At 35.4% G+C, this 72,089-nt stretch overlaps 2 protein-coding genes across 5 annotated transcripts; one reads left to right on the forward strand and one right to left on the reverse strand.

Annotated features, from left to right (window-relative positions):
- The first annotated feature begins 20,175 nt into the window (after positions 1–20,175).
- LOC116163626 lies at positions 20,176–52,136 on the forward strand. Of its 3 annotated transcripts, none has more exons than XM_031477655.1 (5): positions 20,176–20,307; positions 47,132–47,489; positions 47,630–47,844; positions 50,865–50,964; positions 51,019–52,136. In XM_031477655.1, exons 2-5 carry the CDS (start codon positions 47,147–47,149, stop codon positions 51,996–51,998), a joined length of 1,638 nt encoding a protein of 545 aa, XP_031333515.1. In that variant the 5' UTR covers positions 20,176–20,307; positions 47,132–47,146; the 3' UTR covers positions 51,999–52,136. The 3 variants fall into 3 exon arrangements, with proteins under 3 accessions (XP_031333515.1, XP_031333516.1, XP_031333514.1); XM_031477656.1 differs by lacking the exon at positions 20,176–20,307 and adding an exon at positions 23,670–23,799; XM_031477654.1 differs by lacking the exon at positions 20,176–20,307 and adding an exon at positions 26,344–26,574.
- LOC116163627 (coiled-coil domain-containing protein AGAP005037-like) lies at positions 52,110–58,889 on the reverse strand. 2 transcript variants are annotated; one of them, XM_031477658.1, is made up of 4 exons: positions 58,566–58,889; positions 52,625–52,796; positions 52,371–52,563; positions 52,110–52,324 (listed from the first exon to the last, which is right to left on the reverse strand). In XM_031477658.1, exons 1-4 carry the CDS (start codon positions 58,842–58,844, stop codon positions 52,114–52,116), a joined length of 855 nt encoding a protein of 284 aa, XP_031333518.1. In that variant the 5' UTR covers positions 58,845–58,889; the 3' UTR covers positions 52,110–52,113. The 2 variants fall into 2 exon arrangements, with proteins under 2 accessions (XP_031333518.1, XP_031333517.1); XM_031477657.1 differs by having other exon boundaries at positions 52,371–52,569.
- Positions 58,890–72,089: the final 13,200 nt, after the last annotated feature.

The following is a 72,089-nucleotide window of genomic DNA, read 5'->3' on the forward strand; positions in this document are numbered from 1 at the left end:
GTCGATTTTTGGTAAAAAAGGAAGGTTATACACTGCCTTTTTTTGAGCCCCGAAAAAAAAATTGTCTCAGATCGACCCGGAAAAAAAAATTTCTTATAGAATGTGGCCTGTAGAATCCATAATTTCAAACAGTTCCAAGATTGGGCTACTAGTTCAAAAGTTACAGCCCTTTGAATTTTCTTTCGAAATTGGTTTCTAGTCTATAACTTTTGATTGAGAAGTCTGATCGAAAAAGTACGAATTGTTTTGGATTCTACGCACCAAAATTAATAAGAAAAAGTGTTTTCCCGAGAAATTTTGGTGCAGTCGATTTTTGGTAAAAAAGGAAGGTAATAAACTTGCCTTTTTTTGAGCCCCGGAAAAAAATTGTCTCAGATCGATCCGGAAAAAAAATTTGCTTATAGAATGTGGCCTGTAGAATCCATAATTTCAGACAGTTCCAAGATTGGGCTACTAGTTCAAAAGTTACAGCCCTTTGAATTTTCTTTCGAAATTGGTTTCTAGTCTATAACTTTTGATTGAGAAGTCTGATCGAAAAAGTACGAATTGTTTGGATTCTACGCACCAAAATTAATAAGAAAAAGTGTTTTCCCGAGAAATTTTGGTGTAGTCGATTTTTGGTAAAAAAGGAAGGTTATACACTGCCTTTTTTTGAGCCCCAAAAAAAAATTGTCTCAGATCGACCCGGAAAAAAAATTTTCTTATAGAATGTGGCCTGTAGAATCCATAATTTCAAACAGTTCCAAGATTGGGCTACTAGTTAAAAAGTTACAGCCCTTTGAATTTTCTTTCGAAATTGGTTTCTAGTCCATAACTTTTGATTGAGAAGTCTAATCGAAAAAGTACGAATTGTTTTGGATTCTACGCACCAAAATTAATAAGAAAAGGTGTTTTCCCGAGAAATTTTGGTGTAGTCGATTTTTGGTAAAAAAGGAAGGTTATACACTGCCTTTTTTTGAGCCCCGAAAAAAAAATTGTCTCAGATCGTCCCGGAAAAAAAATTTTCTTATAGAATGTGGCCTGTAGAATCCATAATTTCAAACAGTTCCAAGATTGGGCTACTAGTTCAAAAGTTACAGCCCTTTGAATTTTCTTTCGAAAATGGTTTCTAGTCTATAACTTTTGATTGAGAAGTCTGATCGAAAAAGTACGAATTGTTTTGGATTCTACGCACCAAAATTAATAAGAAAAAGTGTTTTCCCGAGAAAGTTTGGTGCAGTCGATTTTTGGTAAAAAAGGAAGGTTATACACTGCCTTTTTTTGAGCCCCGAAAAAAAAATTGTCTCAGATCGACTCGGAAAAAAAATTTTCTTATAGAATGTGGCCTGTAGAATCCATAATTTCAAACAGTTTCAAGATTGGGCTACTAGTTCAAAAGTTACAGCCCTTTGAATTTTCTTTCGAAATTGGTTTCTAGTCTATAACTTTTGATTGAGAAGTCTGATCGAAAAAGTACGAATGGTTTTGGATTCTACGCCCCAAAATTAATAAGAAAAAGTGTTTTCCCGAGAAATTTTGGTGTAGTCGATTTTTTGTAAAAAAGGAAGGTTATACACTGCCTTTTTTTGAGCCCCGAAAAAAAATTGTCTCAGATCGACCCGGAAAAAATTTTTCTTATACAATGTGGCCTGTAGACTCCATAATTTCAAACAGTTCCAAGATTGGGCTACTAGTTCAAAAGTTACAGCCTTTTGAATTTTCTTTCGAAATTGGTTTCTAGTCTATAACTTTTGATTGAGAAGTCTGATCGAAAAAGTACCAATTGGTTTGGATTCTACGCACCAAAATTAATAAGAAAAAGTGTTTTCCCGAGAAATTTTGGTGCAGTCGATTTTTGGTAAAAAAGGAAGGTTATACATTGCCTTTTTTTGAGCCCCGAAAAAAAATTGTCTCAGATTGACCCGGAAAAAAAAATGTTCTTATAGAATGTGGCCTGTAGAATCCATAATTTCAAACAGTTCCAAGATTGGGCTACTACTCCAGTCAAAATAGGAAAATCACAGGAACTAAAAATACTAGTTCCAATTTTTTCAGAAATGTGTAGGGAGAGGTTCCCTGAACAAGAAAAAATAAAGTAGCAATTTTAATAAGCTTTCATTTTGTACTGAAGAACTTTTTCACTGTAACGCACCATTTTCGAGTTAAAAGCGAAAAACTGAAAAATGGGTCGTTTAAAGCCCCCTCCTTCCCCTAGCGGCACAGGAATTTGGAGGGACTTTATTTACTTATTCGGGGAACCTCCCCCTACACATTTCTGAAAAAATTGGAACTAGTATTTTTAGTTCCTCTGATTGCCCATTTGTGGTCTAAATTGACTGGGCTACTATGGCCTTCTAATTTTAATATTTCGGCTTTTAAACTGAAATTTAAAGCTGTGAATCTATTCCAAACCGCCATATTAAAATAATTCCTTTTCAAGATCTGAGCCTAAAATTATGGAGTTCAAATTAAAATTCATAACTGTGTGGCATGCAATACGTTATTGTCCACTTACGTGTTTTAAAGTAAAATTTGGTTCAATTGAAATTGTTTCTTACGCACTATGCAGTTCTTCTAAAACTCAAATATAAAATTTGGTATCAGAACAGCGAGTTAAATTTTAAAGCAGCGAATATTTTCGAAATTGGGAATTCCATTTTTGTACAAAATTATAATTTCTTGTGCGGTGATTCTGTTCAAAATTTGATTTTCGACCTCAAATTTGCGACTTGAAATATTTTTTATGGACCTTTCAACCCCAGATTCTGAATTATTCTTCAATTTTGGCTTTAAATTTGATTTCACAATATTTCACCTTCAAACATTATATCATTCCGGCTTTAAAGTCGAAATGTAAAGCTACCAATGTCTTCCCAAACATCTTTCAAATTTCATTTTAGAATCTCGACTTGACATATTTTTTTTGCACCTGACAGCCTTCAACTTATGAACTTTTCACTGTCAAGTTCAAATTATAAGCTAGACATTATCCTGCAAACTTTAAATTAGAAATTTCGTTTCAACTTGAAATTTTTTCTTGTATACTTTTAAATGTCTTCCATATTTCAAGTTTGAGGATTCAGAATCCTGGTTTGAAATATTGATTATGCACCTGTCAACGTTAAAATTGAAAACTGGGAATTTCTTTGATTTCGAAATTTTAAGCTTCAAAATATCTTCTAAACTTTAAAGACCAATTTTAAAACTAAGAGATCAAGTTAAAATCACGTTAGATCACGTTTGAATTTTCTTTATCAATGTGGCTTGGGATGTGCACCCTTCCACTTTGAATCAACAGGGGGACTGCAAAACCGAAATGCATTTCAATATTTTATCAGCAGTCACAGTGTCAAATTTTAAAGCCACAACAATACAACTTTTTGATGAGGCGATTTCCCGCAAAAATTTGCAGTTAATCAGAGCACAACCTCTGCAAAATATACGTTCCAAATGATCGGAATAGACAAATAGCACCATGTTAATCTTTCCACAGCTATAAGACTCTTTGAGCACAGCTGGTAATGAGTGCCAATTATATATTATATAACACGCAGAACATAAACTCGTAATTAGTTTCGACGCAACTATGCACCAACTTTAAACAAATACTTTCGACATTGTTTCTTCGAATCGAGTATACCTTTGGGACGGGTATGGCGTTACGTTTCCTATTCGATATTCTCTCCCTTTTTTAATTAAATTAAAACGTAATTAATTGTGTACAATACTCCCGGTAAAGTTGTCGTTCAACGAAGTTCCATTTCACCAAAAACTTTAGAACCCAATCGGTGATTATTGCTCGCCGCATTCGCCCTAACAGTCAAATTAATTCTTGAGTAATGCTTCGTAACATATTTTAAAACACATTTTAATCAATATTTATAAGCCTTTTAGGACAGTACATCCACTAACTTTGCATATTGGGTGTGATTGTGAATGATTAAACATACGCAGAAATTGTTGAACAGGTAAGAAAAGTACGGATCCGGACACTTCGGCGCCATCGCAAAACACTCGAAAAGGTATGCGCAGATATTCAAGACGAGACTTGGAAGGAGGCTGAAGGACAGGGTAACATTGCCAAATTCCCTGTTCCTGAATCGGGTTTTGAACGCGATACCTGCCGAATACTATGAATTTAAATGCTTGGGAGTCAGTACCTAAGGAAAACCGAACGTTGGATAATCTTAGGGAGAGGTTATGTGTTGTTGAGCAGCAGCTGAATGATAAAAGCTTCTCAAATAGTTCTACTGACTACCATTTTCCAGTAAAAGTAGGCCCAACAAACCCAAGTAGGGGACTGGTCACGGTAAGGGCGGTGGGGGTGGCGAGAAGTCCAAGAAGTTGATCCTAAAATGTTACAAATGAGGCCAGTTAGGCCATTCCAAAAATTCCAAGCCTGAGAAGAGTCATACTCCCATACACTTGGTGAATCCTTAATCCGCGTATGGAAAACGTTTCCGTCGTCGCTCAGAAGCCCTTACAATCCCTAACTTTACAAGTTTATTTCACATACCAATCAAATCAGAAATTCTAGTAAAATGGCACCTGATTAAAGACCATGGCAAAAATGATTTGAACAAATAGTCAAAAAATAATTGAGAGGAGGGCGCACTTTCCATCGTCACTAAACGCTCATCAAGTGTTAACGAGAATTATTTAAGGTAGGTACAAAGATGTAACCAAATTCTTCGAACTTAAATTACACAAAGTCTAATTAAGCCCAAATATTCCTTCTAACTAGAACGCCGATAATTGAGTGGAACCTTCGATGATGAAACGTAAGATCATTTTACAATACCTCCACACTTTCATTTCATTTTATACACAGATTAATCTTAATGTCTCCCTAATTTGTTAACAAGTTAAACGTTCCGTTTGACGACTATTTCTCATGGCACACATTCATTAGTTGTACGATGAGTCTGCGGTTCGAGAAATGGATTTATTCTCTTGGCTGAACCCGTAATTACACGTAATTAAAAATGTAAGTCTACACCAGAATTATTTACAGCAGGATAATTACAAGATACAACGCCGAATTGTAATTACACTGTTTCTAGGTAAGATGTTAAAAAATAAATTAAATTTTTATTGTACTGCCGACAGATTATACGCGCGCAACCTCGAGAATCGAATTTTAAAACCTACCCTTAAACTGGTTCTTGGATTGTAGATTTTCCTGTATTAAAATTCGAATCTTTCACAATCAACTAATAAAGAGTAATTCTATTTTAATACAAATTTCTGGCTTCAATCTAGTTTGATTACATTATTCAAAATTTGAATTTGACAGAAAGCAACGGATGACATTCTCCATAATAAAGGAACTTGAGTACCAAACGTTACATGCGAGCGGTGCTTTACACACTCAAAATGGGATATTTGGATAATTTGCACAGTAAAGGGAATGGACGTCCACCTAGATCTTAATATTGCCAAACAAATAGAGCAAGAAAATTATTATGTTTTGATAAATCTTAAATGCCAAACGGAAATAAGCGCCCTTAGCTTTATCTACTTCATTATCTACGGCTTAAGAAGGTTTAATGTGTGTAATTATCGTTAAACACTACGTAGAGTCAAAGTGCTGGGCAAATTGCAACAGAGTGAAAATGTATTGCAAGTGTGCAATTTTGATTTTTGACAGGATAATAGTAATTTCAGTGCATTAATCAATGTTCTTTCCAGCACCCTATGCTAGATACCTGTTAAGAGAGCCTTGAGCGTTTAATTTGTTTTTTATATTAAACTAAATTTTCAGAGAGGACGCCTGTAATTTTCTAAATACCAAATTGTTAGTGGTGGAGGTGTTGATATAATTTGCATAAACATTTACATTTGCCAACGCAATCATTTAAATTGAATAGATTGTTAAAGCCTTCCAGTTGTAGCATCACGTGTTGACTGACCCCAATCATATATAAAGATATTCCTTGCGCAAAAGTTTATTGAAAATATTTTTAGCTGGACAATTCTTGTTGGGGATTCAGGAACGTTTTAGGTACCACGAAAGTTTTGAGAAAACTTTTATCATTGTAAAATAATTGCCCTAGAACCCCACTTACTTTCCTTTCCTTTTATATCGATACTTATCAAAAATCAGGTAATTAGTGTTGCAATGGCAAAAATGTTTATAAACTAGTTTGACGATTCTAGAGTTAAATGTACAGTAAAATGTATAGGTATAAGTATACTTAAAATAAATTAATTCTTTAGACATTACATGCGAGGTTTTTGTCAAAATTTCGTGACATGTTAATATCGTAGAAGCACTCCGAAATTCAACAACACTAGCGACAATTGAACTCAGAACTACGGTCTTGTTCTTGAATGTTCTTCTGACAGATCTGACAAAGTGTAAGTTTTCCAATTGTGTGCTGTCCCATTCACCTGCTATTTAAGAAAAGTAATGCAGAATCTAAAAAATCAAAAAAGGTAGCCATAGTCGATTCCACGGTAGCTTTGAGGGGCACGAGGGCTCCCTCGTTAATTATTATTATTATTATCATTATTATTATTACACAATTCGTAACATAATTATCAGTGTGCTCGCGCACTAAATTTCCCAGGAAACATCGGACTACCCGTAAAAATACCGTGTTTTCGTCGTATATATGTACCAATACTATTCAAAGATAGTATTAGAGGTAGTGGAGCTTTTTATGTGAAAAACAACATACCGAAAGCTCAACTTGATAAATTATGTAATAGTTTTGTGGCATATCTACACACAAATGTAATTGTTAATACAAATTGACTTAAACTTGCTCGTCTGTCGCATAATAATTAAACTTTTCTGCTTATCACGGTTAGTAACGTAGAAGGTACGAAGTTAGCGGTACACAACTACACTCCGCTCAATCGCAATTAAAGAGAGGAGTATGCATTATCTAAACCTGTCAGATGTAGGTACTCAAATAAACATGATCCAGTCTAATTGTATTGTACTACATGAGATACATTTTTTTTGGTGCGGAATCCGAGCTAGCTTTACGAAAAATTGATCAAAAAACTTATATTGCAGCGGATTTTGGCTTAAAATTCTTCAAAATGAAAGCATATGCAATTCCTAATAGACGAACCGTTTGAAATTCAAGGAAAACTGGTGTATTGCGGAGGTCTCTACGCAGGAACCTACATTATGTGTTGCATTTTATTAATTTGGTGCTCATTTAGTGCTATTTTATTGTACAAATGGAACTCGATCTAATGAAAATTTTCTGCTAGTTTTCTTCCATATGGTAAAAATTGTATGGTTTTTGAGTCGGCCATTACTTAAAATACTGGCAAAATAATACTATAGATTCTAAAATCACTTCAATGAATCGTAAATGATCATAACTAGCAATTTTTCAAGAATTCATAATAAAATGAAAGATTTTATATATTCTTCACAAACAATGCTTGGATATTTTAAAGATTCACAAAAATTCTACAGCATTTTCTTGCAGATTTCACTGACTTCTCAGGAATCCACATTTAGATCTCTGAGAATCTTCGGATGCTTTCCAAATTTTTATCAAAAATATTAGTCTCAAAATGTGTATTCCCGCATGACCCTGTGCATGACAGATTTTCCATATACTATTTAAAGATTGTACAGAGCTTGCTTAAAGGTTCTTCAAGGGTCCCTATGAAAGTCTGCAGAGATTGTTCACCAATAGGGACCTTTTGCGATTTCCGAAAGATTTTTAGAAATCATAGAAAAAGAATCTGAAAAAACCAACTTCCACACAGCAATGATCTTTTAGGGATAACTTCCGGAAGATTTTAGAAGATCGTAAGTTATTGTATAGATCGATATCCTCTAAGAAAATGTCGCTTGATTTGCTGGAGGCTTGGTCTAATATTTTGTGATGGAGTAATAGGTCGAGTTCGCGCAATAGCCTAACCCCAGCATATGACGGGATATTCCATAGATGAGACCAAAAATCTGTGAATAATCTCTAAACAACCCCTGAAAAACACATCAAAAATCAAAATTATCTCAACATTTTTAAAGCACCTCTAATAATCTCGAGAGGATATCTGAAAAGTGTCTAAATATTCTGTAGTGAATCTTTCTCAACCCCTAAAGTATCTGTGAAGAATTTTAAAAAAAAACATCAAATGTGTCTCTGGTGAATCTCGGAAAAACCTCTAGGACGGCTCTAAGGAATATTTTCTATTTTAGTCTGACAACCAGACGCAAAAACTTTTCGTTTTCACCCTGTACCTAAGAAACAAATGTAGCTAGATTGATTCTGTTTGTGGTATTAAAAGTTTCACAAAAAAAAGTGGTACAGGGTTACGAAAACCCCAAAGTCTCTAACTTTAATTAAAAACAGCTGAGATACAACTGCAGGCTCAACAAAGAAAAACACACGGTACAGTCCTAAGCTTTTTATTTATTTATTTATTATCCCTCTCTTGTTTATGATAAAAGTATGTGACACACCATTATTTTTTTTGTCCCCGCACAGAACCAGTAATTACTCGGGAAGGCTTTTTTACCATTGGATACTTTATCTTTGGGTTCAGTTGTTGCAGAAATTATGGAAGAGCCCTTCAATATTGGAGAGAAAAACGAAGTATATACTTTTATACATAACTTTCATTAGAATCAAAGCAGCAAATCTACCTGAAGATGATACTTGGATCAATGAAACAGAATGTATTTAAATGCTATTGAATTATCAAAAAATTAGATATATTTAATTAATTCGATGATGATGATGATGATGATGATTAAGGCAAATGCTATCACATCTTCTAGTTGTGTTTAATTTTCTTGATATTTTTTAAAAAAGTTTCCAAGTTGATAAGTTAATGTAAGCATTTAAATTGTGTTGTGTGAGATGAGAATGTTATAAACAAACATTTACTTCCTGCAATCTTATTAAAAATTGAACCATCTGCCTTGGACTTTCTTTATGCAAATTAGCGTGGAGGAATTTTTGCAGAAACCTGTTGAAGAGGATACAAATCTTTGTTCGTAGAGAGAATTGTATAACGCGATTAAATTAAACGAGCAACTTTTGAGAAACATTCACACATGTAATTAATTTTAAGAAGCTGTAGGCCACCTAAAGCGTGTACCAAATTCTTCACACATGCTGCAATCGTTTACACGACGACGGAAGCGGACTATTTCATGTAAAATGTGCCCATTAATTCAATGTTTGTGAGTGCCTATTAATGGACTGCCCACTAAAATGGAGTTTTAATGTTTATTGAACGTAATGTGCAAAAAATATGTCGCATGAGTTCACCTTCTATTTTCATTGTGTAACGTAACAATTCAGCTTCCATTATGAGAACAAAAAAGCGAAATGAAATTTTCATGGCCCTACAAGCACACAAAAGCCTAGAATTATGGGAATTTCGCTGTTTTTTAGGGTGTAGTTCTCCATGTGGGTACTAAGCGGGTTTGTTTTGTAGCCCTTTCAACAAACTTACCAACTTGATCAGTAAACATTAATTCTTTCGCAAGGGAAACGCATTTTAAATCGCTATAACCCTTATGCAACCGAGAAAAGTAGTTCAACCATAAATATTTAGATTAATTTAATTTTAAAAAGAATATATACTAGAAACTTTCAAAAGATCAAAGTAATATAATATTTTTGAAGCTAATCAATTTCTCTTTGACATGATAAGTAAATTTTACGAGAAAATTTATGTAAGAAAATTGTTTGTGTAACTTATCCTATAAATAAAAATGTGAATGAAAAACAAACCAGTACCTCATATTGTCAATCATTGGATTATGTTTCTTATTTTTGCTAAATCTAATTTGTTAATACAATTTCACAAGAAAATGACCAAATTTAAAAAGCGATAACCAAAAAATTACCGATCTACAAAAATTTCTAAAAGGAAAAACAAATAATAATAATAATCATAATTCAGACGACCCATCACATTTTTGGTTTTGGTTTAGTTCAAGCGTATTCTTCGAAATGATTAAGAAGTAATACTATATATTGGTGTAGTAATTCAGTGAGATTCGCTACGCAAAATTCGCCCCGGTAAATTCGTCCCTGCAAATTCGCAACCGGAATAATTTTCCGCAAGAAAACTCACCCTCGGAATATTTGTCCCAAAAAGCTCGCCTCCGGAAAATTTGACCCAGAAAGATTCGCCCCCAAAAAATTCTGCGCGATTCTGCCCAAAAGCTCTCTCTTTTATTTCTAAGAATATGTGTGCCAAATTTGGTGCAAATCGGTTCAGCCGTTTAACCGGAAGTGAGGGTACAGACGGGACCATAGAGATTTTGTTTGATTCGGATTCCTGATGCTTCAAAAAAGTCTGGTGGCATTTTTGTCCCCAATGAATACCTTCCCTTACTAACGTGCGTGTGGTAAAAAGTAAGCTTGATGAAGTAAGTCACCACTACGACGGGACAGAGTAAATTGTAAATGTAAATTTAGTTTTTGTTTTGGTTGTAACTGTGACAAACATTGAGGTACGAATGCTGATTGTAATAATTGAATTGAATGAGAATGTGAATTTAATTTCGTTGGAAAGTAATGAACAAATTACATTATGTAATAACCATGAAATCGCAATACTGTCAGCAGGCCAAAAAAACGGCATGCGCTGAGATTGAGTTGCATTTTTTCGCAAACTTCGGGGTCGGCCTAGGATTCGCACTTACTTATATTGCGTTATTAGATCTCATTCCCAACATTCAATTATTTAAATCGATTTTGGTGAAGAAATTTTCTGACATTCCATCAGATGTAGACTAAGGTTATGCACCAATACTGTCACGTTTTTTTGTGTATAATTTGGAGAATTCTTTACCTATAATTATTATACTTTGTTACACAACAAATTTTCAACGTACTTAAACTATTGAATTTGATAATTATGAGGGCGTTTAATGATTTTCTCTTCAAATCGTTTGAACTGTTTACGGATGTAATGGAGTAATGTTTATAGAATTCGCCCCAATTACCTTATTGTATGATGTCTTTTTGCAATTTAGAAATTGGATATCAAACTGGTTACTTAAGAATGTGTAATGTAATTCAATACTTTAATGTTACATAATCGTTTTGAAACTTGTCAATGGGTTAAATATATGGTACACTTATATGAAAATACCAAATGCGATCTCTTTAAAAGAGCAGAAGGTGTTTCTGAAAGCTCCTTAAAACGGGATAAATGGAAAGTAGGGGCAATTATTGAGGGATTGGTACCGCAAAAGTAAATCGAATTACTTTCTCACTTACTATGGAAATTGCTGATCTAGACTGTTACTTTTCCTTTCGATGGTATAATATAACTTGAATTGGACCAACCCAATCGTGTCACTTTAGTTGTTGACCGCAATAATTTACTTCTGTATTTGTTTTGTTGTAGCTTGCTGCGATAAAATGCACGAACTCCAGTTCAGAAACTTCAGAAGATGCATTTTTCAACACTCACCTTGCTTTTCGCAACCCTCTTGATGGAATAACAAAAGATCCACTCTTTCTTTTTCAAAAAACCACTTACTCCATATTGTATTATTAGGAAAAACTCAAGTTCTGATCCTGAAGTTCATAAGATATTAATTTCTTTTGTAAGTTATTTGTTCAATTCTTCAGGATCTTATGATTCCGCTGGTTCGTTTTTTTCCTCGAATTCCTCCGTACCTTTAGATCCATAAGATTTTCCAGGTTCAAATGCTTCCTCCGGATTCTTACGAGTTTTCAGATTCTTCCAAGACTGTGGAACCTTCGTATGTTAGGGATTCTTTGTCCTTCCGGTTCTTACAATTTTCCACCTTAGGTTCTGAGGATACTTCGGATTATTCAAATACGCCAGATTCTTCGAATTCTTTCTCTTCTTGGAATTTTTCAAAATTTTCATTCAATTCAGATCGTTTCGACTTTTGAAATCCTTTAGACACTGTAGTTTTTAGATACGTCGGAGATCTCAAATTTTTCAGATACTTCGGATTCTTAGTTGATTCGTATTTTATTTGATCCTTCAAACTCAAATTCCTCTACTAAAAATCGAACGCGATTCGTCGTACATTGTTTCAGATGCAGCCGATTATCCGTTTTGTTCAATTCTTATAATTTTTTCATTTAAATCCTGAAAATTCTTCATGTCCTTTATATCTTCTTCACCCATTCTTCACTACTCTTCTCAATTCACAATTCTTCCTTCATGTTTCGTGCACGTTTTTTCACCCTGTACTCCACTTAAGAATTTATAACTACATTTTTTTCCAAATTTACTTGATATTGTTGTGTCAACTACGTCATGCGGACGTTTTATTGGTTTCAGCCCCTATAATAAAGATGGGTCACCCTGTATGTGTGAATTTCAATTACCTTTAAGCATAAATGTGGTAGTCAATTTGAGATTGAACCCAATTTTGAAACATGATGTTTGAATTTAAAGTCAATGTGATTTTGTTGTAGAATTATTTTAAGTAGGCCGGGATTCAGCCAAGGCTACTCTACCAACCTACCCCCACTATACATTTACAAATATCCATACTCGTACCCGGATTCGAAATACGGACCCTTAGTACCGCAGTTGGGTTTCCACGCCACTGCGCCACCGAGGTCCGTTTTAGTTTAAGGGTAGTGAAAATCTGAAACAGCTTTTAAAGATCTTTATAAGACTAAACGCTTTTAGACCCTGTGAGAACTTTCAAGTCTGCTAGCACCTTCTAGAGTATTCTACAACCTTGAAAATAGTTAGGAACCACTGAGGTCCTTTAAGAGTAGTCAAAGGTCTGCAAAAGCCTAAGATCTTTCTAGAATGCTTTTAAATACATGCGCGTAATATATGTATTTCAAGGCACGTCGAGTCTTTAATAGCCTTTACGAATCACTAAAGATATTCAAAAGCCTTGAAAACTCTTCAAGTCAAGTATTTAAAGCCTTCGAGAGGTTTCAACCCTTACGTTTTCAAGAGTTGGCAATGAAAGCTTTATGTATCAATTTTAGGGATTTTAAGAACACTTAATTACTTTATTAGTCCTTAAGAGCATTTGTCCTAAAGTTCTTTTGAGCAGCGTTGCAGAGTATTGAAAAGTCCTCATGAGTCATTAAATTATTTGTTCAGCATTTTCAGAGGACTTTAGAGCTTTTAACTGAGTAGGAGGTTTAGCAGTTTGAATAATATAAGAGCAGTTAATATGCAAATCATAAACCGCCTTCAAGACCTTCTGCGAAATTTCATGGCCTCTAAGTGCATTTAAGGATCATTCAGTGCCTTTAGCAGATTTGAAAAGCTTCTAAAAGCATCAAACAATCTATAAAAACCTTCTAAAGAGTTGTAGAGCCTTTAAAAACCTTTAGGGGGTCAATTCTAGAGGTTTTGAAAGCTTTTAAATTACTTGTATGGAGTTTTTATGACTCCTCAAAACGCTGGTATATTCCAGAGATCCTATGAGCTCTACAGAGTCCCCAAATCTTCCAGTAGAGTCATTGATACATTTGTGTTGGAAAGAGTTTAACTACCAGTTGCACAAGAAAAATAATCCAGGATTATTGTTTAATCCGGTATTAAGACATTTGATTGGCTTTATACTGCAGTATTCAGCCAATCAAATGTCAAAATTCTTGTTTAAACTCAGATACTTTAGGATTTTGATTATAATTCGCTTTCCTGCAACCGGCCGTAAGAGTGTTAAATGGTTTTAAGAGATTTAGGAGCATTCAAAAATATTTTAGGATCTTTAAGAGCCGAGCCTTTAAAGCTATTTCAAAGTTTTTAAAAGCCTCCAATAGTTTTCAAAAGTAATAAAAGGCTTTAATTTTTAAGCGACTCTTAGCGGGGTTTGAGACTTTAGAAGTGCTTAAAAAACGAACCGTGAAGAGCCTTGAACTCCTCTAAGACTCTTTATGACTCTTTTAGAGTTTTTTTTGTGAGTTTATAAGAGTAGCCAATAATCATAAATAAATTTGGGGAACCATGAACAACTGTTTTAGACTTTCTCGGCCTTTAACGGTCTTAAGAAGTTTAAGAATCCTGAGTTTTCAATAATGTTTATCAGCTTTAAGGCCGTTTTTAAGAGTCAAAGAATCTTCAAGATTCCTGAAAGGTTTTAATAATCATTTATGAGCTTTCAATATTGGCCTTCAAGTAAACTATTAAGTTTTCCCTAAGAATATAACAATATTTTTTATTAGAAGATATACTCCGTGATGGAACAAACTATTCAAATGAATACGGTTTACACAACGGTCATTCGTTTTTTTTCTCTTTCTATCTCATTGAATAATTCATGTCGTTTGATGTACTGCTTCTCTTGTAACTTCATTATAAACGTAGGGGCACAAATTTATATTAACCCGTTTGATCTCTTGCCGTCCAAAATTTTCCATACTAGCTCCTTAATGTTCTGACTTAATTAATAATGATTAATCACAAAATGGCGAATTGTTAACACAGCCTGACATATTTAATCGAATCAAATAAAAGCTAGCCTGATAAATCATTCCCAGATATTTGTTCAAATATGCCAAATTTGCAGTTTCCACACTGCTGTATGGCATCACGCCCTAATTAAAATGATTCAATATGACATTTCGTTGCCTAGGTTTCCGAAATTAATTAAGAGAAAAATACTCCATTGAATTGAAGTACGCAGAAAGGCCGCTCTTCAATTCCAGTACCTCACTGACTATTTAAAATATAATTTATTGGAAAAATTCACCCTCTAATTTCACATGATCTAACCATCTTAAAACATCTTAAAACCTGAAAATTTCTAATTTCCCAATGCCATTTCGAAAAAATAATTAATTGAAAATTTAGAGCTATCGTTACAGGTAGCTGCAAACTTTAATACTGAAAATAAATTACTTTCGCCGATTTTAATCTCTGATACAACAGAAAATCATGCTATTCAGCTGCATTTAGTGTGGCGCCTCTGTGGGGAAGTTTCCATGTGAAATTTGTTCTACTGCTTACAGTTGGGTGCAATTTGACTTGTTTATATTTAGCTTTTTCGTCGTCACACATTCAACTCGGCCGCTGTGAGATTTACCCAGGTATTTGAAAAGGATAAAATCAGAGAGTGGCAGTGGGTGTACAGGCAATAGCGACTAAAAGTAAAAAACTGTTGAATTCGACCTAAATACGTAAACGAGCCGATGGAATTAATTCCATACACGAACTTCATTGAGATTACACTCGGTACACCTTAAAGATCTGTATCAGCCTTGCCTTGCAGAGGTGTGGATGAGATTGTGACTTCTTAGAACCTCAACATTAACATATGCGCGAAAGGTGCAGTTTGTGGATGTACCTGCTGTAATGAACCAAATTTATTGTACAAACTGCAGGACATAATTAGCGGAAAAACGGGACACCGTCAGAAAAACAAAAACACACAACATTTTTTGTGCTAAAACGAAGTTGCACACAACCCCCAACTTGTATAATTAACCGCTCTCCATTGTATTTTCGTGAAAAGTTTCCGAAACATCTTACGGCATCGCCCCTTTTCATTCCGAGTCCTGGAAAGTTGGAAAAAATATTTTTTTTCGTACAAATTACAACCGTGGCCTAATTAAAATTTAGTAACTTCATTTGGAATATTACAAACTTGAATTATCTATAAGAGAGAAACAACCCTTTGTGCGGCTTCAAACGTACCACCCCCCGTAATTGAATTCCGTAGATAGCTTCTAAATCTCGTTATCGAAAAGGTCGTTAAAAATAATTACAATTCAAATTCTTAATGGACGTTTCTATTTATGTTCTGTAATAAGTTTCCGTATTGAAATTAATTTCCATTAAAATGTTTGTTCTGAGAGATACAAAGCGTCGTTATTTTAAAATTGACGTTATGCTGTCGTATAAAATATCCATGAATGTATGCTATACCAACCGTGTATTTATTAGCGCATTGTTTGATTTGTTGTTGAATTAGACGTTTAACCAGTTTCATTGTGAAGGTTTCATGCTTAGGGTAATGTAGATGGCTATTTGATGCCGCAAAGTAATTGCGGTCAAATTAGAATTACGCCATGCGTTGGGTACGCTCTAAATAATTTATGATTTCAGAAATTAAGATCATGTTCCCATCAAATGTAAAATGAACAATGACTGTTATAGGCATGTGTTGGAAATGCGGCACCTCCAGGTGAAGTTCAGCTAAGTTGTTTATAATTGGATATAGGTGCACTAATTTGTCGGTTGTTTGCCAAACACTAGGATTAATTAGAAATTTGCCTAACAAAATATTTACACACGAAGGTGACATGTGCGAGGAAGGGTAGAACGTGTACCTTCGTTAGCTGTTCCAAATAGTCGGTTACCTTTCCAAAGGCCAGTTTTTCATGTGTTAGATAAACTTATCTGAAAAATAATTTCTATGAAAACTATTGTATTCAAGTAGGACGTTATCTATCAGGATAAAGATGAAAAATCGGTGGTACGATCGACAGAAGTATGCATACTGATACATAACGACTAAATGTGGATATCTGCCACTAATTGTTTAGGTAATTATTGTTTGAAGTAATTAATTTTCAATAGATATACAAACGCGAAATGTTTACAAGATGAATTAATTCCGCATTTAAATATGAAATTTTCATTGTAATTAATTTAACGTTTAAATAAACAAAATTGTATAATTTCGTTTCTACAAACTGAATGTATAGTACCTATTTAGAATTTTCGGCAGGTCCGTGAGGTTAGAATATCGAAATACTCAATGTCTGACTATACAAGAATTGCGTGCTAATTTTTTGTATCGCTGGAATCAGTGGTATGGCCCCCCCTGGAAAAAGGCTCCCTCTAAGAAAAACTGAAAACTGAATCGCTTTTGGGCTGATACAGTTCAACTGTTTTGTGACTCTTGTACAATTGTCTCTCGTATGGAAACTTTCAGAATAATAAAGCTAGGAATTTCTTTATACTTTGAGTGAACGCATCCCAGAGCGCATCATCTCAAATAGGGGTGATTTGGAAGGTGGATACCCTCTCCCGATTTGGCCCCTTGTGATTTTTTTCAATGGGTTTTTTTGAAGTCCTGTGTCCTACAAGATTTTTAGACCAACATCCAAGAAGAAATTGCCAACACAATCTCCTGCTATGCTGGCAGGGATATGACAAACGCCAGAAATCGGTTTACTTAGTGTATAGAGAATGGCAGACGTCACCTATCTGATTTTATCTTCAAAACTATGTAAAACACAACTTTAGTAATGCACTTACATTACAAAAAACAACTAAAAATTTTCTGATTCATACAATGGATTTAATAAAGTTTTGAAAAAAAGAAATTATGCTGCCGCAACTGCCAGGGAAGATGGGGGTCAATTAATATTTTGATATTTCAGCTCCGTTAATTAATTATTAAGCATTTTAGATTCTCATAATAAGCGAAATCCAGGATAGAAATGAGTTCCACGTCGAGTGTCTACAGGTTATCAGTCTTGCAGACAAGCGGGGGGGAGTAGATAGAGACAACAGTTGTTGCACCGGAAAATTCCAATTAACAATAGGATCGATGAGTATTAAAGTTTGATCGCGCCTAATTGGATAAGCATGGGTAATTAATGAACGTTTTAATGAGTTGTAGAAAAAACCGGCAGACGGCGTCTAGAGTTATAAGAAAATGAGCGCTCTTAAAAGACGAGAAGTTCGATGTCCATCTTATATTTTTCCGATAACCACAGGCCGAGTAAATAATTAAAAACGGAATTAATTTGCACCGCTTTAGTACTGAATACAGCGAGGAGCTGGAAATTCCCAATTCCACTTCCTCAAATTGGGTTTTTTGTTCTCCTTTATATAGGGTGTCCAACTTTCTATGTCCGGATGGGAACAATTTTTTTCTTCTGCTATGTAGCAACGCATTTTCTTAAGAAATTGCCTCATTTTAGTACTACGAATAGCCACGTTGTTATGCGAAACTTGTAAGGGTTGCTGATGTGCTTTCTAAACATAAATCAATCAAAAAACAAAAATGTGTAATGTACAACAAAAATTGCACCCCGTTCAGCTGAAGATTGCTATGCAAGAGGGAACAAGAAGTTATGTAACTACAGAACTCCGAAGACTATCCTTTTTATATGCAAATTGGAAGGGCTGTTGGTGAACTTTCTAAATAAAATCAATCAATCAAACAAAAGTATTTTATCCAGCACAAAAGCAACACTCGCAGTAGTTGTATGTCATGCAAGGGCAAAAATCTTTAATTACGTAAGGGTTTCTCGTGGACCACTAAACATAATCAATCAAAAAAAAAAAAACATGTCATGCATAAATTGCAACCCTTTCTCTTTTAGCCATCTAAGAGAGAATTTTCTTGATAATATCAGTAATGCGAATGGTTCGTTTTTATGTGTAAGTTGCTGGATATTTGATGTGCAACAATAAAATTGCATCCCATTCAGAAAATCATTATTATTTGTAAGGACGAATTTTCTCAAGATATTACGTAAATGCAGTGCTACTTATGTATGTGTAAGCTGCTCGTGGGCATTCTCGAAACATAATCAATCAACAAAATAAAAATATTTCAAGTACAACAAAAATCGTATGCTATGGTTAGAGAACGAGGGTATTGTGAAGGATTGCATTTTTATGTGCAAATTTGCACAGTAGCTGGTGATTAAGGAAACTAAAATAAAAATTGCAACGCTCTTAAATGCAAATTTTCTTAAATAGATACGTAATTTTAAAGTTACTGTAACGGAAGCCCGCTTTGCAGTCCCAATTTTTCCAAATTTATATATGGGCAAAATTGCATATGTACCGCTTCATACGGTACGGATAGTAGGCGCGAGTCAGTTTATTGGCGATCAACGTGCGCATTTAGAACGCGTGGGTTTTACGGAGACAGTAGACCACTGTCCAGCTTCGTCGGTTCCATCTACACCTTGGTCGAAGTATTTGCCAAAAGGGACGCGCTTCCCAGATTTACGTTGGATCCGTTTCGGTTTTTCTAAGCGGCCACATAAATAGCGAGGTAAAAGAATGCTGAAAAAACAAAAACCAACCCTGAATCCAGTCAATTTTAAATAGTATCAACAAGAATGTTCAACCCCTGTTTGTAACTACTCGACCTAGAATGACTTGCCACACTGTTCACTGACACCCTTCTCTCCTCCTTTAAGGAGAGCTGTCCGTTGGAGCTAGTGGAGCACTTCCCGGTAGAATTATCAGCTAGGAAAGCTCAGGGAATCCACCAGAAGACCAAATCAAGATTTTAGTGAATCGTATTTGAACTTGTCGTAGAAAACGTAGGAAAGTAAAAAGTAGCAACGATTTTTGGAGCAGCATTATTGGATCAAGTTCTGTGTCAAACTTAACAAAACTGCTACAAAATTCTGAATCTTTTTTATTCTAAGCTAATTCCAATATTTCCCGGACACACCTCGTATGTAAGAAATAATTTTTTTGACTTGCAACCCTTTCAACGCAAATGTCCTTAACTAGTTGCGTAATTTCATTGTTTGCAACCATCTTAATTGTTACGTAAGAACAAATTTTTCCAAGAAATGATGTATTTTCAGTACCTACTGCAAAATGTAACAACAAGCAAGCAAGAGTTGCTGGTGTATCTTCTGAATATAATCAATCAAAGGACCAATATATTTCCTGAACAACAAGAATTGCAACCCTCTCGTCGGATCATTTCTGTGTAAGAGCGAATTTGCTTAGGGAAATTACTTCGAACATAACGAATCGAAGACACGCACCGCAGAAGTTCCATGCCATACCGCACTAAAAGTCTTGTGCGAATGTGTGTCAAATTCATGTGAGCAACCCATAAACGCACATTTTGTAATGCAGTTTAATAAGCGTCTGTGACACTCTCATATTGTATTTTCTTTTGTGAAACTTTATATATGGATGTCCTGAATATATGTGCCTATAAAAGAGCAAGGGGATATAAAAGTATTTCGTTGATCGTCTCGCACAAGAAGAAGGTGTAAATATTAATTTTATGAATTTGTAATTAATTTACATCCGTAAAAAATACGCGACTGTGGCATGGAATTTGTTTTTACGACATTAAAGCTAAAAACCCGCATACATCTCCGAAACTTAATTAAAAATTCTTGTAAAAGTACAGCTTATGTAATATTTAATTTAGCATGAAAAATAGCGAACGGTGTCAATAGGTTTATGCCTAACATGAATTCTTCTCAGGCGACGAAATGAAGAAATAACAGGCCTCCTCACTTCATTACAATGACATTTCTAATCTGGAAAGTACCAATACTGTGATTCTTGTATAGAAAGAATAGTGTGATTAATCAACATGTGCTAATTGGGTTATAATTACGTGATATGTCTACCACAATAGTGATCGGTTTCTCTAGGTACTAAAACAATTTACTAATTAAGCATTCGCCATTAAAACAGGTGAGAAATTTCATTTGAATTAATTGTACAAAAAAGACATTGTCCCGAGTATCAAATTTCTCAAATTAGCTATAACCGAGTTCCTCTTTAGGGTACCTTTCTCTATCGTGTTATAATTAACATTCGAAACAACGATAGCCTAAACTACGTTAGCGCTAATTTACATTAATTCGCAAGGTTCGTTCAATCAATTTAATTATACACTCAGCTCAGTAGTGTATGTAAGTGACGATTTTTTAGGGGTTAACGACTTTTGGGGACCACCCATTTCTTTAAACTTTCCAAACAGAAAACACCTACATACTACACCTTAATTTCAATTTGTTTGATTTATTCTACCTAATTAAAAATCAAAGAGCTTGTCACAACTTACAAATATACATGTAAATATAGAAAATTTAAATTAATCCATGTTGGATGTCCAAATTACTCCTCAAATCAGCAGGAATCTAGTTAGTCATTTTGTGGATTGGAATCGTTTAATCATTTAATTTAGTTACTTTAACCACCGAGGTTTCCTTAAGCCATGCACGAGTAAAAGTTTCAGAAATTTCGTCTTGATCAGAAGTAAGGCACTTCATTTATTAAAAAGTTTAAATCATTTTCATTTCCCCCTATACTTTCCAAAAGCTCCTGTAATTATTCTGGAATAAGGAGTTTTACAATGGAACCATTATAAGCATTTTGAAAACTTAACCAACACAATTCCCAAAAGCAATTGTGAGAGTAATACAATTTAGACTCAAACTCTATTGAAAGGCTAAGTTAAGAAAAGTTCTCTTGTGCATATAATAAAATTGTTACGACCCTCAGATAAAACGAAATAAAGTTGTTCCTAATAATAAAATTATGAATCCATTTGTCGATTCATTGTATTTTCCTCGTGTGAAAAACGGTTTGGTAGAAATTTGAAATATTCCAGGAGGTGGATGTAGCAAAGTTTTATACTAAACCGACATATTTGTATCCATTAACACTGTTAAACTTTTTATTACACATTTTCGTAGTGAACGCGAACTTGATTGGTGACATTTTTAAATGAATGAGGTCCACAACATTAATTTACCTTGTGCCCTTGAAAAAAATCATTAAAAAAATCATTAAAAATTGAAGACCGAAAGTTATTTGCGTCACAATGTATTCCAAATGATTCCAAGCCGAAATGACTTCGAGCCCCAAACGTTACATTTCGTGGTTGTAGTCCTTATTTTCATTTTCGAAGTAATCTTCACTTTTTCATTAAAAGTCCACAAACAATATGAAATGCAAATAGGCAAGTGGACTAGTCATTCGAGAAAATGGGGAACGCGGAGTAATTTAATTAGTCGCTGCTAAAGCTGCTATTACGTTGCAAGTATATACATTTTAACTTATAGCTATAAATAAATAAAATCGCTGTATGTAGGTTGAATTTTGATAAGGGTAGTATTTTTATCTGTACGGATATATAAGATTTAACGTTAAGATTTCGTCTGTTTTGTTAAAGAGATCGCATGCAATAAATTCCGGAAAACCCGCTCCGGGTAATTGGTTCCTTGTTTATGGAGAATCCACCTTCGGCAAATTTATCCGAGGGAAATATGGCTTCGCCGCCAAGAAAATTCGACGTGGGTAAATTTTTCCTAGTAATTTCGCTCACGAAACATTTTGCCCACATAAGCCACCACAGTTCAATGAAAACTTGCTATTAAAGAAGGTATGCCTCTTGCAGAGAATACAATGTAGCGTTTTTCCTTTATATACGTAATCACAAAAAAAAAGAAAATTCAGAAAGGTAAATGAGAGGCAGGTTTCCTTTCAAAATTTTATGTACTTGAAAATGAAACTTTCTTTTCTGAACGTCGAGTTTCGTCGGAGCGATATTTCGAGGATTATGGTTCGTTAGCGAAAATTTTGCGTATGAGCGATTGACCAAATTTCCCTGAAGAGAATCTTCAGAGAGAAATTTCCGGCGCGAGTTTCCTCGAAAGTGAATTTTCTCACGTCCTAACAAAAATTTCAACGGTGGGAAAATCAATTTTTAAAATCGCCCTTGTGAGGGGTCTGCTCCTATTGAGGAAAGGTTAATATTAATACAGAATCCTGTGACAATTGTTCATAAAATTCTTCTCACATCATTTTAAAATTGTTTTCCCGCGATGAATCGTTTTTCTACAAACAATGCATTATATGCAGAAAAGTAAAATTGGCAAACCTGTAATAAGCCTGAGTAAAGATGAATATGCTTAAATTATTTTAAAAGAAGCGCATTTGTGTTCGAAAGGCCCAAATTCGATGTTATTTGTAACTATCACTTTTGTCTCATCAATTTATTTACCCCATTTAGGTAAATATTCAAAATATTTCCTTTTGAAATTGCGCAACGGGCCTGAAATACGGGCAGATTATTGGATTACAGGGCACGCCATCGTGGCATTTGCTTTGGTTCCGTTTCGGTTTTTCATGGGGCAAGTACGTATAGCGTGTGAGTTCTCCGTTCAATTTTTAGAATCGCGCTATTTTAAGAGAGATCGCCGCATTAAAAGATGTAACAAGTTCATTTCTTCTTTGCATCATTCCGTATTTTACATTCGGTACGCCCTGTATATAAATTTCTACTTCTATGCGTTGGATTAGTTCCGCCAGGTGGCAGGACCTTACAGCGCGATCCAAAATTGTACATGCTTTTTCTTTCCGATTCCGACTCTGATCGAACGAACAACTAAGCCGTTCTGCGTGAGAAAAGAAAAACACGTGGGTAATCTTTGCCACCACTGTTAGTTAAAAACTTTGGCAATTCTACCCGTATTAATTGCGAGACAAGTAGTCTGCAGCATTTTACCGTTCATCGGGCTTTAACGTGAAACTTTTTTTCTTCGAGTAAGTACGCTTATCTAAATAATTTCTTTTCTTATGGCGGCCATTGTAGATTACGGATATACTGGAAGATGTGTAATTGAGGAACGCTTGGTATTTAATTCCTCTTAAATTTACTTAGAGGTAACGAATTTTACATGTGTGTGTGTAGGAAGTTTTAGCTTAAACTATTTTAGGGTCCTTGTTCGATACCGAAATTCCTTGTTCGGGGGAAATATCTTGTTCGAGATCACCTGTTGATTGGGGGAAAATTTTGGAGATTCATTATCAACCATAGACACCTAGGAGGTCGTGACCAACAACCTTATCTGAGGGAGATAAGAGCGGCCATTTTATGAAGACGAGGGAGAAACTCATTTAACTACATACTGTTTCGACATGATCGAGAATGCCTTTTTTTTGCTTGATCGGATATATTAATTTTTGTGTGGCTGCGACACTCCATCAGAGACACAGACATTTTTAGAGGGGTATCGAGATTTGAGCTTACCGCAAGCTTCGTAGGTCCTTCAGACATTTATTCATAATATATTCCGAACCCTGTGGTTTGGGCCCTTTTTGTTCTCTTTTGATTGCAGAGATGAATGGTGCAAACAGAGCTCTCTTTGCTGCCTCACATCTGGAATATTACATAAGGTAAGCGTTATATTCTATTTGCCTTGTTGTTACCGAACTTGCGTTGGGATATTTTCGTTACTAGTTGTGACCGGTAGTAACGTAACCATTTTGTAATTTATATGTGTGATTCATTTATTAATCTTAACGATCATTAAGGAACAGTAATTGGGGGCAATCATTTTTGAACTGGAGTATAATTGTTGGGAATTAATTGGGTTTTTTTTTTATGATTTGTGCAGTGTGTAATTTCACATATATATCTATATTATTTTGCAATTTATTTGAAAGCAACCAGCAATATAGAGCCGTTTGATTTGCATTTATGGTTATTGTGCATCCTGTATCTTCCCAATTTTATGCAGGGTGAGTTGATAGTGTACATTAGAAATTGGGTGGCGCTCAACCATAACGCACGGAGATTGTCTTGCCCAGAACGAACTTTACTGCTTTGAACCTTCTCTTGCTTCCATATTCAAAAACACTGAGCTTAGCTGGCCGTTTATGCGGCGGGTTTTGTTAAAAGCAGCGCCAAGCCAGACCCACTGTTAAAGAATACTGGCGAATATAAAATCAGCCGCGTCAACGCAGTTTTAGTGGTAATGAATTTTCGATAAAGACCACTCGCTTGAGTGCAGCGCGGAAACATATTCCACTGTTTCATCGGAGGCGATATTAACTCAGTTGTTACGCAGGGAAAGTTAATTTTTATATTGCGAACGTATTCGGTTCAACAAAAGAGGCAAATTCACCGAATGTTTAGTGTCCTCATTGCGGAGAAGTAGCACATTTTCTCACAAAAAACTAAAATAATAGGTGGAAAAATTAGCGTGTGCAGAGTAATTTGAAGTCGAACTTTTTCTTGCGCACTAACAACTCAGGTGATTTCTTGGAGAATTTGACGCAAGTTTTGAATACGGTCGAGGTAAATACAACCTTCATTATCCTCAACATTTCCATACGAGAGGCAATGACACCAGAGCGAGTCACAAGAGTTCTATCGTATCACCCCCAAAGCGATCCAGTTTACAAGTCTTCATGGAGGGAGTTTTTTTCAAGTGAGAGCCGTATCATTTGTAACCTAAACAAAACCAGCGATATCTGTAAGTTACTTTACTGATGTTTAAATTGTATAAAGTATTGGTGGGTTATCTTTAAGAATTTGCAGTCGATGATCATAATATCCTTAAAGGCACCGATCTTGTGAACATTAATTGCATGAAACAGACTTGTATTGCACTTAATATCCGTAAAAGGAATTTGGTTGCAAAAAAAAATATGTAAAATATTGGGTGATGGAATTGCGGAAAAATAACAATTGCATAATATAATATAATAAACCGTATTGAGCACACCCAAAAACTTATGTAAATCCGTTTGTTCCATTCTTGTGGGTTGCCAAGTCCTTTTACATACTTATATGACACGCGATGTATTGTTGGACTATATTACACAAAAGAAAACTTCCAGCATCTAAATAAGATCTGCACCTGAGAATTGAGGGATGGCTAATTATGCTTTATTGACTCGACTATAAAAGTTTTCAACACCCCTTCCACGAGGCCTGGTATTTCCATTCAATTCTGAAATCGGAGAAATTTGTGTAATAGTGCACAAGATTTAAAAACACGTATTCACGCCCAAATATTTTGTTTCTATACGTAATGCTTTAGGTCACAAAGAGATTTCACCAAATTTTAAAGTTCAATAACAGCATAATTAATAAAGAAAAGTCGGTAGATCGGAACATGTCAAAAACTTTTACTTTCAATAACAACGGCCTTGCCCAGATGTTACAGAATCTACATTTTTGTCCCCGTTGCGTTTACTAATTTACAATCAAATTATCTACTTAACTCCTAAATTATTGGCTCTGGCTTGCTTGTTTTGTAGCGATATGCATAATTACGAATATAAAAACGGTTAATTTTACAATTTATTCATTCCGACGTCAATAACCGTAACGTGATCCAGTTTTGTTAACGAAAGTTTTTATGGTCAAAAGGTTACACGATGTCCTAGTCTACGCATACATTTTGTCAAGTGAAAGTGCGGATTATGATAGGAAAAGAAAGACGTGCATATTATTAGATTAGCACCAATAGAATTATTGGGTATTAAGCAATAATTACATACTAATAATAATAATAATAAGAGAGAAAGGTCAAGTCATGATTCGCTCCTGAAAAGCACCTGATTGCGTGAGTGCCTACATCCTTATTGTTGACTCATATTGTGCTATACAAAATCCGTAAAATGTCACAAAGAAAAAATTTGAAAGTGTATAGTATGACTGGACGGAATATTTAGTTTCACAATTGTGCAATGTACTTCATAAGTCACCTGGAAATTAAGGAATTACTGCCTTGACAATAACATTGACGGCTACTTTAAAATGCGATGCGATACATTAAATTCCAAAAGAGTCATTTCGCGTAATTAACTTTCTATAAATAATTTTATATTATTTATTAACTCCGATTAAACGTGTAATCAACGCACGCAACATGCGTAATATTTTATTTACGAATAATTTTCCCAGACGTGGTAGTCAACTACTGACAATCACAGCGTTTATACAATATGTATGCAAGGGAAAGTGCAACTTCTTCCCCTTCCTTCTTAATTGCAAGAAGTAACAACAGTGAAACCGCAGGTCCACATCTTTTTACTCCAGTTCTTGTAGAACACCTGTTTTTAGCACAACCTCCTTTGGTTTTATATTATCGAATTTTGTGTTTCGTGAACCGGTGAATTAAGTGCACCTGTGTCTTCAGCGTCATCATTAAGAATACTGTAAGTACACCTTCATTCTACTGCATAACAAGACGCACCTCATAGAAAAACGTGAAGTGAGAAGATACGGAGAGAAGTGAACAAAAGTTTGAAAAAAAAATGCGCTAATTCACATGAATTTGTTTATGGTTAACACTTTTCCGCATATTTTACCTCGTTTTGCACCGATTTCTGGTTCGAGTTAGGAAACAACTGTACAGGTCATTACATAATGTTAATCTGAAGATGGTAAGAGAAATAAAACCAAGCGTTTTCCTGTATGATGCTATACCAGTTTATTATTCATACTAGAAATTTTGATTGTTTCCCAAATATGTCCAAAAAAGGAAGAAAATTGTGGCGCGTTACTCAAATATTGAAATATCGTGAATGAATGCGATTTTCCCGCAGTTGATCGGTTCGGAGAGCATTGCAGTCGCTAGGATCTTCCAAAATAGGACACCTGCTATGCGAAATATTTATATCCAGATCTCACACTACTATAATAGCACATTAGGAATTATATCAATATCACAATACTTCGTCCTGCGCCACTCTGTCCAGGGCTTTGATTTTGACTTCGTAGTAATTTGATGAATCAGGCAAATTGCTCCACCCTTGATTTATAAACAAGTAATGGGCGATCAGAAATGAGTTGCTGTCGAATCGGCTTTGGAAGTTCAAGGTGTAAACAAAAATTACTAAGGAAACGGAACAGTTGTGTCTAAAAAGATCCGTTTTGCGAGGTCGGCCAAACACAGTCATCCAAAGTCCTTATTTCGAGTGTTCGGAGAAGCCGAAAGCATGACAAGTGCGAATATCGAAAGGCTTCCGCTTCCCTGCGGCCTGTCCGTCAAAAATAACGAACCTCCTTTGTTGAGATAAACGCAAAAGGACGAGTTAAAATAATGTAAAAGATCCTGAAAAATAATTACTCTCGTTAAACGAGAAAATGGAAAAATGTAGTTTTCACTAACCTTGCAAATTTTAATGAAGTAGGCACATACACAAAACCGACCATGTTGAACATGTTCAAACATAATTGCTTACAACAAATTACAGCGATGATTATCAAAACCCTTACGATATTACAGCTGGAATCGGAACAAATGATTGCACGCAATGGATATTTCATTACTTTCGATTGTTATTATAAAAAGCACCGGTCGGATATGTAATAAATGGCGAGTTTCTCTTTGTTCAATTAGCGATAATCGTCCTAAAAAAAATGGTGCATTGTCGCTTACTAACAATGTTAAAATTTATTTTTTAAATATTTTAACTGCGTACGTTTTACGCTTGCCGTTCGTAAACTATGTTAGCGTTTCGTTAGACCACGTGATACAAGTGAAAAAGATCTGCTGAAATGAATGCAAATTACGAAATATTACAAAATGAGCGTAATGTCAATATGAAAAAGAAGGGCTATTCCTTAAGGCACCAGTTACTTAATTGCAACGTTATTGTCGTATGCACCGACCGTTATATAAAGCTCCTTTAGTGGTTATAACAGCACGCAAGTTTCCATCTTAAGATAAGTGCTAAAAGTTAATGTGTAGTATGTGTGTCACCCACAATCTGTAAAAGTGGACTCTTGTTTACGATTTCATAGACATAATCGCCGATCTATAAGAGAAACGATGACGATGCCGCCCCTTAAGAGGGGATTATATCGAGCAAGTCCACATTTTTCTCTCGTATACCGCAGAATTTGTAACCAATTTGTACATGGCGATGAAACACTGTAATCGACTCGTTTAACATGCTTCAATGGGAACCCAATGCCTGTTAGGTCTAGCTGATAAAAACGAAAACGGCAACAACGACTGACAAACGATTCGTAATTCAAACTGATAAAAAAGTGCGGTTAACAGAAAAAAGGGCCGAATATATGGTGCTTTGAGCGTAGTTTAAAGGGAGCATCTAAAGCTCTGATCAAAAGAGAAACAAATTTCGTCTATTTTATACATTCAGTTGCATTGATTCAAAGTTGATTGATTGACCATTTGTGTATATTCTCAAAACACACTGCTATATTTTATAGTTCATATATTAAATATTGTCTCCGAATTCAATGGTCTTATTCACTATTAGACTGAATGCGGAGGATCAACGGTTACCGTTCGAACTTCTTTGCTTCAGCATTCAATTCATTTCTATGAAAGGGTCGAATGGAAACAAGTAATACGTACTTTTTTATACTCGTCCACTAACGTTCTGTTACTACGGAAAAAAAGTACAAAAATGTTGAACCTCTTTTTTACCTACGTCAGACGATCTCCCATACATTATATTATTACCGGCATTGTATATGAAGCAAATTTTATGTTACGTTATTTTTAATGGAGGCAAAATTGTTGAGTATGAACGAAATTGTAGATATGGATAAGGTGTAAATTATACCTCGACATTTTACGGTTTTCAGGTTATCAAATTAACAATTCTTTACTGTTACCCCCTGTAAGATGATATCGAGGGAAATAATTTGATTCTCAATTGACGCGCCTTCTTAAGAGATGCAACCCTATTTCAGATGGGTAAAGCGTCTTCTTCGCAAAGAGCTATTGTTTTGTGTGGATTTTTTAAGCACTTTGCCCCACTGGGTCTTGAAGCATCGTACTACTATTAAGTTCCTTTTTTTCGTATTTTTCAAAAATACTGACTTAAATTTACAACTATTGTAAAATTCGTCGAGGATTTGGGATGTACTTGAGCGCGTCAAATTAATAAGGTGGGTTGACTGCGTGTTGAAAAGTGTGCCTTTCAATAATCTGACGATTTGAGATGCGTGGGAGTGGAAAGGTCGCAAACTTGCATAAAAAACGTTACCTTGCAATTCTCGAGCGCGTTTTCAAAGGAAATTATTCAAGAATTTTAGAAGTTAACATAAGCTGCCGATTTCCACATGCCAAAGTGGAACAAATCGTCAATAAAGTTCAGTGCGTTCAGCAGTTGAAGCATGCCAGTTTACTGGAATCATAGGCGATCGGGTCATAAATTATACCATTGACTCATATATTAGTCAATGATTATATATAATATACGCGCTCGAATAAATCTCTTTTTTTACAGCATCGCCCACCATGCAAACCGACAGATATCAGAGACACGTGCGGCACTACCAATATCTGACGCGCGAGTCGAGTATTTTCATGTGACTATTTTTTTGTACATTATTAAAAAAGTGTGGACGCGCCCCGCACCAGTGGAGGGATGTATGTACATGTACATCATATAACTTTTTTTCGTTCTATAGGTCCCTACGACGCTCGAGTAAATCGTGAGCTCCGTAACTATTCAAATCAATTTAAATGGAAAAGGGTCTCAATGGCACATACATACAAAAGACACAATAGCCAAATTTGAAGTCTGCTACAATGGAATCGACTTGTGTGTGGACGATTATACAGATTAAATATTTTTCAGTTTTTCAATGTACCCTCTGGAAAATAACTCATTCCTCCTAAGAAATGTTGATAAGTACCTTACTATTAATTTTTTCTCTGTAAAAATATAAAAATTCGCAAGACTCACAAAGGCCTTTGGAAACTAAATTGCTTTGAAGAATCTCAAATGTCCTTAAAGCTCTTAAGGGAGGAACTAAGGCCGTTAAGGGATCTTTAATGTTTGGAAATACTCTTAAAACCCTTCAAGACTCTTAATGACTCGCAAAACATCTTAACTGCTGAGCCATTCACGACAATAGAAAACATCAAGTACACTAAAAATTTCAGGGAGTAGTTTGGGAGGCCCTCCCAAACTCCCTTGGAATCCTTTGAAATACTCCTAGTCGTCCTGGCCCATAACCTGACGATAATATAGAGGGATTCTCTTAATCTGACGGCCTTTTATCCTTGAATAATTTTCTTCAAAATTAAAAAATTCACACTCAAATCGGTAGATTATATTGAAATGCTTTTCAACATGTAGTCAACCAACCTTACTTTAATTTGAGCGTTCGAGTATTTCTAACGATCGATTTTTGTTACTATTCTTATGGGCTGCGCTAGATCTACAATTATGTGGACAATTATTGCAGGTTACTTATAATAAGCTAGAAAGAAACCCAGTAAACATTATACGAGTGTGGGAGAGACATAACTTTACCAATGTTCACATTGACAGTAGCAATTAAATGTATCATTGATACTAGTCTACTCAAAAAAGGCATGTAAGGCATCAGCGCTTTTAGTTTGTATTCTATCTCACTTAACACTCATATAATGCTTATTGGGTTTCTTTCTAGCTTATTATAAGTCAGACCCGAGATAATTTTTTTCCGGAAATACCTGCATGTGGTGGGGATACTCAGCAGAGTGTAAGGTATCCTTCTTTATGTTAATTTGCGGCGCTTGAGTCAATCCCAAAATCCCCTATGAAATATTTGGTCCGGAGCCATTAATTAATAATTTTGTAAAAAGTTACGGCGACAATGTGAAAAAAATCAATAAATGTACTTGCCATTTCCGCCATCAGTAGGTATGTCGTAGCAACTTACCTAAAACAAATAAAGCAATTATAATACAGTCAAAATACATGTGTTAGAAAGAGACACAGGGTGAACCGTTGAAAGCTCATTTTCGATGGTTTTTCATGAATCCTAGGACAAGTTCTTCCCCTAATATTGTGATCGTTTTGCGATGTAACCACAAAACCTAAGTTTTTTAAATGAGTCTGGTAATGCAACTCAATGCACTTTTAGGGTAGAATGGTATTTTCAACGATTTGACGCGCATGGTTGTTATTTTCAGTTTTACGTTTCCCGCTTTTCGGAGCCCTGACATAAACGAAGAGTAAAAGTGCCATTGTTAGGATTCAAGTAATAGACATCTAAATGGAAATTTTAACTAGGTAGATGAAGGTGTGCCCTTCTTGATTCAAAAACAGCATTGAAGTTTAATAACTTGTGAAATGCATTTTTGGATTTAAAGAAATTACCAAAACCATGCTAACATTTGGGCCATTACACTTATGTCTTCATATACTGTACTTTAAACTTAAAATCTAAGGATTGGGAATATGATGTCATTATATTAATAAATAATAATAAACTGTTTCAAACTAATATATACAACGAGCGAAAAACACAGACCAACGGACAGAAAGGCCAGATGAGAGATAGTCCCTTGACCATTGTCTATCTATTACAATGCTATTACTGAAAACAGAATTGGAAAATTCGAAACCGTTCACGAGTTATCATGTACAAAGCGGGACCGACGGACAGAAAATCCAAAATCATGAACGAGCTGGATCTCTCGTTAACAGTAATAACTAGGGCAGGTATTGTTCTATTTGAGATTTATTTTAAATAATCATGAGGTGGGTAACTGAAGTCGTCGTTATTAATACACCTGATGTGTTTGGTGTTTCTTGAACCTCTGTTAAACTATCAGAAAGTGATAACACTAAAAGTCAAAGACGACACTTGCTAAACTACACTAGCAGATAAGTATAGGTATGACAGTCAAGAAATAAATACTTGGACAGAGGGACAGAGCCCTGACTTGCTATTTTTCCGTTTGTAAATAGTTAGCTCAGAAATCATAAGAACTCCCCTAATTCCATAAATTTAACTTGTGTAATTATGAATTAGCGACTAAGAATCTTCAGGTCAAGAGTATTGTGTACTTTTGAAGGCTCTGAAAATGAGTTTTCATTGTGCGATGCTAACGAACAGATTTACATATCATTAAAAGAAACACATTTGGCACGATATTTGCATTTTTTTCCAAATTATACAACTAATTGTGTCCACGCAGACTATAGGCTTTGTTTCTAGTACATATTACCCATTCCACTCGCATTTCCGGACTATTTATCATTGTGTCTTGGAAATGATTACTAATTGAAGTAAGTTAGTCGTCCGGAATTGGCATAAAAGTTTAAAAAGGAAGGCGACTGTCTCTACCATCAGTAGATGACAAATTGATTGCTTAGTATTATTAATGCTAAAGAAAGATTATGTCAAAGTGGTCAAATAAATGACACTTTCACAATTTGTTCACTTTAAAAATCGAAAGCAGACAGTGATTGATGTAGGTTACTAACAAAATTTCCTGATTTATTATTTTGCAACTACATAAAGCACATTATAGGAGTTCATTTTCTAAATGGAATTAATTTCTTCTGTTTTTGCCGATTTAAATTTCTACCTTGTATAATTGAATTACATTACCAAATTGAGTTATGTAACTGTTGTTTGAATCGGATTTAGTCATCCGTGGGATAACTTCACTTGATATTAGACGAAAGCTCACCGATGTTGTGGGATCTCTAGCATTCAATATGTACGTGTAATTTTTTGTATTCTGTTTTATGAATGTTGGGCATAAACTAATTTCATGTTTGACTTGTCGTGATTAATTTCGAATGAAAGAGTTCTAGTGCTAGTAGCAATAATCTGTTATGACGTGCAAATTACATCTCTCAAGTGTGTACAATCAAATTATCATATACTTCAGACAGATGATGCTACCTACTCGGCGAGTAATAGCAAAATTTATCCAGTTTTTGATTCGGAATAATGTTGGCGAAAAGTATTTTAGTTACATGTGTTACATTGCATTCTTCGGAATGTAGTATTTCTATATCTTCTAATCTAATATAACGCAGGAAAGAGCTTGACGCAGAAATTCAAGTGACACTCAAATTAAAATCAATCCAAACAATCAAAATAGGTCATCAGTTATTTTGGCATCGCAATTGAGCAATATTGTTATCTCAATACACTTTTAACTATCCATTTTTAATTGGATTGAAATCCCAATACCGTTTTAATTCAAGAGGGGGTCCGCACGAGTAAAATCTGTAATCATAAATTTCGCTAGCTCGCTTTATTGGCACGGCCAAGCATGCTGTAAAGGAGTTATATGGATATAATGAATTTATTATCAGATCAATATAGCACTTTCCAGTGAGACATGGACTACTGTTACTGATGGCTTGTTCTAATTTTCATTAGTACCTATTAACTGCTCAGCTGTTGCATATTGGATGAAGTCTTCTGGCCTAAATTAATGTGGTGGAGATATTGAAAGTCAGCAAAGAAAGTAAATAAATCAAAATGAGAAATGTCGCACTCCCGTGATGCCCGATTTAAATTGATAAGGTATTAACGAAAGTTTTGAGATCAATAAACTCGTCTGAAATATGCATAATAATTGTGTATTTAGGGTATACCAATTGGTACGCGTATACTTGTATAGGAGTAGCGGTAGCCACACACAGTCACCCACACTGCAAACCCCTTTCACAAATACTGATATTGTGAACTGGTAAACAAATGGAAGTCTTCTTAGCAATAACACTAGAAACACTTTCGCAAGGCCTCTAGAAATTGTTTTCTGAGACCCCATTAGACAGATTTTTTAAGACGCTTCAAAGCTCTTATCAATCATAGCAAAGTTCTTCGAAGACTTCCCGTACATTTTCCCTTACTTACTATGAAGTTACTTCTCCTAATTAAACGGAAAAATGCTCGTTAATTGAATCTTAGTTGCATGGATCAAGAGAAAGTAACTGGATGCTGTTTTGGAAAACTTTTTTAAAACCTAAAAAACCCTGTCAATGAGAAAAAAATTTCGTGCTAACGTTTAGAGGGGAGTCCCGCTTTTGATTTGCACTTCTTAATTGTACATGGAACGAGATATCGCTATAAATTTTAAAACATAAACAACTCCTGCTAATTATAAAGAGCTAATTAGTGGGCGCGCCAAGAAAAAGTGGCACTTTCAGTTGATTATATTTTAAAATCGATAGCCCATTCTGTGTACCATTAGAACGTATTAAAGTATTAAACAAAAATACTAATTTGTGCTCATGCGTCGCCTAATGAAAATGGAACTCGTAATATAATTAGCAGGGATTAATTAAAATTTAATTATTGATAACGACAGGAAATTAAATAGGTATCTCACATTTTGCAAATGGCGTAGATAAAAATCTATTTCTAAATTACTATTGCGAATTTCTCCGCCAGAAATCGATCACAATCCTAGGAACGGAGAGACAATTGATAATCTGTCCTATTGTTAATTTCACGGCTGTGAATGTTCTTAGCTTTCAAATTTCTTAGAAAAACCTTTTTGGAAATATATGAGCATGCATTTTTTTTCAATAATAAAATGTCTTTTAAACCTTGTTATGATTTTTTTTAAATCGTTGAATTTTCTATAGAAGTCCTCTTCGTAAAATTCCTTTTGGAAGAATTCCTACGAAATTTTCAGGAGTTCACTAAAAATCTTTCAGTCATGTGTCTAAAAATTTCAAACATTTCTAGGGGACGTAGAAAACACATTATTTGGGTGACAGAAACCTTAAATATTTTTAACAATTTTTAGAAAACTTAGTTTGAGTCTTATACGAAATACTGTTATTGTCCGTCTCACCTTGACTTTACAATACATCACAATACACGATTTCAAATTTCTTTAGAATAAGAATTGAAGAAAGTGGACGGTGTTCGATTCCAGGCCGACGACGAATGTTTTTGATTTCTTATTTATTTAGCATTTCTATACATATCGGCAGATTAACATTGATCGTTGATGTAGGAACCCAGCTCTTCACGTTCTAGAATTACAAAAAATTAACAGCGGCACAGTTACTATACGAGTAATATATAATACAATAAAGGCTGCTTTACACGACGCTAGTAATTCGTACGAGTTGATAAAACCGAACACTACTCGTATCATGTAAATTTCCATTTTAGTACCCGAGGGGAACGGTTTCTGATTTAGTAAAACACTTTCCGAAATTCACACGGGAACGGGAAAAAAGGGGATTTACGTTTTACAGTCGAAAATGCGGCAGATAGAAACATGACATTTAGAACTTAGGTTTTTTTGAAGGCGTAGAGGTGTACTCCGAAAGACCTCCCGAAATAACCACGGGAACGGAGTACGGGAAGGGGTTTAAAATAGATACACGACATTGACTAATAGGCGGTACGATATCGCCGGGAACGGCTATAAAAAATAGCACGAAATAACAAATTTTAATTGAAGTGTTTTATGAAGGTGTTACAAAATGCACGATGGAATTTTAGTAGAAAACACAAGTCTTTAATTAATAATGGCGATTTTTTAATTGATTCATAAACTATGCACGATACGAGTATGTATGGAATAGCACATGGACTAAGTGACCCCCACGCCTCTGATAGCTAACTATTTGGATGCAATTTCCAGTAGCCATTTGAAATTGACATGTTAACCATGGTGGCACCATTTGAAATATTTCGTTAATATTTATTACTTACTGGCCTTTCATAGAACCCCACTTTTTCCATTAAAAACATAATTTATTGTAAAAAATTAGACAATTCTTCTTCTAGCCTACAAGAAAAAAAACTACGGGGGGAAAAGCATTGGCGTATATTATTTCCCCCAAAGAATAAAAATAATATGTTAGTATATTGGAAGAAGAAATAAATAAATTCGTTTACTTACATTCACTTGTTTTAGAGTTGAAACGCATGTTACCGTCGACATATTTTGTATGCAAAATCATTCGTTATAAGAAACAGGGATTGAAATACAAATGATATGAGATATTACTATTCAGAAAAAAGATGTTACCATAAAGTCTTTGAACGCTCGAAAGAAATTTCACCGCCACGCAAGTGTCAAGTGAAATTCTAACTTGTCGATTAGCTACGCACATGTAAAATGTCCATTTTAGAAATCTGTATGTAAAAAAAGGCTGCATGATTAGACTGCTGACGTAACACTTTCAGTGCAAAACCCCAGAGCTGCAAGTTCGGCGTCTTACTTACACTTACTGATTTATATCTGGTAGCATGTACCCGCTCCGATTTTCGATCAAAATAATTTAATTAAAATGCCGCACGCCGTCAGTACGCAAAAATAATAACAGGGCAAACATTTGATTCTTTTACCTCGTTTTTGATTGGTTACAGTATATGTAACAACTTTCTTTTGTGAACTTGTATATCATTCTTATCGCAAACTTACATTCACTTCAGATTCCGGTCGCATTTGCTGCCAAACATTCACAACAAATCAAAATTGAATTCAATTAATAGTACCATTCTAGTTTACTTTCGTTAATTTCTGGAGCAAATGCAACCACGTCTTTTACAAAATTGCTCAACAATGTTTAGAGGAATTGCCTATTTTTTTAATAAACGACATTTTCTCCTATTTTCTTGCTTAAACGTTTGTGGTTTTAAACTCCCACCAAAAGTAAACGTTTAAATGTTTATGCACTTTACAAAAACGTAACGCTATACAAATAAGGGACGCATATTTAAAAGCTTGCGTGAAATGTAGAAAAACACGAATATCCAGACTGTATAAACAAACGCGTAAACGTAATTCGTGCAAATTTTATCTAAATATGCATTAAAATAACATTTCTACGAGAATTCGGTATAGTTTTCGCAACTTTGCGCTTAAATAAGTTCACAAAATAGCAAGTTTCTAAGCTGACTGGACGTGAACCCAATACAGATAGGGTTTTTCAACTTTTATACGTGAAGAGAAGCAAATATGTTTGTTGATTTCTGTGTAAAATGAAACTGAATATTTTAAGTTAGTTTAAAAGTTTTTGTTTTACTCATTTCACTACAGCGGTATTTGTAATTCAGGGTGGCAAATTATTTAGAACTGTGTTAAATTGTATACTGGGCACGCAGAAACCTTATTGTTATTAAATACACACTAACATAATCACGTATAGCTTTCGGCTATCAGAAGTGGCTCAAACTAAATTGGCTTTGAGTGGTTTCTAATATAATCAATCTGAAATAAATGTGTAAACAAATTCAATGCAATTCGGTTCGGAACTAACGGAGAGGTCAACAGGGCCTTTCTTTTTTTGGTCTACATTGCCAATTCACGATCTCCGATCTACAAATTTGTTAAAGAATCCACCTGCAAAATTTCATCGTAATCAGTCCATTCGTTTCTGAGATATGATGCTAACGGACAGACTGACAGATAATGCAAAATTATGAACTGACTAGGAACTTAATAATGAGACATAATTTAGATAAAAACGAATTTGAATTCAGTAAATTGATATTCCGTAGCTGCTGAAGATTGTAGTAGGTAAACCACCCTCCCGGTAGAACTAAGGTGGGGTAAAAATTATGATTCATTATTGTCTAATTGTATCTATTTTCTAAACATTTTGAAAGAATTAAGCCAATTAAATAACCATTCGGTTTAGTCCAAATTCTACGTATATTAAACAAATGAATAAAAATTAGAGCATTCCCTTTAAAATAATGAAATGTGAGTTAACTTCCGGTGTTACAGGAAGTGGTGTAAAATTGAAAATATTTTGGCTCATCGAATTCATACATAAACATTCTCAGAAATTTTACTCAAGATGAAAAGCTCCAATCAACATAATTTTTATTCAAAATAATGACGAATTGTGGTATAACTGAAATATTAAATGAAAGGGAATTTTTTTTACAAAAATGTAGATATTGTATAGACTTTCGTTGTATACAAAAGCTGATATACCGTTCCATTTAATTTTTTTGAGAAATTGGCAAAAATCAACAACCGTCTTACATTAGTAGTGTTGTTGATTTTTTGAAAATTTTCGTAGATACAAAAATTGTTGATTACCATATCTAATTCTTACCTCTCCCCTTTTTTACAAGAGAGAATAACAATATTTTCCTCCGAAATTTCTTGACAGACAGACATTTGGGAGCATCCCCTAGCGGTGATCGTATGTGATTAAGAATAATTTTCAGCAGTTCGTGTTGGTCACCGTTATATAAAGTATCAGCTCAGCTCGATCATGATTTTGTCCGTTTTCTGTCCGTCCGTCCGTCTGTGAGCATGATAACGCGAACGGTTTCAAATTTTCCAATTCTGTTTTCAGTAATATCACAGATTTATAGTATATTTAAATCTGTGGTAATATGTAGGCAATGGTCAAGGGAGTAACTGATTAAATTTGGACTTTCTGTCCTTTCGTCGCTCGTTGTCTATATTTTGATTTGAAAGAATTTATTCCTTCTTGAGACCTGCCCCGAGGGCCCTTATTCCATCCACTCAGTTTGTCCGCCCGATATAATTTCCGCCGACCATCGTTTATCTCAGAGATTAAATATAGTATTTATTTTTATATGACGAAATCACAAATAAAATATAAATTAGCAATGAACTAAAAGTTAATAATCTATTTTTTATAATTAACACTTTTGTGACCTTTACGGCGCCCATACAGATTTCTATGTCTCCATTGCAATGTGGAACTTCCTGGTAACTTCATTTACATTCATCCACGTGCCAGTAAATGTTAATAATTAATGTATACACACAACGACGTGTGCAGAATGCATTTCAAACACACCTCCGCTACAACAGAAAAAACATGTACCCTCTTTTACATTACAAGTTACAACGATGTCAATTTCACTAGAGAATGCATCAGCGATTTAGCAGCATGTAAAACCAAGCCGCGTCATGAACGTACCTATCCTTAGACGGTTAGTCAAACAATAGATTTGAAAGTACAAAGATTATACTGCCGAGATAATAAACATACAATGTGTTGTAGAGCGAAAAATTGCTAGTAATTATACGTGATAAAGCATAATCTATAATTAATTGGGCGCAATCTTTCTGCATTACTGATAACTGATCACAACAGTGAAGTAAAGTTTACATAATAAAATATGCATACAATTAAACCATGCGAGGAACTTGTAAAGAAAAGAATTTACCTGAAGTTATTACTAGTAATTATCGTGTAGAAATCCACGGAAAGTATTCATGCATAGCATTAATAGATTTATTGTAGTGATTGTAAGGCAACTAGAAATCACGTAACAGATGCGTAGACTGCTTAAAAAATTTTAAATCGTGCAGTGCAGACGAATGGATTAATTACTCAAAATTTGCAAACGCCGATTAATATTTCACTCTAGCAAATTGCCGCCAACTACAAAAATCTGCTAGATCAAAGGGGCTTGAATTAAAGGAGCAGACAGCAACTTCAGAAGTGCTTTAAAAGCGACACGTCAGCGCGCCTTTCGAAACACTTTGCGCCATAATTTCGCAATATCACCCCCTGTACCAAACTAAGCAGTAAATTACGAAGTGCTTATCTGAAGCTTTGGTTGCGAAAAAAATGGTATTGTTTGAATTTTAGATGCTAAAAGCAGCGTTTGCACGAAAAAAGAAGTAATGTTTACTTTTAGAAAATAAATATCAAAATTATACCAGGTTTCTGAGAAACTACCTTTGAGATGAAAATAAGGGAGCTTTCAGAGAATATACGTAACATGATTATTACATAAGGTAAAGTTTATATTCAGTATTTTGTTAATGAAAAATGAACTCTTTGTTTTTATTTCCCTCCGCAATTTTAACTACATTAGCGTTCAGCTTTTCGTTTACTAAACTAAAAAACGAAATTTTTGTTGGATTTTCCTAGAGCGTTCACTATAACTTCTGTTGAGGATGCGAATGTTTTTACATCCAACCACTTCAAATCTATCTAGGACTTAATGTGGAGCGAGGCTATATTTGAGTCAATTGTTCAATAAGCTCCTTTGTCGATTTTCCGATTACCAGAAATGGACTAACGCTTCGTTATTTGAAGTGGGAAGCGACACAGTTTATTCATATTTTTGAATCTATGGAAAATGTGGACTTCTAGAGCGCTTAGGAGGCTTTTGAAAACCGAAAAAGTACTGTGAGATTTTTCGTAACTTTCCGCAGGTTTTAAAACCTCTAGAGTAGGTACATTTTTTAGCGCTTCCGTAAAGCTTTTCGTATCCTATCTAGAGCATTTCAAGACCATACTACCTAACTTTCTAGATACTTTGTTTGCGTTTCTAGACTTTACTGTGTTTGTTCGGGAGCCTCCTACATCCTGTGATAGGTTTTAAGGTTTAATCGATTCCTACAACAATCGAATGCTCTAAGATGCATTTAAGACTACGTAAGATGCTTCTTACTCATCCACAAAAACAACCTTTCATATTCTTTACAATAGGTTTTACTGGATTTGGATTTTGCACCTACCAACTTTTCTTGTGCTTTTGCAACCAAGGCATTGGATGGACTGTGTATTATCTTTTTCAACCGAAGTCATTTTATTTACAAAGATGTTTATAAGCAAACGTCAAGTGGCATTTCCATGGCAATCATGGAACTACGATTAAACATCCCACTTAATTAGGCATTAGGCATCAATATTAATTTATTTTATTTTCATTATTGTTAAATTATTTTGCAGGTAAAATAAAAAATACTATAAGAAACAAATTATAATTGACTTGATTATACACTTGTGTCTTAATATACTATGCTGACAAGTTCTAACGACCCCCTTGAATTTTCGAACACGGAATATGCAAAGAAAATGAACACATCCGAATTGGCAATCTAGTGAAAAGAAACCAAAAACGTTTATATTGAATAATGCATTAAATACTGCTGCCCTTTGCGACAAAAGTCATGGATGAACCATATAATTTCAAATTAAACAGTACAGTAGAGTTGTATAGAGTGGATTGAACGTATTAGGTCTGTAAATTTTAACTTTGTTCGTAAAACTTTTTATGGATTGGTTTGAAAACCACTAGGACGCGCACCCATTATATAAGCGTAAGTACAATATATTGATGCGCCCTTACTCCTATTGGAGAAAACGGTCAATATCGTTACTGTGTTGTCATATTTTTGCTCAAATACCAAATTTTGTGCCACCATCTTGAAACGACTGCTAAATATACACTACATTGAGGTGGCAACTTAATAACAAAATCTGAATGGAGCTTAATTAGATATTATTCAAATGTGCTTTAAAATAGCGGATTTTCGTAGGTTTCGTAGATGATTCTGCATTCAAATTATTATTCTTTCAAATGGGACGCGAAGCACTATATAAACTGACGTTCAGAACATATGACAATGCTGGTTCTATGGAAAGGACCACGACGGTAGTACCTATTTAATTACGTACGATCGCTGCGGAAACTATCTACGCAGTGATTATCTTAGTCTTATGAAAAGTTACGTAACTTTCCTATTTATGAAAGGCCTTTGCTGCAATTTTAACAGTAGCTCTTTTCGATATCTGCAAATCTCACAAAGTGATGTGAAGTTAAAACTCTAAATAAGAGAAAGTGTCAGGTGAGTAAACCGGTGCCTAACATTTTGTACACCAAGATCCTTTGTTAATAAGAAATCCTCTGAAATCGTAAGATATCTTCGGATATCCTGTGCGATTCTAAAGATTCTTGAAAATTCTAAGAAATCCCCTGAAAGCCTTTAATATCATACGAGATCCTTTAAAATCTTTTTAAACGAGCTCCTGAGCCACTGAAAAGGTAATCAGTTTTTCCTAATAAATATAATACTGAAACCAGAATTGAAAAATTTGAAACCGTTTGCGAGTTATCATATACGCAGACGGACGGACGGACAGAAAGTCCAAAATCATGAACTCGCTTAGGACCTCGTTAATAAATTATGTTGGTTCATTCGAAAACGTAAATCTGTTACCGAGTAGATAGGCTGCTTGCTTAGAAACCGTGCTTTATAACCATCTCCAGACATTTCTTTTATTTCTGCTATACAGTGTGTTTTTTTGGGAACCTTAGTTAAAAGTTTCTGGGAAAATGAAATAGGTAGGTTTTGAAAATGTGTTCTTATGGTTTTCTCTGGAGGCCAAATCTATATAAAATATTTTCAAAATGGTGGCACTTCCGGAAATACCGGACGTAGCTTAAACTTCGTTATTTTAAATGGCACCCCTATTCATTTTGTTTCTGACTGACTCCAATTTCATCGCATTGATACCATTTTTTTCGGATTTTCTTTTTAGTAGTCGGCCATGATTTGATGGAAAAATGCGCCTCCTGAGAATCGTATGAGATGCTTCATATCTTGTTTACTTTTGATATAGTTTGAGTTTTGAGAAACATACGCTCGTTTTAGCTCACCTCTTGCATACCCGGCAAACAATATAATCACCTAGCGGTATGAAATATCCTTTACGACGTCTCTCTTATTATACTCATACCCATCAAATATACAAACAAAATTTCATAAAAATCGGTCGAGCCGTTTCGGAGGAGTGCGACCACAAACACCGTGACATGAGATATTTCGTCTCCCGCAAATTCACCCTCTGTCTCCCCAGAAACTAACCCTCTAACTTTTTCCCTCCAAAAAAAATTAGGTTCGGTCGAAATACTCGCTAATCAAGCACGGAAATTCCCCCTTGGTATAACGGGTATGTAGTCAATTTGAAAATTTTCTTCTAGTTATGTAAGATTATTCCGCTCCAAAGGAAAACTTTCCTCCGCCGGACTAGTCGCTCTTCAGCATGTTTCCCAAAAAATTGCTTGTTCAAAAAAGCTCGATCCCTATAAAACTCGTCCTCACTAAAATTTCAGAATATTTCCACTGAAGAGCTACAGTGCTAGTTTCATAAAAATGATGAAATTTCAACATTATTCCATCCTTTTTCTAACATTAAATTCAATCTCGCCATGAATCATGATGACAATATCAACCACAAAGACTATAACTTTTTGCCGAAGCGTGAAATTAACTTAGACAGTTAAAAACCAATAGATTACACAATTTAGTAGCGTGTTGTATACACGTTACATTTATATAATGACTGGATAATGTGCATTTTTGGAAATGTTGAGTGTATTTCCTTTTAAAACTTAGGGGCAGAGAATCTGTCCCTACAATCTAATGAACTAAGAAGATATTGAATTCAATAAATCGCTCCGAGGGTTGCTTAGAAAATATACAACGCTAATTATTAATTACATTGACCAGTCATGAATAATCGCCGATTAATTACTTTCAACGTAACATGCCTTCATATACGGTGTGTCCACCTAAGTTCGCAGCATGTTTCCATTAGAAAAGTAGAGGACCGACATAAATTCATGAGCGTCAATTTTTGAACGGCTGTTGTACGAGGTTAGCGTAGGACTTTTAAACATGGGCCTGTTTCAATTGATTGAATAAAGGAAATTTATTTTGTGAAAGGGTGCATTTGCTAAAGATTTCAAAAAAACTCGAATAATTCAAAAATCGTTTGGTCTAAATTCAGAGTAGACTGTACAAAGCTAATGAAAACTGGGGAATTATTCCAGTCTTTTACATCTATTTAAGATTAGCTCTATTATACTTTTCTAAACCTACCCTTTTTATCAACATTTAAATCCGTGGCCACATTTACCATCATTTTTGCTAAATGAAAAAAAAATTAAACAAATATGGCGAACGAGCTCCTGAGTATGAGAAGTTAAAACGACCTTCCTTATTTTTTGGTCTACATTGCCAATTCACGAACCCCGATCTACAAATTTAATAAAGAATCCACCTGCAAAATTTCATCATAATCGGTCCATTCGAGATATCGTGCTAACTGACAGACAGACGGACAGACACCGCAAAATTATGCATTCGCTAGGAGTTCGTTAATAATCAAATTTTTGCAATATTTGCAATAGTCAATCTACACTAATTACAAATTGGCGCTGTTCGGTAAAAATTACTAAATTACAACGAACTCGTATACGGCTCCAACCAAGACAATTTGAATTTACAATGGCCGTATTAAAAAATGACATAGTGTTTCTTGAAGTTGACGTTTGCTGTCGATTTCGGATCCATAATTAAGTAACTCGGTTTTACCGAACAATGGATAAACTGCTTATAATTATCGGATGTAGACTGGATCGAGAATTCAGAAACGCCTGCTGGCTTCAAATCTCAGTGAAATTGGACACTCCGGGGAAAATTGTTGAGGATAACGAATCGGTGGGGTTTTCTTTAGCGTTTATTACTGCCAGGAACTTTCGTCACTTTGTGCAGTTTTACACGAGCGCCAAATTTATTAAAGACAGTGAATATATCAATCCTATTAATTTTTTTAGAAAAGGGAGAGTTTTCGTTTCCTTGGGAAATCGTACAGACTTATTTTTAATTAATGCAAAAATCTTGAATTTGTTCAGATACATGACGAGGTAATAGGTTTATTGTTCATTTTTCAGTGCGTACCGAACGAGAGAATGTTTGTAACGCGTCACGTTTCACAGGAAATGACCTTACGGTTCCGTTTTTTATTCAATCATGCTACCCGAACTATAGGATTTCTGCTTTGAATTCTTCTGGTAATGATAATTTCATAATTAGGGCACGACGGACAGACACCGCAAAATTATGCATTCGCTAGGAGTTCGTTAATAATCAAATTTTTGCAATATTTGCAATAGTCAATCTACACTAATTACAAATTGGCGCTGTTCGGTAAAAATTACTAAATTACAACGAACTCGTATACGGCTCCAACCAAGACAATTTGAATTTACAATGGCCGTATTAAAAAATGACATAGTGTTTCTTGAAGTTGACGTTTGCTGTCGATTTCGGATCCATAATTAAGTAACTCGGTTTTACCGAACAATGGATAAACTGCTTATAATTATCGGATGTAGACTGGATCGAGAATTCAGAAACGCCTGCTGGCTTCAAATCTCAGTGAAATTGGACACTCCGGGGAAAATTGTTGAGGATAACGAATCGGTGGGGTTTTCTTTAGCGTTTATTACTGCCAGGAACTTTCGTCACTTTGTGCAGTTTTACACGAGCGCCAAATTTATTAAAGACAGTGAATATATCAATCCTATTAATTTTTTTAGAAAAGGGAGAGTTTTCGTTTCCTTGGGAAATCGTACAGACTTATTTTTAATTAATGCAAAAATCTTGAATTTGTTCAGATACATGACGAGGTAATAGGTTTATTGTTCATTTTTCAGTGCGTACCGAACGAGAGAATGTTTGTAACGCGTCACGTTTCACAGGAAATGACCTTACGGTTCCGTTTTTTATTCAATCATGCTACCCGAACTATAGGATTTCTGCTTTGAATTCTTCTGGTAATGATAATTTCATAATTAGGGCACGAATTTCGTCACACAAGATTTTAACATAAAGAGGTACCTAGATCGCCCTAACATTTTTGATTAACCACACCTACTTTTTTCTTCAGACGTACTGAATAGCCTGCCATGTTTTTTAATGTGCCAATTGGAAACATTCTCATAGTCAAAAAACGGCTATCCTCACTTTAAAAATTTTGATAATTAAGCTTTGCTTTGGTCAGAAAGTGCTATACCGCTGCCGTTGTGCATGAAACAAAAAAAACCCATAAAACCGTCAACCTGAGGTAAACTCTCGCTATCGCTATCGTAAAATTCTGAAGTAATTAAGAAAACAAGAGAGCCATTTGAAACAAACTACGCAAACTGCAATCAACCAGCCCAATATTTCTTTGGAAAATAATATAGAATCATAATGTTTTTACGACCAGAAAAAATCCTCTTTACTTATTTCTATAAAAAACGTTGCAAATCTTTAAAGCCAATTATACAACGTTTGGCTAAGCGTGAAATTATTTTTTAATACCTTTAGTTAATTTAATTAATATTGTATTCAAAAAATCGTTCCGGGGTGTCTTAAAAAGTTTTCCTTTTCTCATTATTCACGTTGACCACTCATTTCAAAATATGTCAATCTACGGTGTGGCTATAGTATAATTTAACGTTTCGATGAGTAAATTATTGTTGTACGGGAAAGATCCTGGCAATATTTTTATATTTTTATACCAGCTCTGGTTTTATGTTAAGAATGGCTGCACAAACGTTGGTACAAAACCATTCATTTTAAACTGGCTGGATATATGAAGGAAATGTCAAAGGTATTTAAATCTTCTATATTTTGGTGCATTCATTCAAAACTTTAAAGCAAAAAAAAGTGGAACAGATTTGGAAGCATACCCTAAATTACGCGTTTGTGAAAGCTTCAACCAAAGGATAGTACAAAAGCCAAAGAAATGTTCTGCATTTACAGAAAGCGACCTAAGAGGATTTTTTATTTCATCCAGATGACAGTTTCAAAAGTCATACTTGAAGTATCGTTACTTAGCAACTTTAAAGCACGTGTGTTTTAAAGGCCTTTTTCGCACGCATTTGAGTGTTTAAAACGGAGATTGTGATTCAGGTATAATAAAAAAGCTATTAATTGCTTTATTATTTATTGAATGGAGAACAATAATTAATGACATCACGAATTTCTTTTGAAAACACACATTTTGTGGTCCTGAAAAGAACCGATTTTGATGTTTGTTATGGTATGACTGTTTGGGAACATCCTCTTATTCAAGGTTTATATAAAACAGAGTGATAAAATTCTTGGTATATCATTTTCACTACTAACAAATATGATCTTTAAGGTTGGGCACAACGTTTCGTTAAGAGAAAACTAAAACACAATGCGACAGTTTCTAATTTTCTTTGGTCAATTAGCAAAGGCATTAACATAAAAATGTAAATTTAAAACATCACGCATCATTAGATAGGTAACGAAGCAGTTGCGATTTTTTAATTACATCGGGCATCTGTAGAAAAGGTACGTAATTAAATGTTCCACACAATGAGCATTTACGGCAAAAGTTCGTGATTGCTAGAAATGAAACCCAATTAACACCGATTTCAGGCAATAAAAACGAGCGTCCCAAAACTAAAGTGTGCGTTTTCTTGCAGGAAGGCGCTCGAATAATGGTCTACGTAATCCTGTTTATGTTAATCCTTCCCGTCTGTCGAAGTATAGCGGACTGGCAACCCGTCCTGCATCCCGATTTATATCCAAATTTGAAAACTCGATTTCCCTCGGAACCGCATTTTTCAAATCTGCCAACTTTAATTGCGCAAAGCTATCAACAGCCGGGCCTACAGCACGGTGGAGGGCAATGTGATCTGCATAAAGTTGGATTCACGCAAGATTTATACTTTCAGTACATACAGTATAAGGCCGGCATTCCCGATTTGAAGGAATTTACATTGTGCTACTGGGCGAAATTTAACAATCACAGCAACGATCATCCGATATTCTCCTACGCAGGTAGGTCGACATTTTGACAAGTTGTCGTGTAGATTAAAATAGGGTTGGTTGGGGTCCAAGAATAAACGAGCTCACTTTTCAATGGAATAATTAAACTGATTAATTAAACCGAAATCTTTACACAATAAACCACATTTCAGTTGATGGACAACCGAAAGCTATTCTATCGTGGGTGTCAAACACAGAACGGTCGAGTTACTTCAGTTTGGGCGTCGGGGGACACACCTTTTATAGGCTAAATTACCCTTTGAGGCTTAATCGATGGTATCACACGTGTCAGAGCTGGAACGGTCGAACTGGCGAATGGCAAATTTGGGTAAACGCGGAGAGAGTCGGAAGAGGTTTTCATAATAGGGTAAGTAACACGAATCGCCCTTTTTTTACATAACCGTCATTTTAAAACGCACATATCGGTAACTGCGGCAAACGGCAATTAATTTTAGAAAACTTTCTCGTCGATCCCAAGTTATTGCAGACAGCTTTTTACGTATTTTTGAATTACGCCACTAATTGGAAATTTCGGAGTGGTTCTTCGTTGTGTAATTAAACTTCAGACGACAGACGTTCTTGGGAAATCACGGAAGTGTACAGGCGATCGAAGTATTGCTTTTAAGATAGTCGTAATTTACTTTCAATTTATGTAGCGCTTTGTATTTCAATATTCCATTTCGAAGGAAGGCAAGAGCGCATTAATGACAAGATTCAAATGCCTCAGATCACTTCATTAAAAAAGAATACTGATGCACTGGTACGCAGACAAATCCCTTTGAGAAGGTTTGTTCAACCCTGGAAAATTTGTTTTTTTATAATTAAAAGTATTCCTGAATAAGGAGACATTCGGTTCTAGTTTAATACAAATTTTCTTATGCATTTACCTATCTGCAGGAGAGAGCCTTCCATGTTAAATAAAATACCACAAGTCGAATAACTATAAATCGTCGGACAACTTCGAGAAAAGTTCAGGACCAAGCGCACCCTATTCAACCGAGCTCCCTCTCCCTCCCCCCGATTATAAATTAAAAAATATCATCAAACTTTAGAGCTTAGGAGCTTTTCATAAAGCAGCCTTAAAATTTTAGAGCTCGTTCAAATCAGTAGAAATCTAAAATTTATTGTAGAGGGCCTCCGATTGAATTTACCCAATTTTATACGTTAAATACGTTAATTTAGAGGAAAAAATTAATTTGCAAAATAACTCCAATGCTAATGCAAATTCAAAAACATTACTGGTACAATATATTTAGAAACATTTGGCGAGTACGAAATTTTAGTAGAAATCTATGTATATTGTAAAGTTAAACCTAAAACTGCTTAGATTCAGCCAAATTCACAAAATTTTATGCATTAATTACAATTACTTGCAAGTAAAAGCTTCTAAATGGCTCTTAATTTATCTATAATAATAATTCCAATGCCAATTCAAGAACAGAATAAACATTACAAGATATTTATGAGTATGTTTTTATTTATGATGTAATGGCTTAGTTACCTCTACAGAGGTTAGAATCCTCTCTTCTATAAAATAAATTTGATTCTCTACGACACTGGTAAACATTTAACTGTCACAATTAATTTCTTGTAATGAAATAATTAATACCACGGCTAGCTCAGTAACGAATAAAATTTCAAAGACTCTTAACTTGCGGAAGATTGGTTCTGAATCTGAAAATTAAAATCTGATTCTTTGGTTTGATCACTCTCAAATAAATACTCATATAAATTGACTTGCTTGCTTGAAATATATATTGTAGAAAATACTCTCGTTCCAACTCCAATTTTCTTTACATTTTTTTGTGATTTAAAAGATTGATTTATTTCATGTAATCAATACAAAATAATTTTTAAACATGGTACAAAATTATATTCAAAATAAATTTACACGCCTCAGGATGCTAAATAAAATTTAACCCACACTTATCAATATCTTTCGTTTGGGTTCACTTATCATTCATAAATAATACACAAATTTGTTCACGGGATCAATTCCCGTGAACGGACCTCTTCAGAAATGTTAGAATGACTTTAAGTGCAAAATTATTATACAAAATCCCCAAAAAACTCGACTCCTATGGTTATACAATGCAAAAAACTCAAAATAGTTGAGTCAAATTTCCGCTAGTCGACAGTTCCCCTTTGGAAGGGTAGCAGCAATTTCGAAAATTGGATGGTGGAACGCTTTGTCCAATACAATTGGACCGTATCAACAGGTAGAAATTTGGTTACTCGTGGAAAGTGAATCTCGAAAGATCGTTAACGAATTTGAATCCAAAACAAACCGTCCTTCAGGTTTTTCGCAGTTGAAAGTTGATTTATTTACTGGAATAGTTACCAATGCTTCGCAGTATGGTAATGTCAAAATTTACTCTTATGACTTAGGGTTTGCCACAAACAAACGCACGAATTATTTATCTTTAACCTTTTTACAGGTTGCCGTTTAATGAAGATTTAATAACACCCCGTATACACAATAAAGGTGCACAGCTTTGATTGATAAACTTGTTCTTAACGTGCCAGTGCTTTCCTTGTTATAATTTAGTTTTACGCAAAAACGTTACTCCGATAATGCAACGAAACCAAAATATTTGCGTACGCCTTTAAAAGTATATTTACGGTTAAAAATAAATCTGATAGCCGATCGCCTCCGCTACGCAATCGAGTTCTCTTTCTGCCATAAACCAGCCACGTATTATTAGTGGCAACTCGTAACAAATTCAGAAGATACCCACGTCAATAAATTCGGCGAAATGGCGACACAGTTTCTCTAGTAATTCAGGAATACGATACCGCGGCTAATTGTTCTTTCGTATACTTCGATGACACCAACTCATCTTCACATTCAATTTAATAACGCAATGTAAAAATTCCGCGTTTGAATTACAGAGATTTACCTCGACAGCGCGGCTTCGGCTGGCTGCGTTTTTTCTACATGGGTAGCTATAACGAAGAGTGAGTCCCCTCATTATGCGTAGCGACGGCTTTTAGAACCGGTTACACTGTAACGTTTCGACTCTTATCGGCTTGAACACTCGTTCCTTATCTCGCGAGTCTTATACTTATTCTGCAGGATCAAAAACCTTGGAATTCATATAAGACATTCCTACATATTATGAAGGTGTCTGTAAAAGGAATTGTACTTTCTTGCTATTCTATGATCCTGACATAAACTAAGAGAAGCTATAAGTAAGATACGAGAAATTTTAAAATGTGTCATGAATGTGATAATAATTTTAAGGTATATTCTGGAAAATTTTCTTGTCTCAATTAAATTACCTGACAGTTAATTTGGATAGGAACAAATAAGTTATGGATCGGGTAATTTTTTACTGAGACAAGGAAAACCGGTTCCTACTGTATGTATTAATTTGGTAAACTTAGTTGGTAGGCCACCATATTCCTTCCGGAGGTATTGCCATAACTGGTCAAGAACAAACGCAGTATGGCGGAGGATTCTTGGAAGGAGTTGAAGCTCCGAAAGGTATCCCCATTCTGTTTTATTACACTTTTCTAAGTTTGCTTTTGCCGTTTGTAGGTTCTGGAGGCATGCTTGGAGAAGTTACAATGGTGCAGTTGTATAGGGTCGCATTAACCGCTGGAAAGGCTCACAAGGATCATAAACACCATCACGCGCACACATTCGATCACAACGGCATGCCCATAACAACAACACCACGTCCGCCAAGCCCACCACGTCCAATGACACCGACTCACCCACTCTTAACCGGTGGCCAACTCAATCCCAACATTGCGTTAACAATCGCAAGCGGACAGATGCCCCTGCAAGTGGTTCCGGGACAAAACTTCGACGCGCAATTTCTAAATGGTCAATTTGTAAGCAACTTGGTTACGCAACAACTGATGAACACGCCTCAATCTCGCGGTCCTCAACAGTTCCTGGCGGACCCCAATCAACAACCACAAGCCCAGCCACCACCAATACAATTTTTGACCTCGTTTTCGCAACTCCCAACCGCCCAGCCGTCACCCATTCCCTCACGACCTCCAACTTCATCTTTCATAAGTGGAGGATTAGTACACCCGTCCCTCATAAATCCGGCGAACGTGCAGTTTATAGATTCACCATTTGGCAATCACCATCTCTTCAAAAGGGACCAAGAGAATGCCACTCAAAGCGTTAAACAGAAGAGGCACGCAAGTGAAGCGGTCGACTCAACTTCGGATGACATGGAAGAAAAGAAGCACATTAAAAGAGAACTTTACCTGAAAGATGGCGCGTTCTTTGACGACAGTCTTTTCAAAATTAACTTCGATCAATCTCTACTGAGTGGACTAGCTGGAATTGGTCAAAATCAGCCGATACAGCAGCAGCAGAAGGAATCAGAAAAGCGCGAACCGGCCGAAGCGGAAGTGAAAGCGATACTGAATCTGTGTTCGGGATGCGCTGAAGAACCGTTCGGTAAAGCGTTGGTTTTCGGTTGGAGAACTGTTCCAAAAAAGCTCTATTCGGGTGCGTTTTACACGCCGGCAAATCCTCAATGCAAAGCTTTCTAAAATTGTGTCCATAAAGTGATGATAGCCATATATGTTTAGAGTAGCCATTAATTGTTAACCTTTATTATTGTTATGTATTTTTGTATTTAGTATTTATGTGGTCATCGATGAACGTTTAAAATAAAAGTAAAGCACTTACCTTGCTCTTATGTATGTGCTGGTGTTGGTACTCAGAGTCAAACTCAGGTTCCGAAAAGTAACTGGGATCTTCAAAATGTCCCACGCCGCCTGGTATTCCCACACCACCCATCGGAAGACCTCCTGAAACATCCGTTGACTCGAACAACCGAAGAACAGAACGGTCTCGAATTTCCCGCAAGTGAGACCTAGCAGCTGAAGGTTAGTGTTAAATAACAACGACTTAGCGTTTACCTGACGTCCTCCAACTCGTAGAACATATCCTTAGAAGAGTCGTGTATGTAGATTTTAACGAGGGGCGAGTCGAGGTACTCCATACTTAATTGTTTCGGAAACGACCTAACGAATAACGCTTTTACGGTATCTATGGAAGTAATTTCGTTTGGCAGTAATGCACGTTTCGTTTCGTTACGGTATTGTAAAAAAACTAGTCCTGAAATTTACAGAAACTTAGTTCAATGACAATGGATATCGGTCACTTGTAATACCTAATGGTCGTTCTAATGTTTTACTAGGCGTTCGTACCACTGGCAGGGAGCTACGTTGTTTACCACCCCTGCGGAATCCAGTAGAGCTTGTTTCAACTTCGGACATTATGCCGGGATCGTCATCGAACAGCATCGCATTTGACGACGGGGGATATCCTCGTGGAAACTGACCCTGGAAATAAAAATTCTGATTGAAATCCTAATGTCCATTACAAAACGCATGATTGGGCTCGATTTCCCAATTTGAAAAATGTTCTACATTCTATAGTAACTAACACATTAGTTGTAATAGCGATAACATAACCACAACGATTTTAAATCACATGATTATTTCGTAAACGTCACCCACACTTTGATACCTTGGAGCTTGTCATTTAATTTACATAAATTGATTGTCCTTGTACAATCGTATCAGACCAGTCATACGAGATGACTGTCATCTACCTTAACGATGTTTGGCCTTTTTAGTTGCGTGTTTCATATTCAGGTGTAAGTACTATAGTGTAAATTAGAAAAGACATAAATCATGTCCTAGAGCTAGACTAGAGTGAAGTGTATAAGTTAGTATAGTACAATAAAGATATGTTAGGATAGAAGCTGTTGCGATGTTGCTTGATGCGATTCTATTAGCTGATGTTCCAAAGGGATTTATTTCGTCTAGGACATAAACATTTCTCTTCTTTCTTTCCTTTCCTCTTATAAACAGTTAGCAACTTCTTTTTAGGAAAAGGGCATTTTATGGTGAGTTACTGACATGGTAATACTATGCGATCAAAAAAGAGTTAGTGTCGAGTCGCCTTTGAAATTTTTGTTTACATTGGGTGGGAATCATATTTAACTTGAACAAAGGCGTCTCGACGTCAATCCATTTTTAATCGCTATTTGTACGATTATAGAATCATATTCATTCATAGGACCAGAGGTTGAGAATAAGAAGAATCCCCAAGAAATGACAAAGAAATGTGGAGATACAAATATATGAAGAATAAAAACATCCTACAGGATTACTAAATTTTTGAATGGTTGCATGGCGTTATTAAGCCCTCTAGCTACGATCATGAGATTAATAAAAATAGGTAAAGCGTATGTTAATTAAGCGTTTTTAACAAAAAAATTTGTGGGAGAAGCTTGAAATTTTCCACAATTTTAAAACAAAGTTCACATAATTTCATCGAAATGTGAGGTTATGTTACTGCATAAAGTGTGCGTAACTTTCCTTAGTGCGAACTTCAATTTCTTAAGAGGTTATGTTTTGTCCACGATTTAATAAACGTTAAAAAATTCGATGAAGTTCTCTACATGTTTTACATCATTCATTGTGCATTATTTACAGATGAGCAGCAACGTTCTAGCTTGAAATACTAACATCATATATCTACTTCTGAAGATTTTTGATACGAAACAGGCGGTCGATAACAAAGCGGCGGTCTATGGAAGATACGAGAGATGTCCCTTCCCCTTTCAAGTGTCGATTCTAGTCACCGGCTGATACGAAAAAGGCGTTCGAAGTTAATCACCGGTCGGTACGAGAGGTGCCCCCGGTTTCCCCTCTTGAGTGAACAAGGTGATCTATACTAATCGGTGGTCAATACGGATAAGGCCAGATGCAAAATGAAACCCTATCTACGACGTTCATCTTTCCTAAGGCGTTCAAGATTGTATGTGCTTCCAAACGTGGTTTAAGTAAAGAGTATCCTTACGAGTATTCACATGGAAATGTCGATACTTTTGTGTACAACTCGAACTAAACCTAAAATTGTATTGTATACTATTATACTACTTTTATTACATTAACTGTTAATATACACGTTAAACCCAGCATATTTTAATTTAATAGAAGAACAAGTTAACATAACCTCTTACAAACATCAGCTGTCACTTCTGAAGATTTTTCAGTTTCGCCAACTTAAGAATGACCAAAATTACCTTGCTTCAATGAAAATCAAAGTTTTCTTTCTAGAAATTCTTATATTATACTTTACAGTCGACCTAGAGTGAAGCTTTATTTTTTTTATTTTGCCTTTCTTTTTGAGTGGGCGGGGTTTCAGCCAAGGCTGCTCTACCAACCCAACCCACTATACATTTACAAATATCCATTCCCGAACCCGGATTCGAACCAGGGACCCCTTAGCACCACAGTCCAGCGTTAACTGAACTGCGCCACACGGGCCGGCGTTTGCGATTATACTCAATAGCGACTCCCATTGTACATGTTAAAACCAAACCCGTCGGTGGTTGAACATATACGCTCAATCGGGGCGAAAAATTATCACCAGCTCAAAAAAATGGGAACATAGACAGAGAAGAACCACATCTGCAAATATGAGAATGGACTCTCCAAGGTGCGAGTAATCTACCAGTTTCATTTACAGGTGAACCTGAATTGTAATTTGACTTCTACTCAGAGCGAATCTTCGGAAAGCGAATCTACCGGGACGAATTTACCGCACATAGTTGTTTTTCCATTAAATACTTGCTTGAGCGATTGCCAGAAGACAGAGACTTGGTACTGCCCTTCTAAAGAAAGTTGAATATTTCAAAAATAATGCAATGAGCATGGCCATGAAAAAATAATTATTGAGCAAAATGTTGAGAAACATTTCTATTTCCCGAGAGTTCAAGGTAGCACCACGAGATGTCCTTCAACAATTAATATAGTCATAAAATTTATTAACAGAATGGGATTCCTAACTGCAAATAAGTGCCTGCGAACTCAAACGGTTTAATTTTATTAAGAAAACGAAATCCTTTAGATGAAACATACACTTTTTCCCTTCGGAGCTATTAACCCAAAAACGGAAAAGATGTCTTAATTCTGAATTCTCCTTTAGGGAACTTTTGTCTGGAACGCTCAATATATCTTCAAAGATACAACTTTTGCAAATATGTACGTTTTTTATAGTAATCATCACTAATAAAACGTTTGCTACTAATCTACGTACTCTAAGTAAATTTTTGGCCAGTGTTTTGCAGGGGGGGGGGCTATTTTTTTTAATGGCAACCACTAGTTTTCGTTATATATTAAAGAGTACACTGTTTGGATATAGCAACATAAAAAACTTAATCAAATATACAAACTTAGAAAATTATGAACAGTGGCGTGCGTCTCTATTTAATTCAGCTATGAAAGAAAAAATAGAGTCAAACCACCGATTCAAGGGTTTGAATACACACATATTTGTTGGTCTTCAACCACGGATTTTCCAGCGATGGCAAAGAATTGAATATCAATTAATCAATCCGAGTAATTACAATCAGGTTAGTTCTTTCTTTATCATACATAACCATTCTAATATAGTTACCTCAGTTATCCAATAACATATATCATATGAGTATAAAGAAATTCTATAATCATACAATACGTATTTTTGATTAATAAGATTTGTGTTATCGGTTATGGACGATTTAAAATTATTAACTTATCGGCATGCTCAAACAAAGGGGGAGGTTAGCATTTTTTACTAAATGCTTTGGAAAGACTCATTAATATTACTCATGTACAATCAGCAGTCAATTTGCAGTATCAGAGCTGCAATTGCGTCTTGGCAGTCAAACTTAAACAAAACATTGAATTTATACTTGCATCAGGAGGTTTCGAATTAAGGGTAGTGGAATTCAAACAATAAATTTATTTTGATCAATAATAATGAAATTGAGAATTACATAATTTCAAGTAATGTGAATTACAAAATGTTAGGAATCAATTGAATATACTGTTACAGATTGTTTCTATTATATAAATAGCATTATAAACATTAAAATTACCAAACGCTTAATATCTATTATATCTCAGCTATATTATCCTTTCTTAGACCTGTCATTATCCTTGCAAAATTATTAATGCAAAGTTTATGGAAGAATAAGGATCATTGGGACGAATCTGTATCTCTAGAAGTGTATACAAGTTTTCTTAATTTCTGCACAACTCTTCAAGGTATAGATAAATTTGTCATACCACGTTTTGTTTTAAAGGATGCATTTATAAATGTAGAATTTCATGGGTTTAACGACGCGCCTATACTGCCTGTGTATACAGGCTGTTACATATACGTATATTAAACTTAAATGTAACACCCTGTATATACGTTCTCAAAATGTAAATTATGAGTAATAAGTATCGTTACTATGCTCAAAATCAAGAGTAAGCCCGTTAACGACTACTACAATTCCACGTGTGGAATTGTGTGGCGCGGTATTATTATCAAAACTCGTCAAAAAAGTCACCCGAAAAGATATATTGTTAGTGCGATTCTCCGATAGTTTTAATCGAAAGAAATTTTACAAAATTCAAAAATGCGTACGAGATAACCTAGGTAAGGTTTTCCCATGTCCTATCTGTTAAAGTTGCTGAAAAACGTGTTAAAAAAACTTTTCGGAGGCCGAAAAAATGTTGAACTTAAACCACAGCTTAAGTAAGCTGTGCTTAAACCCTATGATAATATAATTACAATTTTTTATGTATATTATGTACTATTTGATAGTACTTTGCGTCTGTTTCGTAATGAACTAAGTTGGTCACAAGAAAAAAACCTCAGTAATATGACGTATATTCGAACATTCCAATATCTAGATGTGAAACCATTTAGTACTTAGGAAACATTAGAGATACTTGGTTTTTTGGAAAAAAAATTCTTTGGAACTCCTTCACCACCCAACTTTTTTGTAGAAATTTAGCTCTATCTTTCATGGTATTCTAATTAAAGGTTTCAACAAAACAAACTGTTTTCTACCAACTATCGCGGACCGCCTTTCTTTCTGACCCCTTATTAAAAGAGAGGGTTGGGGAGGAGGGGAGTGAACTGGTTTTCTTCTTCATGATACTCTAATGAAAGGTCTCAACGAAAGGAAGTAATCTACCAACCATACTCCTCCTTCTCAACCTCTTACCGTGATCGTATATAATTCCTTATATCTCAAGAACAGATTGTGGGATGAAACAAAGGGCAAGTGGAACGTCAGGATCAGAGATATCTACTGGTGATGTCCAAATATTCAGTGCAAATATCTGCAGAACGGAGTGTCGGAGGAGGGTCCTCTCAAAGGGCAGAGAGACCGTCTAGACGAGGCACTCTACTAGCGGTGTAAAAACTTAATTGCGTGAATATCTCGAAATGTTGGAGGAAGGTACCTACAAAGGGAATAAGGGCTGGATTCTTCTTGCATTGTATAGCGTAGATTTTGAATGTATGCCAGGCGACCTCCTCCCCATTAATTATCTACCAAGAAAGTAAACATCGGTAAATACAGCACGCTGCTACCCTATAATTATTATAACATAACCCAACCATTTACTATAAGCTATTTCGATTTTTTAAAAATGCGCTTTATCTGCACAAGAGTTGTGCACAATTTACACTTGCTTCAGTTGTTTTTTCGTTTCTATTGTTTCATATAAACTACAGTTCACAATTTGGAAAACTTCCACTTCCATTTTCTTTACGGGAATTTCATCAAATCTAGTACCTTCTTCAAAATTGTAGAATGCTCGCTCAAATCCGTTTCTTATCGCTGGTTTCGGCTTGATCATTGGGGTTGGTTTAGATTTTGACGAGGAGTCCCAGGTTTTCAAAATCAGTTCCTGATGACCTAATTACATTGATAGCACATTCACACGCCACTACATTTTTTTTAGAAACCTTAGGGCTATTATTAAAAAATTGCTCCTGCTTGCCCTGCCAACTTTACTTCAGCATATACATTTATTATTACACGCATATCAGCACAATATTATCTTAACAGTTTAATTTCGAGTTTAATTATCGTAGCGCCCAAGTTGAATGAAGGGCTGAGGATTGGCACAATTTACAATCGTACCAAATTTCGAGTTCTTCGCATACGTCGACACCGAAACAATTTGTAAGCGTAGGGTTTACGTGGCATTTCCATTAAACACGTTACCAAACAGTGAGCGAAATCAAATTTTAATACAATATGAGCTTACCGTTTCATGCGTGAACGTTGGAAGTATTTGTTCGGGAGAACTTAGTTTTATTCGGACGTTAATAGGATGTTCTGGAACAACAGGAAATGAATTTTCCGAAAGTTTCACTAAAGTAGAACTTTGGCACGAGCGGAATATTAAGTTTGGAATTGTATTGTTGGCATTACACGAATTCCGATCCATCGTAACGTAACCGTTCACATTTGACCACCTTTTTACCGAAGGGCGGGGAATCAGACTTAGTTTTGGTGGTAAAGAGATTAAGCTGTCGGTCGACATGTCTAACACTAAATTTAGAAAACTAAATAAGCACTAGTTGAGGCGACGGGCTATACGAAACTAACTTAATTAATTCATGAGTGGATTATAACTGAGAACGTTGTTGAACTCTTAATTGGTGGTCATGTCAGAGACAATCAAAAAATAATGTGCCAATATTACGTCACATAATAAAAAAGGGAGGAAATGATTTGCGCTGACTATTAGCGAAATTGTTTAAGATTGGGTAATGGAAGTGCAAACCGTTGTACACATTATTCACCTCGCGATGGTTTAATGCTGTTATAAACGAACTTTTGTTGAAAGCCTTTTGTATATGAAGACTAAATTTTGAAACTACAATCCTGAATAATTAACTAACACTGCGGACCATCGCTAGATTTAATTTGAAACTACGTTGACCGGGAATTTAAGCCAAAGGTCATGTAGTAGCATAATTTAACAGTAATCTAGTTGGAGCACGACTAATTCTATCTAATCAGTTTATTACTAGATCTAATTTACCTCTTATATAATTTCCCTTCGTATCTTAAAGCGAAATTTTGATAACATCAACGTCAGAAACAGTTTTCGAGGGTGTACTTTTCGCAGACTTGAAATGATGAATGGGGTGTAGTACCTATCGATAGTCTTCTGCTTTCTTTTATATTGTACGTACAAAGATGAAATTACAGGACAAAAAGTAATTTTTAAATTTAAACAATGCAACGTCAAATAATGAAAGCACATAGCAAATCCTACCTTGAAAATTTGAACCTCATGTCCTAATCAATTTTCTCCAGAAACTGATCATGCATCATACAATTCGGTTCATAAATGGTCGAAATGCCAAAAGGACACTGTGAAGGTAAAATCGATTAGACTCAACTTTTAGCATTACATGGCTATCTCCAGTTTGAATTTCATGCAACTAATGAAGATTTCAAAACAGCCTTCCTTATTGTTGGGCCTAGATTGCCAATTCACGAACTCGGATCTTCAAATTTGATAAAGAATAGGTATATCGATTTTGCTGTATGAATTTATACATTTGAGCCTTGAGATTTGTTGCAATCGTGAGGTTTGAATCTTGAAGCTTGAATCTTAAAATTTGAAAGTTGAAGCTGCAATGTTACATGTCTGGCAGTTTTGAATTGAACAGTTCCTGTTGTTGCAAAAGAAAAATACAACGGTTACATACACCTGGAATTTGTAATGGTCGCTAATGTGACAATTCAAATTACTCGAGGACGAAGGCTCGCAAGTAGAAGCGCGTGATGAGTTTTAACTCGAGATAGAGAGAGAAAAATGCGGAGTTTTAATTGAGGCGGCAGAAATAAGGTAGCTTTGTATGGGTGCATTGTAATTGTAACATTAAAGCCTTTTTATTATTTGATATCGGTTTATGACGTATAGGCTTTTATAAATTTGAGAGTCTAAGATTACTCAACATTATGAGTTATCGATTCGGTAAGGATTGTACTTAAGGGTAGCTTTGTTTATTGGCTATACATAGCGCGTACGGGATGTTTTCTCATGTGGTACGTAGCACATTAGTTAACAACGTAGCTTCAATTACGTTTATAGTTAGCAATTATGGTGCCATCGTTTTGATAAATTTTCCTTTAGCTTAATTAGGCTTATTCGGTTTTGACGTCCGAGAATTAATACACAGGGTGTTTACACAATTTAGGGTATCTTGCAGATTTGTGTACGTATTTTAACTGTAGTGGAGTTATAATTATAACTATTACACATAGCCACATCCATAATCTTAACGTTGACAGAAAGACCTTAAGATTCAATTATGATTTTTGTTATCGGCTTGTGCGATGGATCGGGGGTTTTTATTTGTTTTATGTGGGGGCGTAATATATTTGTTGAATCTATTCTTGTATTGCCATAATATTTTATTAATTAATAACTGAAGATCCTTTTATTGAAAGATAGCATAATTGGTTTTCGAGCCAAAATAAAAGGGGAAAACCCTAATGCCTCCTTAGTATGAGGTATGGGATAGATAGAATTTGAGCGTAACGTGAGGGAGTGGGAGGGTCTCAAACCTGCAAAAAAATGTTAACTTGACATTCTCGAACGCGTTGGATTTTTTTTCCTTTCGAAAGAAATTACTCAAGAATAACAGAAGTAATGTAATCTGCCGATTTCCACGCGCCAAAGTCAAACAGATCGTCAATATAGTTCAGTGTGTTCACCAGTTGAACCATGTCAGTTGATTGCGGTCATAGGCGGCCGTGTCGTAAATTATACCATACAATGCCCTAAATATCTGTTGAGGCTCGAATAAAATCCTTTTTCTACCATTCCGTACAGCGTCCCACATCATTCGAACCGGCAGATTAACATACCTCCAATATCAGAGACACGTAGGGCATATACAGTATCAATATCTGACGCGCCTCCCATCGGTGGAGAGATGTAGATCATATAACTTTCTTTCCTTCTACCATCTAACCTTCAAAGTTGAATCTACGATCCGCACGACGCTCGAGTAAATCCCCAGTTAGCATCATGGGTTCCCCTACACCACCAGTTTGAATCCTTAGACTGTTTACAGCCATCAGTTCTTGGGGTTGTATTTTTTAGGTTTTATTTGCTGTAGGTGTAAACCATCATAGTGGAGACTATTTACTAGTTCCATTACGCATGTTCTTAATTTTACCGAAAATCGCCCTGAAACCTTCATTTTTCATACGATCTTTCTCTCAGGAAGTTTTAGTTTCCATGACAGAGTAGACTCCGTTTCCTGCAGCTTGTCACTTTACTGGCCCCATCGGTCACTTTACCGGTCGCATTTGTGACATTTCCAAATGTCCAAATTGAGTGCCTAAAAGACATTAGGTAAACATGTCTTTAGTACAGATTGTGTTATAACGGAGTTAATTAAGTGTGACTAACCAAGAATTCCTTGAGAATTCCTCAATAGTTTCTTAAGACCGTCGTCGAAAATATCCTGGCTTATAATATCAGTTCTTTATTTCCTTATTCTAATTCGGTCTCACGGCCTGGATATGGTTTTGAATTACACTCTGTAAATGAGCCTTCTCTGGTTACTTTTGCGACTCAGCTAATTGGGAAGCAAGTGGAAGGAAATTGCTAATTCTGCAAAATTTGAAAGTCAGCGACAACCACAAAAGCCGTTTCATAGTGCTGGGAAGAGGGAAACTAACCAATTAATTGAAGACTGCAACCATTAACAATCGGCCATTGTTTTGGCGTAAGAATTACTCAGTAACTAAGGGTATCTAAATTATTATATAAAATGAAGCTCGAAGCGTTGCAGATTGTAAGCTGAAAATGTTCGAGGTTGATTTTGTTTGCGTCGAGTAGTTATCGATATCCGCGTGCTAATAAAAAGCCAAGTAAATTATTGGTGAAACTTTGGTTCTTAATTTGATAATTAGAAAAGTGTACGACTTTTTTTAAACCAGACGTTAAACGTTTTCTTAAATCGTGAATAAATTGTCATTAAAAAAGAACGACAAGCCGAAACCATTTAATAACGCGTACCGTTTATAAAGACTAGGGGTGAGGAAGATTCCTACGTTAAAGGAAGGAGTCATAATATATCGCTCAAAATAAAACATTCGTTAGCGTTCCTTGAGTAGGTAAAATGTCAGTAATTAAATTGACTATTACAATTAAAAAATACGATTAAATTACAAAAATCTGTTCGATGCACTCCATTATTAGAGTGAGTACCTACACTTGCTTGGTAATGAAAGTAAACCTCGAAAATGAGCCAGAAGAAAGTTGCATTTAATTCAACATCTTCCGTTTTTCGAACGGGTTACCACGTATGCACGATTCAGAGATTTAAGGTCCAGAGCCTAATTACCTACTAGATGTTTTGGAGTTCAACTGTTCATCCACAAGAAGATCCCTTAAAAATGTTATTGTTAATCGATAGGGTAATTTGTATAAGTATATGCAACAATTACTTTTGTTATTTATGGAACCCACCAAAAAGGGATTGCACCGACAACATGATTATTACAACGGATACTGTATTGACAATTTTCAAAATTTTTTCACTCACAGAAAAAACACTTACAGAGACAGTTCCTTTCTCAAATGAATAAATAGATAGAGGCCAATGTAGTTACAGTTATTTGTCTAAAAAAGTTGAATCTCGGTAGGTATGTCTAGAACTGTTTGGGTATGCGCTGCACCTTTTGCAGAGAAATATAACCGAGAATGAATCGTTAATTTTTCTCATTCAGCGCACATCGTAAAAAATTAAAAAGCGCATTTCCCCGAAACACAAGCACCGATGATTTAATTTCAGGCGATGTTTATTTTCAAGTGAGGTTTTTTAGAATTTCATCGGCATCAAATTGAATTCCAACAATTTAATTAAATTAAAGAAAGCGGAATCCAACTTAGAACGACGGAACAAATTTTATTAAGCTTGTAGCTTTTCAAAACCTCGGGTATACAGTTGAAAGAGGCACACGCCTGATATTTATTTATAATTTAATTCCGTACCGCAACTGCAAAGTTCCTTTTTTATAGTTACCTCTAAGTCCATCGTCCGCGAGAGAGGCCCCCCTTGTCCGGACATATTGTAGTGTTGGTCACCGGACAGTGTGTGCCTTCTGGGATCGTCTCTTCTTGCACTACGGCTACGGCCGCTCTTTACCTCTCCTTCATTTTCACCCCTACCGCCACCTGAAATAGATATTCACTATTAATTACACATAACGTACCCCATTTCCGTAATATTTATTCTACGTAATTGGGTTTCGGAATTTCCGTATTCAATTTCGTCAGAATCATCACAAACGATGTTTTGAGCGAAAAGTTCAATTTTTCAATGCAAAAGCAACATTGCGCTTATACTCCTGCAATCTGGCCCTAAAGCAAGTGTAGAATTTTGTCATTTTATATATCTTATATATTTGTTAACAGGAATCAGATTATATGAAGTAGAAGTTCAATAGAGAAACTACCACGTTAGACAAATTTGTGAACACTACCATTTCAGAATTCCGACTAAAAAACATATATGTAGCGTAAGACAGTGCCACGTTGAACTTCTTAGAATGTCACCCCTCAGTAATAAGCGAGGTAGTTTTTGCCAGCATAATCGTAGAGTAGGTACGGCGTTTGTAATTTTATTAACGCGTTAGCACCACAATTGCAAGGTAGGAGTGTAGGGGCCATGTTTCCACAATATGGGGGAATTTTCCCCGCACCATTATTTTTTTTCAATAGAATTAAGCTCTTTGAACCTACCACCAACCGTCACTTTCAGGGGCGCGAGAAATTAAAAAACAGAGTGGCCTACGGTGGTATAATCACAGATATACGCATATTTGAATGTTTATTATTAAAAACGGTTGACGTAAGGCATTTGCCTTTGAGGATTTTTGTGTGGGAAATTTATCGTCTATAAATGTCGTCGTATCTTTTCGGTTTGCCCTACGTTTTAAAATAAACGCGAGCGATCGTGATTTTCGTAAGAAAACTGCATAATTTTCCACTGACGTCATAAACAACCTTAAACTTTCCGTGTTTCTTACATTGCATCGCCTATATTGTTGAGTAAACTACGTCATGCGTACGTTTTATTTGCTTTCAGCACCTTCAGTAATGTTGGGTCACCCTCAATGTGTTTCATTTCATTTATTTCTGACGTTAAATGTTTGGTCGTTAATTTACGATGAATACAATGTTGATCATAACATTTGAATTTGAACTTATTGCTTATTTTACTGTAATTTAGGTTAATTACGTATTAAAAGGCTGAGGATTTTCATTTGAAACCAATCGCCTGCTGTTATTGTAAAAGTTTATCTCTGGCCATTGCGATAAGAGTTTGTTATCGTTACTATAATCGTTAATAAAGTTTGAAGATAAGCAGGTTTCACCGATATGAAAACACAGATGTGCAATTTTTGATTGGACGGCGGATTTTAATAAGAAGGAGGAACGAAGTTGAAAGAAAGGAAATTATGGACTGGTGGAGGTTAATAGTTGTTTGTTGCTTGTACTAAAGATAGGGTGTTCATGTTGGTTATTATTATTTTACACCATGGTATAGAACTATGGGTGCTCAGTACAGAAGAAATCTATTCTCTTTTCCTGAAAGCCATCATGACAGTCAAGTTTCGAAAAAGGGTAACAAAATCTCTCTTTCCCCTGGAGTATTCCATACCCCCCAGACACCCCGGTACTAAACTGTATCCCAAAATGGTTTTCCAGGGCATGCTTTTGATTACTTTGTAGAGAATGCCAGCAATTTTTCCTTTTCTGGAAGATACACGAAAATTCTAAGGGCTCAACGTTTTGGGGGAAGAATGTAACACCGGGGGGTATGGGAAGTATAAAATACCCCCACCCCCTCACATAATAAAATTATTATTTAAAAACAAAAAACACTCGAACGAGGGTCTAAGCAGGTAAAACCTACCCCGCACGATGAAAATAATTTATTACGAAGTGAAATAACGAAAGAGTACGATAAAAAGCAGTTTAAAATGAAGCCTAGGGTAGTAAAATTATTATTTCGAAACAAAAACACTCCTTCGAGGGTCTAAGGGGGTAAAACCTAATCCGCACGATGAAAATAATTCATTACGAAGTGATAAAACTAAAAATCACGATAAAAACAGCCGTAAATTTAATCCTAAAGTAGTAAAATTATTATTTAGACACAAAAAACACTCGAACGAGGGTCGAAGGAGGTGAAACCTACCCCACACGGTGGAAATAATTGATTATCAAGTGAAATAAGTAAAATAAATGAGCAGAGCAGTTTACAATTAAGAATGGGGTAGTAAAATTACTATTTAGAAAAGAATGACCCCAAAGAGAGTTTTAAACCTACCCCACACGACCCAAATAATTTATTACGAAATAACATAAGGAAAAAAAATTAATATTATAATTATAGAATTATTATTTAGACACAAAAAAGATTCGGAGGGAGCTACCCCGCATGATGAAAATAATTTATTATAAAGTGAAATAAGCAAAAAGCACGAAAAAAGACAGTTTAAAATTAAGCCCGGGATAGTAAAATTATTATTTACAAACAAAAACCCTCGCTCGAGGGTCTAATAAGGTGGTAAAACATACCCATCACGATGAAAATAATTTATTACGAAGTGAAATAACGAAAGAGCACGTTAAAAAGCAGTTTAAAATTAAGCCTGCGGTAGTAAAATTATTATTTACAAACAAAAACCCTCGCTCGAGGGTCTAATAAGGTGGTAAAACATACCCATCACGATGAAAATAATTTATTACGAAGTGAAATAACGAAAGAGCACGTTAAAAAGCAGTTTAAAATTAAGCCTGCGGTAGTAAAATTATTATTTACAAACAAAAACCCAAAAACCCTCGAGGGTCTAAGGTTGTAAAACCTACCCCGCACGATGAAAATAATTTATTACGAAGTGAAATAACTAAAAATCACGATAAAAAGCAGTTTAAAATTAAGCCTTTGGTAGTAAAATTATTTAGAAACAAAAAACACTCGTACGAGGATCGAAGGGGGTAAAACCTACCCCACATGATGAAAAGAATTTATTGCGAAGTGATATAACTAAAAATCACGATAAAAAGCAGCTTAAAATTCAACCTGGGGTAGTAAAATTATTGTTTAGAAACAAAAAACACTCGAGCGAGGGTCGAAGAGGGTAAAACCTACCCCACACGATGGAAAATTGATTACGAAGTGAAATAAGTAAAAGAAATACGATTAAGAGCAGTTTAAAATTAAGAATGGGGTAGTAAAATTACTAGAAAAGAAAAAGGCCCGAAAGAGAGTTCAAAGAGGTAAAACCTACCACACAGGACCCAATTAGGTACGACGTAACATAAGGAATTAAAATTAATAAAATGGCAATTAAAATTAATTAATAAATAGAATTATTATTTACACACAAAAAAAGATTCAAAGGAGGGACCTACCCCGCACGATGAAAATAATTTATTATGAAGTGAAATAAGCAAAAAGCACGAAAAAAGCAGTTTAAAATTAAGGCTGTGGTAGTAAAATTATTATTTAGAAACAAAAAAGGCTCGCACGAAACCCTGAAGGAGCAAGATTTACACCGCACTATAAAAATAAAACGCTTGCTGGAGTCCTTTATGTTTCTGAATAGTAGTTCTATTAGCCGCCTTTCATTTTAAACAACGCTTATTCGGGCGCTTAGTTCGCGTTGAGTCGATATACAATAATTTGGCTGTTTTTGTAAACTGGCTGCTGACGCTGGAAAACTGGCTGCTACAGCGGCTGTTACTTCACACCGGTAATCCAGAGCGGAAGGTTTAGAAAAATTTCATTTTATTAAACTTTCTTTACTGTTATGCAACTTAAAATTAAATGTTTATTTAGTTGCAATGTTATTCATGTAGTGTAAGTAAGATTAAGATAACCAAATATGAAGCGTTTTTACTTAAAGACTGTAATAAATGTCACCGAATAACTGAATAGCTTAGTTTGAAGAATCTTTTGCCGACAGCTAAGAGCCATCATGACGGACACTAAGCCCATCCTTATATTGTGCCTGTAGTGCTAACCGTGGTCCTGCTGAATACGACAGACAGCCTCGGAGGTGATGCACATCACCGAGATTGGATTTTCCAGAGTGCTTTTCACAATCAATTAACGACATACTCGACAAACAGCACCTACTTTAATTTTCTAGCAAACTGCAGTAGCGGATGATGTTTGAGCTGCTGATTACACATACTGCTCATATCTCGCTAACTAACATTAATTAGCTAATTGAATCAGGCTAATGAATACGAGTTACCAATTTTCTGTCGCTAAATCCAGTTACTAAATGCGGAAATCAACTTTAGAACATCGATACATTAGAAAGAGTTATGTTGCATACTTTAGACAAATCGACATATAAATCACGTAAAACGAGCGTGATGTGGTTCGTCACATAAATCTCATTTTATCAAAACATACAAGGGGAGAGTTCGATATTTTATTGCGTCGAAAGGGTTTATTCAATTTTAGCCGAATCATCGAACAGCCCCCTATTCGAATTTCCAATTTTGATAATGTGATTGCAAGTAAAGTTGTGAAAATGAAATCATTTCATAGGTCTTAATCTCTAAAGGGAAGTGAGAGAGCGTCTTCCGGCTCAAACTTGAAATTAGTTGTAAGATGTTGACCGCAGCATCGGCGACAATCAATTACGAAGTTGGAATTGACCTAAAGGGGTTTGGGATCGATTTATACCGATGTTTAATCGTGGCGAACATCAGTAAGGGAAACGTCTTTGACGCGGCATGTTTACTCCTGGAAATTGGGGGTCATAACTTTCAAACGAGGCGACAGTGGTTCATTCTATATTTCCAGCGGTGGAAAACCGTAATTAATTACAAAAGAACATGAAAGCCATATCAGTTTGGAAGGAAATTATGTTTAAGCAAGCACGCGAGACTCGCAACTGGTGGATCGATCCACAACTTTCAGGATGTGTAAATTAGACGCCATTATAAGGATAAGTGGCTGTTTACGTGCAGCATCATATTTATCGAATTAAATTTAAAACGGATTTTTTCCGTAATAAAAAAACTTTTTGAGAGGAATGCACCGGCAGACTATAGTAGTGTCTCCATGTTTCAAACGCCTTAGGCCGTATACCAGAGATTAATTCTTTTCTTGTCCAAAACAGAGTATTTACAAATTGTTTCCTTAAAGCGAAATGTTCACTCAAATTTCGTATATAAATAAAATTTCTTATTTCCAACAACTTTATGCTACTGTATATTTACAAAAGGTACTTCACACGAATAGAGCAAGAATCTCATAACAATATTTTTGAAAGGGGGAATTTCAATTTCGAACCTTTTGAAATATCGCATAAAACGATATAGTCAAGCATTTATTATGAAAAGGTACATTGTTTGCCAAATGTACAAAATCTTAGCTACAAGTTTGCCAATGCATGAATTTAACGTTCGTGTTTAATTTTCGAATATTCAATTTAGCTTCCCCCTCGCCAATCAGCTCCAGTTTCCCTTCTTGTCAAACTAAAAGCATTTGCGTGCCGTTATGTCCTGTTTCGCGATCAAATTTTCCTCATTGATCTACTTATAACCAATGCACTTGTCGCCTCCGCCCTTCACGTTAAACTCAATTTGCAGTGCACTTGTAACGTCAACATATTACGTTTCAATATATTATCGTTACGCAATTATTGCGAACTAAATGGGAACGTTTGATTTGGTTTGCCTCTCGAATTGATCGAAAGTTAATTGAAAACGTTTTAATTTCAGTATAAATTTTAATTGCAATTTTATCTACCTACCTCCAGGGATTTTGACAAAATTATTGATAAAAGTGATATAATTATGAAAAGCACGGCAAAGGTTGATTGAAATATTAATTGCAAATGAATTCAAGCTCTCCTTGTTGAGACTAAAAGCATTGTATATTACGTAAATTAAGTACAGAGGACGAATCAAAAATGAATGTATTTTAAAACGTCTTTATTTTTTGTGTAGCATAATATGACGATACCTTCAGTGCAATCGTATTTTTTTTACATTTTGTTGGAAAAATTGATACCGAAGAAAATACAATCTTTAAGAAATCGTCAAAAGCACCTTTGAAGTAGCTACATATGTACGAGTTCGATAAAACATACATCTGGAGAAATTTTTGATTGAAAAGTTAAGCCGCAGTGTTTCGTGGGCTAAGTTAAAAATTTGAATAACCAAGGGCTATTGTCTTTATTTCACAGTCTATACCGAGGAAAGGTAGTTTTATCAATCTCGTACATTTTTAGAATGTGTACCTACATACTGTGGTACTTATTATAAAAAACATCATTTCGTTATTGAAATCAAACATTATATTATTAGAAGGTAGCAGGCATATGTGTGTTTGATACGAGACATTTTCATCCTCGTTTTCATCACTCTTTTTTTATTCAAATACGACTTGATTTGACGTTTCTCGCTGCTCGGATATAATGCCAACAAATCAAATCTGAACATAACTCTGAATCGTAAATAATGACACGCCCTTTCTTGCAAGGATTTGCTTATTGGTAACATATGCCGAAACTCTTCCATTAAATTTTATAAGGACCGTTAAAATATTTATTAACTATTTTTTATTAGATTTCAGTGTCCAAAAAGTTTAGGACGATTTTTAAAACAAAGGACTCAAATATGCATTAGAAGTTTAAATATATTGTATCGTACATTCCAGAAATTTCCATAGAAATCGAGGTGCCATAAAAGATTATTCATCGGCGATAAGGAACGAAGGCAGATGTTTCGTGATCTTTCCGAGAAATATGACGTGTTTGTTCGAGAACATTTTAGAAAGGCTCGGAAGCTTCCGACAATTTTGCTATATAAGCAATTTGAATTATGATTCAGTTCAGTTCCTACATCGATGCGTTCTTGTGATGATAAATTCTAATTACTGTTATAAATTAACCCATTTTAAGACTGTTGTAAATGTAAAGTTAATTAAATGAAGATGAATAAACGACGTAAGTAAATTTACATTACAATATCGTTACAATATCACTATAATATCAAACATACAGAAATTTCCACTTCTCTACCAAACCTCAAGCTTCATGGGCTTTTGTCCGCCATTCAAGCTCTAAATATTTAGAATTGTCCAAATATTCAGGTCAAACTGTTTTCCAAAATGCAAATTGGACGATCTCTTTCGGAATGGCAACCAAAATTCGTTTGTCAACTTTTTTTCCTTTAGGTTAAAAATTACAGCCTTCCGAACATCAAATACACATTTTAAATCTATATTCCATTGAACTAATACTCTTTACGCCATCTGTGTTTCTTGTGCAAGTTCACTATAGTTAGGTTTGTTTTTTTATTTCATAGTTTATTATTCTTCCGCTAGAGGTCATGAAGATTTACTATTTTAAAATTGTCCCCTACTCTTCTTAGCGCTTGCGGGCGCACTCCCTCTACTGAAGAACAGATTCAATCGCGACTTGTAAGAATGATGATTCAGGCGGCCAGATTATTTACTGGGATGGCCGTGTGATATTCCTTCACTGAAACTATTGCAGATTTTTTTCTACAAGTTCTAAACCCTTCGGGTATGTATTGTGACGTTGCACAATGTTTGCTTTAACACACTTTATTGCTTTTAGGCTTTTATTTTCTCGTTTATTCTCTTTTCTTGCTCGCATTTCTACAAGGAACCGTCAGTTTGAGTTTCGAGTTGGAGTACACCACGTGATATATTGTTCCACTAACCTACATACAAATTACCTTTTGGAGATTAAAGCTTTCAAGTTGAAGTTTAGAGTGTCATTAAATTTAATTAATAAAGCAATAAAAAAAAAGACAATTTATGCCACAGAAATCGCACTATAATTTAGACAGAGCGGATTTAATTTCATTGATTGAAACTATAATTAATTCAACGCGCGTTTTTGAATAAAATTTATTTAATGAAAACGAGACCTATAAAAAAGTTGTTACAAATTTAAAGGAAACTCAGGAGGGACATGATGCAAAAATATGATGATCTGAGACAACTTCTTTTTTTATTTGAAAGGCCCATTGGAATTATATCATCTTCCAAATACTTGCCTCGGTTTCTTAAGGTCGGTGGTACGGATACGAGTGGTCCAATTTTCAATTACCTACTCTTACGCATGATCCGGCTGAATTTGAGCCAAGGCCTGGTTTATGTTTACCTTTAGGGCATCGGACTTCGAGAAACCCGCATGACCTTGTTGACCAATTCACATCCCCCAACGAGAGATAACCTTAGCCTCAAATGGTTCATGCTGAATGTCAACTGTGGCGCCCGCTGGTGGCTGTTCTGCTGGAACCATATGTCGTCTAGGTCTATACGGTTCATTTTGGGCCATAAAAAATTGGTTTTCATCGTTCTGTAGCGCTCACCGTTAACGGTGCCAGTCTCACCAACGTCGTTTTCAAAGAAGTACGGACCAATGACGCCGCAGGCCATAAATCAAACGGTAGCTGTTTGAGGATACATTATCACTTGGTGAACCTTGCGTGGGTTGGTGTCGTATCATATACGGCAATTTGGCTTGTTAACATAACCATTCATCCAATAATACCCCTCGTTGCTCGAGATCATTTTTCCTCCAAAATTGGAATCTTTTTTCAAGGCATTCGAAGCCCAGTCAGCGGCATTATCTATGGTCATGAACATGAATGAAGGATGTATCTGGGAGGAAATGCTCAGGTTCTATTCCCTCCTCGCAAGAAGAGATGTGATGCGGGCTGTCTCTCCAAGACCAAAGA

Source organism: Photinus pyralis, unplaced genomic scaffold, assembly GCF_008802855.1.
Source record: "Photinus pyralis isolate 1611_PpyrPB1 unplaced genomic scaffold, Ppyr1.3 Ppyr1.4_LG2, whole genome shotgun sequence".
In the NCBI taxonomy this organism is placed as follows: Eukaryota; Metazoa; Arthropoda; class Insecta; order Coleoptera; family Lampyridae; genus Photinus; species Photinus pyralis.

Coding starts and splice junctions, on each gene's coding strand:
- LOC116163626 (XM_031477655.1), top strand. CDS start 47,147: ATGGTCTACGTAATCCTGTTTATGTTAATCCTTCCCGTCTGTCGAAGT. Junction 47,845..50,864: donor GAAGAGGTTTTCATAATAGG/GTAAGTAACACG, acceptor TGGTAAACTTAG/TTGGTAGGCCACCATATTCC. Junction 50,965..51,018: donor AGGAGTTGAAGCTCCGAAAG/GTATCCCCATTC, acceptor TGCCGTTTGTAG/GTTCTGGAGGCATGCTTGGA.
- LOC116163627 (XM_031477657.1), bottom strand. CDS start 58,844: ATGTCGACCGACAGCTTAATCTCTTTACCACCAAAACTAAGTCTGATT. Junction 52,570..52,624: donor AACATTAGAACGACCATTAG/GTATTACAAGTG, acceptor TGTAAATTTCAG/GACTAGTTTTTTTACAATAC. Junction 52,325..52,370: donor TACGAGTTGGAGGACGTCAG/GTAAACGCTAAG, acceptor TTCAGCTGCTAG/GTCTCACTTGCGGGAAATTC.